Below are 72,089 nucleotides of genomic sequence, written 5' to 3' on the forward strand. Positions count from 1 at the left end.
CTACACCATCACAATAAATCCATATAATATAGCCTACACCATCACAATAAATCCATGTAATATAGCCTACACCATCACAATAAATCCATGTAATATAGCCTACACCATCACAATAAATCCATGTAATATAGCCTACACCATCACAATAAATCCATGTAATATAGCCTACACCATCACAATAAATCCATGTAATATAGCCTACACCATCACAATAAATCCATGTAATATAGCCTACACCATCACAATAAATCCATGTAATATAGCCTACACCATCACAATAAATCCATATAATATAGCCTACACCATCACAATAAATCCATGTAATATAGCCTACACCATCACAATAAATCCATGTAATATAGCCTACACCATCACAATAAATCCATATAATATAGCCTACACCATCACAATAAATCCATATAATATAGTCTACACCATCACAATAAATCCATGTAATATAGCCTACACCATCACAATAAATCCATGTAATATAGCCTACACCATCACAATAAATCCATGTAATATAGCCTACACCATCGCAATAAATCCATATAATATAGCCTACACCATCACAATAAATCCATATAATATAGCCTACACCATCACAATAAATCCATATAATATAGCCTACACCATCACAATACATCCATGTAATATAGCCTACAGCATCACAATAAATCCATGTAATATAGCCTACACCATCACAATAAATCCATATAATATAGCCTACACCATCACAATACATCCATGTAATATAGCCTACACCATCACAATAAATCCATGTAATATAGCCTACACCATCACAATAAATCCATGTAATATAGCCTACACCATCACAATAAATCCATGTAATATAGCCTACACTATCACAATAAATCCATGTAATATAGCCTACACCTTCACAATAAATCCATGTAATATAGCCTACACCATCACAATAAATCCATGTAATATAGCCTACACCATCACAATAAATCCATGTAATATAGCCTACACCATCACAATAAATCCATGTAATATAGCCTACACCTTCACAATAAATCCATGTAATATAGCCTACACCATCACAATAAATCCATTATTTATCTTAGACAGGTCTAAAGAAACATGATATTTCAGAAGAACAGAATAGCCTACTCTGAGTTGTCCTTATGTTAGGCCCTGATCTGGCTATGCCATATGGCTGTGGGCTACACTAGTTCCTTTAGCAGACATAATGCGCTTAGAATTCTGTGGCATTATTTTATAGTATGAAGAATACAATTGAACAAAGATGAATGTTTTCGCCAAACAATTTCTGAGGGAGTGTGCATGCTGTGTTGAGAGGTTAACAAAGACTTTTAATACATTCTTAAGGCTGCATGACACGACTCTAATGAGGATTTGAAAACAGTCACATGAAAGGCTTGAGCTCCACTTTGTTTCTTGCGCAAGCTGTACACACTTCATCAGTCTCTCATTCACAATTTGACAAGCACTTGATAATGCCTTGAATCTCCCGGCGGCTTCCCCCTTGCGTGGTGTGAATGCCCCCGCCCCCCAAAAAATCCTTGCCTTCTGCGGCCATTGTGCCCCTGAATATAATCATTATAATTCCCTTCACCAGGCTGCGTGATACAATGTGTGCTCTCTCAGATATCGCCATTCTTATTAGCCAATCAGCATCAAGTGATCAGATCCTTCTCACAGGCATCTCAGCTACAAGTGAAGACAGACACATCGGCGACGCAACTGCGTTCATATTGAAGATGCTAGAAGAACTGTCCACATGTACTTTCATCAGCCAACCAGACGAGTAGGCCTAACCAACAGAAAAAACACTAGCTTCTGTCAATCTACTATCCCCCATAGTACAAACGTTATATTGGTCCACTTGTCCTTTTTGAGGGAGAAATAAATATCCCAAACATAGTCATGGACGTTGGTGGGAACGCCAAAGATCCCAAATGAACCACACTGTACCAGACACGGTTGTGTAGAGAACAGGCTGCCTACAGATTAAAATTATACAAATACTGGCCTGAATATATCTATTAATCAACAGCAGTAATAATGAGGATTTATGGGTCAGCATCTGCTATTTGAATGACTTCAGAGGTATTAGTTATGAGCTTGTCTTCTTAATTAAGGGACGGGTTCAATTGGAAATGTATTAAAATCACCACTAGCAACATGTTTAAAGAACAGTTGCCAAAAACAAATTAAACTGCTGTGTAAGGGAAAAACATTGTACCAAGAACAAAGCTTGGTGTAGAATGACAAACACGTTACTGTGTTCCTAGACTTTAGCCTGGCTGGCTAGCCTGCCCATTAAATCATAATTGGGTGAACCCCTGTGTGGAAGAAGATGCCATTTGTGTATGAAAGCAAATCATAGTTGATCTTATATGACAGGGGTAGGCAACTAGATTCAGCAGCGGGACCATTTCGGTCAGAGCGGATGGTCGGAGCATAATTAAAATAATTTGCACACTGCTAATTGACTACAACTAAGCCCAAAAAGAGGTTGTACATGAAAATAATAAAACATTTGTCCGCCTTGTGTTGACCCGTTCCATAACGTGCTCTGATACCAGATGACCACAAAATGAAAACAAGCATGAAAGAAATGTCCAAAGGGACAGAGATCCGGCCTGTTGCATGAGAGGAGAACCACACAAAATCACGAGGTTGGGATATATTGGCCTTGATGACCTAGTTAATCATGAGGTTGGGATGGGAGATATTGGCCTTGATGACCTAGTTAATCATGAGGTTGGGATGGGAGATATTGGCCTTGATGACATAGTTAATCATGAGGTTGGGATGGGATATATTGGCCTTGATGACCTAGTTAATCATGAGGTTGGGATGGGAGATATTGGCCTTGATGACATAGTTAATCATGAGGTTGGGATGGGAGATATTGGCCTTGATGACATAGTTAATCATGAGGTTGGATGGGAGATATTGGCCATGATGACATAGTTAATTAATCATGAGGTTGGGATGGGATATATTGGCCTTGATGACCTAGTTAATCATGAGGTTGGGATGGGAGATATTGGCCTTGATTACATAATTAATCATGAGGTTGGATGGGAGATATTGGCCATGATGACATAGTTAATTAATCATGAGGTTGGGATGGGATATATTGGCCTTGATGACATAGTTAATCATGAGGTTGGGATGGGATATATTGGCCTTGATGACATAGTTAATCATGAGGTTGGGATGGGATATATTGGCCTTGATGACATAGTTAATCATGAGGTTGGGATGGGATATATTGGCCTTGATGACATAGTTAATCATGAGGTTGGGATGGGATATATTGGCCTTGATGACATAGTTAATCATGAGGTTGGGATGGGAGATATTGGCCTTGATGACATAGTTAATCATGAGGTTGGGATGGGAGATATTGGCCTTGATGACATAGTTAATCATGAGGTTGGATGGGAGATATTGGCCTTGATGACAGAGTTAATCATGAGGTTGGGATGGGAGATATTGGCCTTGATGACATAGTTAATCATGAGGTTGGGATGGGATATATTGGCCTTGATGACATAGTTAATCATGAGGTTGGGATGGGAGATATTGGCCTTGATGACATAGTTAATCATGAGGTTGGGATGGGAGATATTGGCCTTGATGACATAGTTAATCATAAGGTTGGATGGGAGATATTGGCCTTGATGACATAGTTAATCATGAGGTTGGGATGGGAGATGGGATGGGATGGGAGTGCATTCGGAAAGTATTCATACCCCTTGACTTTTTCCACATTTTGCTACATTAAAGGTTTATCAATTATAAAATTGATTTTTTCATCAAAATTTACATTTTCATCATCAATCTACACACAACAACCCATAATGACACTGCAAAAACAGGTTTTTAGAAATGTTCTCACATTTCTATATAAAAAATATATATATATATTTTATTTACATAAGTATTCAGACCCTTTGCTATGAGAATTGAAATTGAGCTCAGGTTCATCCTGTTTCCACTGATCATCCTTGAGATGTTTTTACAACTTGACTGGAGTCCACCTGTGGTAAATTCAATTGGTTGGACATGATTTGGAAAGTCACACACCTGTCTATATAAGGTCCCACAGTTGACAGAGCATGTCAGAGCAAAAACCAAGCATTGAGGTTGAAGGAATTGTCCGTAGAGCTCAGAGACAGGATTGTGTCGAGGCACAGATCTGGTGAAGGGTAGCAAAACATTTCTGCAGCATTGAAGGTCCCCAAGAACACAGTGGCCTCCATCTAGAGCTGGTCGCCCGGCCAAATGGAGCAATTGGGGGAGAAAGGCCTTGGTCAGGGAGGTGACCCAAAAAAATGATGGTCACCCTGAAAGTGCTCCAGAGTTCCTCTGTGGAGATGAGAGAACCTTTCAGAAGGACAAGCATCTCTGTAGAGTGGCCACTCCTCAGTAAAAGGCACATCGCAGCCCGCTTGGAGTTTGCCAAAAGGCACCTAAAGGACTCTCAGACCATGAGAAACAAGATTGAACACTTTGGCCTGAATGCCAAGTGTCATGTCTGGAGGAAACCTGGCACCATTCCTACTGTGAAGCATGGTGGTGGCAGCATCATGCTGTGGGGATGCTTTTCAGCGGCAGAGACTGGGAGACTAGTCAGGATCCAAGGAAAGATGAACGGAGCAAAGTACAGAGAGATCCTTTATGAAAACCTGCTCCAGAAAGCTCAGGATCTCAGACTGGGGCGAAAGTTCACCTTCCAACAGGACAACGACCCAAAGCAAACAGACAAGACAACGCAGGAGTTGCTTCGGGACAAGTCTCTGAATGTGTGTGCCAAGCTTGTAGCGTCATACCCAAAAAGGCTATAATCGCTGCCAAAGGTGTTTCAACAAAGTACTGAGTAAAGGGTCTGAATACTTATTTAAATGGGTATTTCTACAAACTAGTTTTTGCTTTGTCATTATGGGGTATTGTGTGTAGATTGACGATAGAAAAAAAAAAATATGAATCAATTTTAGAATAAGGCTGTAACGTAACAAAATTTGGAAAAAGTCAAGGGGTCTGAATACTTTCCGAATGCACTGTGCATAGTTATGAGATTGGGACGAAAGATATTAGCCTTGATGACATACAGTACCAGTCAAAAGTTTGGACACAACTACTCATTCAAGGATTTTTACTATTTTCTACATTGTAGAATAATAGTGAAGACATCAACACTATGAAAAAACACATATGAAATCATGTAGTAACCAAAAAAAAGTGTAAAACAAATCAACATATAATTTATATTCTTCAAAGTAGCCACCCTTTCCTTGATGACAGCTTGGCACATTCTTGGCATTCTCTCAACCAGCTTCACCTGGAATGCTTGTCCAACAGTCTTGAAGGAGTTCCCACATATGCTGAGCACTTGTTGGCTGCTTTTCCTTCACTCTGCGGTCCCACTCATCCCAAACTAATTAAACTCCATTGAGATCAGGTGATTGTGGAGACCAGGTCATCTGATGCAGCACTCCATCACTCTCTTGTTCAAATAGCCCTTACACAGCCTGGAGATATGTTGTGCTATTGTCCTACTGAAAAAAAAATGATAGTCCCAATAAGTGAAAACCAGATGGGATGGCGTATCGCTGCAGAATGCTGAACTAGCCATTTTAACAAGGCACACCTGTTAATTGAAATGCATTCTAGATGACTACCTCATGAAGCTGGTTGAGAGAATGCCAAGAATGTGCAAAGCTGTCGTCAAGGTAATAAACATTTTTTTTTAAAATATATGTTTTATTTCACCTTTATTTAACCAGGTAGACAAGTTGAGAACAAGTTCTCATTTACAACAGCGACCTGGCGGGTGGGTACTTTGAAGAAACGCAAATATAAAATATACTTTGATTTGTTTAACACTTTTTTTGGTTACTACATGATTCCATATGTGTTATTTCATAGTTTTGATGTCTTCACTATTATTCTACAATGTAGAAAATGGGCGTGTCCAAACGTTTGACTGGTACTGTACTTAGTCAATCATGGTTGGGACAGGAGATATTGGCCTTGATGACACAGTTAATTTGTCCCATGCATGATCTCAGCTGAGGTGGTGGCTTACAGTCCCAAATAAATACACAGGTGGATCGACAGTCAGGACACACAGAAATAATTGATTTAATGGAACAAATTGTGTATATTCGGTACAACAGCACCCTCTAGTGTTGACTCATTAACATGTAGTTTCTAGTCTATTATCTCGTTATGCCCTCATGGCTAGCTTGACACAAAACAGCATCCTTGTTGAGACACAGCAAATAAACACAAACTCAATTCTATTTAGTTGTCACAGAAATCTCTTGAAAACGTCTCACAGTGCTATCAATATATACCGCGCAAAAAAAGCTCTTTGTGCACTAGCTGCTATTGCAGAACGCTAAAATGATCCACGTTCTGACCACCACTACAAGAAGACCTCTTTATCCGGTTGATCTCTTCGATCCTTCACCCACTCAGTAAAGAGATGACTGGAAATAGAGGGACCGATGACCCGGACACCGAGCTCCTTCTGCACGTACAGAACGTCTTCATAAAGGGTGTTCACCTCGGCACAGATCTGCAGCAGCCTCTTTCTCTCACGCAGGTCCTGCCTTCTGTAGTCTATCGTGTGGATTCTCAGGGTTGACTGCCACACAGCGACCAAATCAGTCAGCTCTGATATGGTCAGTTGGACTTCAGAGAGACCCTTGCTGTCGCGTCCTCCTCTCAGCGATATCAGAGTCAGGTCGGCCACCTCATTGTCATCGAACACAGCTGACACACCGTGGTTCCTAAAACATTGGTCAAACTGGTCTTTAGAAAATCTCCTAATGTAAAGAAATAGGTTTGTGTCCACCCACGTGGACTCCTCTTCCATGTCAACATCACCACCTGAGCTGACCTTGGAAGTTCCTGCTGCCACTGGGCTTGACAGAGATTGATCAAAGCTTGATGGAGCGATGTACTTCTCTAATGTGTGACTGCTGCTGATGACCTTGGATTCCCCACTCCCTGATGCCATGGAGCTCAGAGATTTATCAGAGCTTGACGGAGCGATGTACTTCTCTAATGTGTGACTGATGCTGATGACCTTGGATTCCCCACTCCCTGATGCCATGGAGCTCAGAGATTGATCAGAGCTTGACGGAGTGATGTACTTCTCTAATGTGTGACTGCTGCTGATGACCTTGGATTCCCCACTCCCTGATGCCATGGAGCTCAGAGATTGATCAGAGCTTGATGGAGCGATGTACTTCTCTAATGTGTGACTGATGCTGACGACCTTGGATTCTCCACTCCCTCCTGCCACTGAGCTTGACAGAGAATGATCAGAGCTTGGAGCTGCACTGCGGTGCTTTTCCAAGGATTGATTTATTGTAGAAGCCCCACTCCCTCCTGCCACAGAGCTTGACAGAGAATGATCAGAGCTTGGAGCTGCACTGCAGTGCTTTTCCAAGGATTGATTTATTGTAGAAGCCCCACTCCCTCCTGCCACAGAGCTTGACAGAGAATGATCAGAGCTTGGAGCTGCACTGCGGTGCTTTTCCAAGGATTGATTTATTGTAGAAGCCCCACTCCCTCCTGCCACTGAGCTTGACAGAGAATGATCCGCGCTTGATGGAGCTGCCCTGTTCTTCTTCTCCCAGGTGTAACGGCTGACCCGGAAGTCCACCTCAGCACCATCACCAGATCTGACCCTGGAAGACCTACTCTCTGCTACCACAGAGCTCAGGGAATGATCATGGCTTGATGGAGATGGAGCTCTGTGCTTTTCCCAGGCATGACTGCTGCTGACCTGGGATACCCCATTCCCTGCTGCCACTGAGGTAAGGGAGTAACCAGAGCTCGATGGAGCCCTGTGCTTCTCCCCTGGGTGACCGCTGCTGACCTGGGATACCCCATTCCCTGCTGCCACTGAGGTCAGGGAGTAACCAGAGCTCGATGGAGCCCCGTGCTTCTCCCCTGGGTGACCGCTGCTGACCTGGGTCACCCCATTCCCTGCTGCCACTGAGGTCAGGGAGTAACCAGAGCTCGATGGAGCCCCGTGCTTCTCCCCTGGGTGACTGCTGCTGACCTGGGATACCCCATTCCCTGCTGCCACTGAGGTCAGGGAGTAACCAGAGCTCGATGGAGCCCTGTGCTTCTCCCCTGGGTGACTGCTGCTGACCTGGGATACCCCATTCCCTGCTGCCACTGAGGTCAGGGAGTAACCAGAGCTCCATGGAGCCCCGTGCTTCTCCCCTGGGTGACTGCTGCTGCTGGCAGTGGCCCCCTGGAGCAGGTCCTCTCTCAGGTCCCTGATGGCAGAGAAGGGTCCCTCCACTGAAGCTTTACCCTCCTGGCTGGGTAGAAGGCAAATCCTCACTGATCTGTGAGCAGACTGCAAGCTTTGGATCACGGTCTCCTGCTGTTCCTCGTCACCGAAGATTGACAGGTCCACTTTAGCGTTCACGTAGAACAACACCTATGACATGATGAATATAGGATCAGTCAGTATGTGTACTGGACTGTGTGCTACTGTTCCTTCCATGCTGGAATAGAAACATTTACTGTATTGATTTACTGTTGATTGATCTGATTGCTTGACTGTACTCACGTCTTGGGTGAATTTGAATACAGTGATAGGGTAGTCTTGAGGGAACTCCTTGTCACACATTATCTGCTTCTTTCTGATTACCATCTCAGCATCTGTTACAATAATTGTTTTGTTATGATCTATAGGCATATATGTAACAAAACTACATCCCAGCGAAGAACACTTTTGTTACAGTATTTCTGTTACCTCTGGTGTTTTCAAATGTAACAAAAGCCACCCCCTTGAAGCTGGTCGGGTACTTGATGTTTTCTACATCTCCTCCGTGGCTTCTGGACCTCTGGAAGTGAATAACCAGTTTGTCTGCCATGCGGCTGCTGGACAGTGTGTCTGGTACACCAGAGACCACGACTGTCCTGTTCTCCTCTGAGAGGTTCATCACCTAGAATGAATGGTATGCAAATGAACCATGGTCATGTGGAGGTTTAGCCTATCTATGACTATGTCCTCTAGGTGTTCATAAATTCACTCTGGAGTGTCTGAGTGGCCTCTGGGCGTTCGTAAATTCACTCTGGAGCATCTGATTGGCCTCTGGGTGTTCATAAATTCACTCTGGAGTGTCTGATTGGCCTCTGGGTATTCGTAAATTCACTCTGGAGTGTCTGATTGGCCTCTGGGTGTTCGTAAATTCACTCTGGAGTGTCTGAGTGGCCTCTGGGCGTTCGTAAATTCAAAGCGTTTTGCTCTATGCGCGTTTAGAGCCACACTGGAGGCTCTGGTCAGGAGTGGGTTTGATCCGAGCGTTATGACCACACAACGGCAGTCACGCACCCAAGCTAACTGGCTAAAGTTAGCTAGCTTGCTAGCTACGTCCAGACAAGAATCACTCTGACCATTTTACTCAACTTAGCAGAGCTGGTTAGGCGGTTGTCATGTTATCTAGAGCATTGGTGACTGTAACTGTGCTGCTGGCAAAAAAAAATATTTTGACGTTGACTGACACCGGTCATATTTAACCGGTGTTGAGCGTTCGTTCTGGCACTCAGACGAGAGTGCTCTGAAATCGGAGTAGATAGCCAGAGTGAATTTACGAACGCACCCTAAATCATGCCATAACTTAGCAGAAAACTGGATCTATCATGCATGAAGTAGAACTTACCCGTTTCAGTTTAAACAACACTAATTTCAACTCAGAGCGAGATGTAGTATATGTCGACTGCCATTGACAATATAAAAACCAAACGCATTTACCTTGTTTCGGTTTCGATGTGTGAATCGGAGTAGAATGCCTGATCTAAGGTCAGTTTAGCATTTCTGCTTTATGGATTTCAGGTGGATACGCGGATGCTAGACCTGCGTCTACTCAATAATTATAGACATATTGATGCCGAGTTCGAAACAACTGGGATCTCTGAAAAATACGAGATCAAATCATGAGGTCAGTGATCTTGTTTTAAACGCACTGAAGTCCCAGTTCCCAGTTGTTTTGATCGCTGCATAACAAGATAATTACAGGTCTCTCCGCCCAACGCGCCACCGCGGGCTGTCTAGCTCCCGCCTATCCGTTCTGTGGATTGGTGGATACGTAAACGCCTCCGAGACAACTACGGCTACACACAGTCACCACCTCCGCACCAAGAATAACGTTTATTCCGTTGCGTTTGTTTAAGCTGTTTATCCCGTTTATACCACAGTTGCCAAAGAAAACAATACGAAGCACATATTTACCGGTTGAAATAAAATTTGTTTCGGTTATATTTTCATTTATATAAGCGAATTCATACTTTCTCATATGTTGGTTGCTAGAGACGCGACCCAGTCGTTCGTCCTTATGCTCCGTTGCCATAACGTTACTATCTCTTGTTTGCCAGCCAGCTACGACGAACACAATCACGACCTAGTCTGCAGACAGAATAACAGCAAAGTAACTTGTTAGCTGTTCAACTCATTAAGATACATCCATAACAATGAGCTGATAATGACCGACTTTGCCTGACTTAGTTATACAAGTTTTCCTTCTCGTCAGGACACTCGTGAACACTGACTGTTACGAGGAGATCGCATTGCATATAACAACACTAGGCTAGAAGCTATCAAACCTGCCAATATGTCAACTGAATAAATACATAAATACTTGTTACTGAAAACCGCTGGTCATACTAGAAACATGTGGGAGGATTTGACAGAACAGTACAGCGACCAGAGAAGTTCATGTTCATCACTCACCACGTTAGGTCATCAGATGCTCCAAAAAAATGTCTCTTAGCCAGCCAAGTTTTTTTTCTCGTTGAACCTGCGTTTACAATGTATCCAATTTCAGTTTGTGTAGTTGTTGGTTTAGCGTTCTGTAACTTTGTAGCAAGTATGGTCAACATGTGTAAACGCACATCTCCACACAAATTATAGTTTGCTTGATGCGCGAAACAATGAACAATGAACAGAACATGGAGGAAGACAGATTTTCCGCCGAGTTGAGCATCTGGGATAGTGAAAAAGCAATAACAACAAGTCCACCAGTGGGCACTGTCGCTCCAATCTTGAAATTCGGTTCATACTATCGGTACAAGAAACAAACATATATCACAGATTCTCCTTGTAGGATGACAACCACAATATTGAAGGTAGCGTTTCTCTGGGGCTTTTATATGTTACGTTGGATGATGATATCATACGGAGAACAAACCATGTTAAAATCGATGTTTATACAAGAACACAATTACTGTAGCTAATATGATAAATTATACAGGTAACTACCAAAATAATGAAAACACTAAAGTAAATGAGGGATACAAAGTATATTGAAAGCTGGTGCTTCCACACAGGTGTGGTTCAATTAACATCCCATCATGCTAAAGTGTATAAAAAAAAATGCTGGGCAGGTCATTATTTTGGTAACCATGGCTATGCCTCCTTAGGATGACAATGTCCCCATGCACAAGTGGTCACGGAATGGTTTGATGAGCATGAAAAACGATCTAAACCATATGCCATGGCAGTCTGTCACCAGATAGCGACCAAATTGAACACTTTTGAGAGATTCTGGAGAAGTGAATGAAACAGCATTTTCCACCATCAACAAAACACCAAATTTTGGAATAATGGCGTTGCATCCCTCCGACAGAGTTTGACACTTGTATAATCTATGCCACGGTGCATTGAAGCAGTTCTGGCTCATGGTGGCCCAACACCCTATGAAGACACTATGTTGGCAGTTACCTGTATGGTGGTAATGAAGCAAGCAGAAATAATCTCATATTTTGTCAAACGACAGGAGTGTTGTTGAAATGACAAAGCACATGGTTTTGGTGTAAACATTTATTGGTTTCAAACAGAAATAAAAACATCTTGCACCAGCAGACTGGACATCTCTCCTGAATCCACCACCAACAACCATCTTAAATAGACATTTGTTTGGGTGTGATGGGGGTTGTGTTGTGAATAATGCACACTTTTCCAGTGACCCTTCTGATAGGATACGAACGGTAAAACGAACTAAACATGAAAGGAATTTGGCCTGGCCACCCTATATAGTGCACTACTTTTGACCAGGGCCGATAGGGAATGCCATTTGATACATAAGCAGGGAATGGGTGGACTGAACAGAGAGGGTTGGAGGAGGTTGGTGAGAAGGACATTCATTTTAGAATAGCTCAAATAGAATAAACCATCAATGAGATGCACCAAGGTTCTTCTCCTCTTTTCCTTAAAAACGATAAACCACTATCAAAACAAACATTTCTCCCTTGTGCCAGTGCAAAGATACCATTTACTGTGTAGAAAAGTGAGAATAATTTAGCTACCATATCAGTGATGATTCATTGTGAAAGAAATTGGTGGGTCAGAGTTTATACAAATGGAATTGGATGGGGTGTCTTGTCTTTAGGGGTGTTGGGGAGAGGGATGGATAGTGGCACCCGAGCCCATTTAGAAGGCACCATTCTGTTGGGCTATGTTCCAAATGGAACCCTATTCGCTAGATAGTGCACTACTTTAGACCAGGTCCCATAGGGCTCATAAGACCACAGCCCTATGGGACCTGAGTAGTGCACTATATAGGGAAATGGGGTGCCGTTTGGGACACAACCTTGTTCTAGAAGACTAATCTTCTGTTGTAGCAGCACACCAACTGGCTAACGGGAGACTGACTCTACGGGCCGAATCCTAACTTGATATTATACGCCGGCACAACTCAGGCTTTCGTGTAAATCAACGGGACATTTTAAACTGAAATCTGGAGTTATTCGTTGCAGATCTCAAAATCAGAATCCGGCCCAAAGAGAGACACTTGGTATATTATCCTCTTGTAATGAATGAGTACAACCCTGCTTTGGGTGTTCTGACTGCAGCTTTTAACAAACATAAAACTAAATAAAACATGCTGCTTCCTTTACCACGTTCTGTCTGCAAATAAAATATGACACTTTTGGAACTTCCTGTTTTTCTGTCTGTGTCTTTGTGTTTCAACATTGGTGTGTTGTCCGATCCTTTTTTTACACATTTTCATCTCAAAAAGTAGAGAACGTTCCCAAGGCATTAACACATTCCCAGAAAGCCTCTACAACTCAAGTGAAGAAGCTGTTAGATAATGCCAACCGAGTGATACTCCATCAGTCTGCCTGTCAGTCCGGTGGGGAGTGGAGACTAGTGAGTGATGCTTGCAGAAGAGGGGTGTTTGATTGGTTGGCCGATGGCAGCAGTAGAGGTGGAGGTGTGGTGGAGGGGCCATGGCGAGGGCCCGTGACCGGCAGCCCCTCATAGCAGCCCGTGGGAGCCCCTAGAACAACCTCTCAGGGGCCTTAGTAACATATCACCCCACCCTGCTTTTGAGAGGTGGTCCTCTCCAGGTTGGCTGGCTACAGCACCCCACCCTGCTATTGAGAGGTGGTCCTCTCCAGGTTGGCTGGCTACAGCACCCCACCCTGCTATTGAGAGGTGGTCCTCTCCTGGTTGGCTGGCTACAGCACCCCACCCTGCTTTTGAGAGGTGGTCCTCTCCTGGTTGGCTGGCTACAGCACCCCACCCTGCTATTGAGAGGTGGTCCTCTCCTGGTTGGCTGGCTACAGCACCCCACCCTGCTTTTGAGAGCAAGTCCTCTCCAGGTTGGCTGGATACAGCACCCCACCCTGCTTTTGAGAGCAAGTCCTCTCCAGGTTGGCTGGATACAGCACCCCACCCTGCTATTGAGAGGTGGTCCTCTCCTGGTTGTGAAACTCATCAGAGTGTCTCTTGCTAGTTCTGAGTTTGAACGTGGTGGTAAGAAGGGGCCCAGGGCCAGCAGGGCCACTGTGTCTGAGCAAGGCGTTCTGAGCTGCGTACCTGGAGGGAAACACAGCCAGGATGGTGTAGGTGGACGCCAGGTCGTTATGGTTACTACTGGGGGGTTTGGAACAGGAAGTAGTGTCAGTGTTTGTGTCACCGTTGTTACCGTCCCCCCCAGCCCCACAGTGCTTCAGCAGGGTTTCACCAGACTGGTGTTGGTGCTGTTGGGTCTCAGACAACCACTTGATCATGGCCCCTCCTCTGTACAGTTCCCCCAGGAGAGAGTCTGCCTCCGTACGACTGATGCCCTCTGGGAGCTCCAGCACCTCCAGGACTCCACCGTTCACTGCACAGAGAGAGAATTGATTGATTCAGCAGGTCAGTTATTAACAACATGATCTTTTACCACTTCCTGCATGGAGACCAACGGAAGCTGTTCATCTCTAGTGGCAACAGGGATGACATTTAGTTTAGCTGTTTTTGCGGAGTAATTGTGGACCAATAAACACTACTAGAGTGATTTCAATACGGATCATTTTTCCTTCTAAAATAAAAATCTTGCTGTGTGGAATCCAATCCAGTATGTGAGAGAATAATTATATTTCCCAACTCTTAGGTACACCAGTTCATTTATTTAGCCAGGTGTGAATTCTGCCTAGTCTATAAATTCTTCTTCTTACATGAACAAATACACTCCTGTATGGTCCTTCAGTGCACAGCAAGTGGTTTATAATGAGAATATATACACACATTCAGTACCAGTCAAAAGTTTCTAACACACCTACTCATTCAGGGGTTTTTCATTATTTTCTACTATTTTCTACATTGTAGAATAATAGTGAAGACATCAAAACTATGAAACGCATATAGAATCATGTAGTTACCAAAGAAAGTGTTAAACAAATCAAAATACATGTTATATTTGAGATACTTCAAACTCGCCACCCTTTGCCTTGATGACAGCCTTACACACTCTTGGCATTCTCTCAACCAGCTACATGAGCTGGAATGCATTTCAATTAACAGGTGTGCCTTGTTGAAAGTTAATTTGTGGAATTTCTTTCCTTCTTAATGCGTTTGAGCCAATCAGTTTCGCTGTGACATGGTAGGGGTGGTATACAGAAGAGCCCTATTTGGTAAAATACCAAGTTCATATTATGGCAAGAACAGCTCAAATAAGCAAAGAGCAACAACAGTCCATCATGACTTTAAGACATGAAGGTCAGTCCATCATGACTTTAAGACATGAAGGTCAGTCCATCATGACTTTAAGACATGAAGGTCAGTCCATCATGACTTTAAGACATGAAGGTCAGTCCATCATTACTTTAAGACGTGAAGGTCAGTCCATCATTACTTTAAGACATGAAGGTCAGTCCATCATGACTTTAAGACATGAAGGTCAGTCCATCATTACTTTAAGACATGAAGGTCAGTCCATCATGACTTTAAGACATGAAGGTCAGTCCATCATTACTTTAAGACATGAAGGTCAGTCCATCATTACTTTAAGACATGAAGGTCAGTCCATCATTACTTTAAGACGTGAAGGTCAGTCCATCATTACTTTAAGACATGAAGGTCAGTCCATCATTACTTTAAGACATGAAGGTCAGTCCATAATGACTTTAAGACGTGAAGGTCAGTCCATAATGACTTTAAGACGTGAAGGTCAGTCCATAATGACTTTAAGACGTGAAGGTCAGCCAATAAAGAAAATACTTGCTTGGTCCAGGAAACATGAGCTATGAACATTATCCAAACTTAGAGTTCACCGTAGAGTAGGTGAACGGATGATCTCCACATGTGTGGTTCCCACTGTGAAGAAGGTAGTGTGATGGTGCTTTGCTGGTGACACTGTCTGTGATTGATTTAGAATTCAATGTACACTTAACCAGCATGGCTACGACAGCATTATACAGCAATACGCCATCCCATCTGGGTTTGTGCTTAGTGGGACTACAATTTGTTTTTTCTACAGGACAATGACCCAACACACCTCCAGGCTGTGTAAGGGCTATTTGACCAAGAAGGAGAGTGATGAGGCCTCCACAATCACCCAACCTCAACCCAATTGAGATGGTGTGGGATGAGTTGGACCGCAGAATGAAGGAAAAGCAGCCAACAAGTGCTCAGCATATGTGGGAACTCCTTCTAGACTGTTGGAAAAGCATTCCTCATGTAGCTGGTTGAGAGAATGCCAAGAGTGTGCAAAGCTGTCATCAAGGCAAAGGGTGGCTACTTAGAAGAATCTAAAATCTATTTTGTTTAAACACGTTTTTGGTTACAACATGATTCGATGTGTTATTTCAGTTGATGTCTTTATTATTCTACAATATAGAAAATAGTAAAAATAAAGAAAAACCCTTGAATGAGTAGGTGTGTCCAACACTTTTGACAGGTACTGTATATATATATATTTTAATTAGGTTGTTTATAAATATTATATTAGAAAAAATATTGTTCTAAGACTCAAGTGTGATGATCAACAGGAATCCATTCACAGACCATTATAATTTAAACTCCAAAATAAACAAACGGGACTAAACAGGGTTACATAATCTAATCACACATACAGGGTTTTTTTCTGGATCAAAACGGGGCTTAGGTGGTGGGTGTGGCTATGGGCTTGGCCAACGGTGCGGTCACCAACTTACATTTGAGGCTGTCCTATTGGCCTGAATGACAAAATGTTGTTTAAAAGCTAATTTCCTGCAATTCAACACATTTTGCCAAGGCTTCTGCTATCTGAATGACAAACAAAATGGAAAAACATGGGGGCCTCAAGCCATGACAAAACTCCTGAATGCATCATTTAAAAAAATGATCCTCGTCTAGCTTTTAAATTAGGTTATTATTAGTTATCAAAGACGATATTATTTAAAAAATATATAGGTCCATTATATGTTCTATGTGCCTATTATCCTGTTTTAGTAGTTTGATGTGGAACGGACAGCGTTTTAGCAACATGAAATCTTATACAAATCTGATCCCCCCCCCCCCCAGGGAGAATGGCACTTTCTTAAAAATAAACAAAGTACATTCTCTGACGAGCATTTAGATATGGTCATTTTCATAGAATGTTTGGGAACTGACATTGAGTAAGGCATTTGTTAAAATTCTAGAACAATATATAGTGGGGAAAGTGGCCGTGCGTTTGGACAATTAATAGACACTGCAGCAAATAAACCCCAATAAGAACATGTATGTCTTGTCCAGAACCAGACTCACAGTCCTCTTACCAAATCGGGAACATCACGGTCCTATTGATCAAACAACCATGAACAGGTAGACTCTCTCCCTCCTTAAGATCAACAACTAAGGTCTCTCCTCGCCCGTCCCTGGGTCATGGTCTCTCCTCTCTATTACCTGGGTCACCTACACTAAGATCTGATGATAATGACTTCCTAGGTGGTGGTCTCCTCCCTCGCCCCCCATGATGCCGGATTCCCATTGGGCCCTGAGGGAAAAGGAGGCAGACATGTTGACTGGACTGAGATTTTGGCTACTTTTTTCATATTTTAATCTTACATTTTCATGTCACAGATTTGGTACATTTTGTCGTATGAAACAAGCTCCTTTGTTAAGTGTGTGTGTGTGTGTGTGTGTGTGTTCTGAGGACTCACGAGGTGGTGGTTGGGGATCATGTGGTGTGTGTGTGTGTGTGTGTTCTGAGGACTCACGAGGTGGTGGTTGGGGATCATGCGGTGTGTGTGTGTGTGTGTGTGTGTGTGTTCTGAGGACTCACTTGGTGGTTGGGGATCATGTGGTGTGTGTGTGTGTGTTCTGAGGACTCACGTGGTGGTGGTTGGGGATCATGTGGTGTGTGTGTGTGTTCTGAGGACTCACATGGTGGTGGTTGGGGATCATGTGGTGTGTGTGTGTGTTCTGAGGACTCACGTGGTGGTGGTTGGGGATCATGTGGTGTGTGTGTGTGTTCTGAGGACTCACGTGGTGGTGGTTGGGGATCATGTGGTGTGTGTGTGTGTGTGTGTGTTCTGAGGACTCACGTGGTGGTGGTTGGGGATCATGTGGTGTGTGCCATGGATCAGCGGAGGCCTGATGGCAGGGTTGTACTGGAGGGGTTGACCCAGCAATGGGTATCTGCCGTCCACTGCCTGCCCTGGGCCGAAGGGTCTGGGGAACTGGGTCATTATGGGGATGGGGGTGAGGCCGGCCGAGCGGAGGTTCTTTATGGAGGTGAGTTGGTGGGTTGGGGCTTGGGGCTGGGCTGGAGGCGTGCTGGGGCCACCCAGCTGGGGACTGTTCTATAGGACAGAGGCAAAAAAGGAGGGACAGAGAGGTGGGGGTCAGAGGGGACATAGAAACCCTTATATATATATATATATATATATAGTCCATCGGAGGGAAAGTGTATCCCTAGTTTGAAGAGACGGGCCTGAGCAAGATGCTCGGAGTCGCTTATCTTGATAACACAATGAGCAGTTTTTGGGGATGCAAGAGGTGTAGATCAGTCATCCTGCCCCCTCTCCCTCAGGCTGATCCTGCCCCCTCTCCCCCAGGCTGATCCTGCCCCCTCTCCCCCAGGCTGATCCTGCCCCCTCTCCCTCAGGCTGATCCTGCCCCCTCTCCCTCAGGCTGATCCTGCCCCCTCTCCCTCAGGCTGATCCTGCCCCCTCTCCCTCAGGCTGATCCTGCCCCCTCTCCCTCAGGCTGATCCTGCCCCCTCTCCCTCAGGCTGATCCTGCCCCCTCTCCCCCAGGCTGATCCTGCCCCCTCTCCCCCAGGCTGATCCTGCCCCCTCTCCCCCAGGCTGATCCTGCCCCCTCTCCCCCAGGCTGATCCTGCCCCCTCTCCCCCAGGCTGATCCTGCCCTCTCCCCCAGGCTGATCCTGCCCTCTCCCCCAGGCTGATCCTGCCCTCTCCCCCAGGCTGATCCTGCCCTCTCCCCCAGGCTGATCCTGCCCTCTCCCCCAGGCTGATCCTGCCCTCTCCCCCAGGCTGATCCTGCCCTCTCCCCCAGGCTGATCCTGCCCTCTCCCCCAGGCTGATCCTGCCCTCTCCCCCAGGCTGATCCTGCCCTCTCCCCCAGGCTGATCCTGCCCTCTCCCCAACTTGCAGAATATTACAAAGACTCCTGACTGGTTATGTCTAATTATCAGCAGCTCAGTAGTTACCTGTTAGTTGTCTAGTTGTTCTGAGTTCTGGGTAACCTGTTAGTTACCTAGTTGTTATAAGTAGTTACCTGTGAGTTGTTTAGTTGTTCTGAGGACCTCTGGCTGCGTGTGTGATCCAGACTGTAGTATCTGTTGTGTTTCCACTGTGGAGGGGAGTGGGCTCTGGGCTGGTGGTTAGGGGGCAGGGTCAGCTGCATCATCACCATCCCACCACTGTGAGGACCGGGGAGCACACCTACACACAGTTACAACAACAACGTCAAAATCACAGTTTCATTGTCAAAGGAACGTTTCCATCCTCGGATGGACAGGACACACAAGGCAGGAAAACCATTTCAATGGTTCCAAATCTCATACTTAAGGGTCTTTCAAAGCGAACGGTATCTATTTTAGTATGTGTGTGATCCCGGGGGGAATTGAACCCACGACCTTGGTGTTGCTGAGAGGTAATGTTACCTGAGCACTGCTGTCCTGGTAGCTGCTGGGTTCCACACGGAGACGAAGCCCGGGGAAACTGCATCTGCTCTGCCCCAGGAGGAGGTAAGAAACCCATCGATGGACTGTGGAGACACTTGCTTAGTCAATATATTTATGGAGCTCTATGAGGCATCCATTAAAAGACATTGATAGCACTAGCAGCCAGCCACTTTATATTTGCTCTCAAAGTCTCCCTTAAAAAGAGCCCCAACACAATGTTTCAGAAAGAGTCTTGTATTAAAGGTAGGTTAATGATCTCTGATTAACGGTGACAGTCCATGAGAAAAACAAACATGTCATTAATTTCCTCTTTATGACCTGAATCACTCTGTCATCAGACTGAAGGATGACATTACAGCTGCCTGGTACTGTACCCATAGGGCTCTGGTTAAAAGTAGTGCACTATATAGGGAATAGGGTTTTATTTGGGACACTTAATATTAACACTGACAGTACTGATGCTGTGGGGCGGAATCGAGGAACCAGTACAACAGGGAGGGAAGTCAATTTCAGCTCAGTGGAGTTTGTTAGTAGGGCAGTCTGGAGGTCACTTTCAGCTCAGAGGAGTTTCTGTTAGTAGGGCAGTCTGGAGGTCACTTTCAGCTCAGTGGAGTTTGTTAGTAGGGCAGTCTGGAGGTCACTTTCAGCTCAGTGGAGTTTGTTAGTAGGGCAGTCTGGAGGTCACTTTCAGCTCAGTGGAGTTTGTTAGTAGGGCAGTCTGGAGGTCACTTTCAGCTCAGAGGAGTTTCTGTTAGTAGGGCAGTCTGGAGGTCACTTTCAGCTCAGTGGAGTTTGTTAGTAGGGCAGTCTGGAGGTCACTTTCAGCTCAGTGGAGTCTGTTAGTAGGGCAGTCTGGAGGTCACTTTCAGCTCAGAGGAGTCTGTTAGTAGGGCAGTCTGGAGGTCACTTTCAGCTCAGTGGAGTCTGTTAGTAGGGCAGTCTGGAGGTCACTTTCAGCTCAGAGGAGTCTGTTAGTAGGGCAGTCTGGAGGATGATTTATAAGGCTGACAGGTGCAGTGCAGCCCAGTCTTAATAGTACACCTCAGCTCCCATGAGGACCGGTTTCTACACCAGCAATAACTCCCTTCATCAACCACACTATAGGAGAACTATGGCCCTGGGGGGGAACGGGGGGGGCCTCTATAGAGTCTAGCTACTATAATGGACTGTTGTAAATGGTGTTGGCAGTTTGGTTGGTACATCGGTATCTGTGCCACTTTCATCAACGTTGAACTACTTTGGAATATGAAACAGTACCAGATTACAGACCTAACACTTAGACTAGTTAATACACAGTCCATCTTCCTACTGTCAACAACAGAACAGCTCAGTTCCTACCTCATGGTGCTGTGTTGATTTGGGGGCATGACACTGTAGTAAACCTGCATGCCTGACATGGCCATGGGAGCTTGGCTTGGATGGCTCTGGATCATCATGGGCTGTTGACATGCCTGCTGATGTGGAGGCATGTTCTGAGACCCCTGGGGCATTGATACCTGCACCACGCACACAGACCATATGGAAGAACAGGATTAAGCAGGAGTGTTTATTTTTTTACATTTACAATTGATACAGACATCTGATGTCGGATCCCTTTCAAATCTCTTTTCAATACAATCCTCAAACTATTTAACATTTCAGAGTTCGGTTGATCTAATTATAAGATTTTCAGTCAGGCAAAGATGTTCACAAGAGCAAGATGTTCACAAGAGCAAGATGTTCACAAGAGCCAGATCAAACCATGTCAAAGCAAAAGGAAAGGACAAATCTATTTTTTTTCTTTATTTAAAACCCAACAGTTTAATAATGATAAGCCAATAAGAACGTACCTGATAAGACGGCATTGAAGGGTACTGGACCATGAAGGCTGTCATGTGATTTCCCATATTGCTGTGCTGCTGGTTGTTCACCAGGTTCTGATGCGGAGGGCCTTGGGGCGGATTTGGCATCACAGCATGGTAACCTTCAGTAACATTAGGACGTTACAATTCACTTCTATTGAAATAATCTAGTGAGATGTAGAACATTTAAATTCATTGTTTTTAAACAAAATGGTGCCATTAATCCTATTCACAACGACTATGAATGAATGAGCCGAAGTGAAATGAGAAACATATTTAATATGCCTCTGTTGTCTTGGGAGATGATCCCTCTAGCAACGCCAAAAGGGCGGTCTCTCTAGCAACGCCAAAAGGGCGGTCTCTCTAGCAACGCCAAAAGGGCGGTCTCTCTAGCAACGCCAAAAGGGCGGTCTCTCTAGCAACGTCAAAAGGGCGGTCTCTCTAGCAACGTCAAAAGGGCGGTCTCTCTAGCAACGTCAAAAGGGCGGTCTCTCTAGCAACGTCAAAAGGGCGGTCTCTCTAGCAACGCCAAAAGGGCGGTCTCTCTAGCAACGCCAAAAGGGCGGTCTCTCTAGCAACGCCAAAAGGGCGGTCTCTCTAGCAACGTCAAAAGGGTGGTCTCTCTAGCAACGTCAAAAGGGTGGTCTCTCTAGCAACGTCAAAAGGGTGGTCTCACTAGCAAAGTCAAAACGGTGCTGGAAATAGTAGTGCTTGTTCCATAGTGGACAGCTGAATGTCAAGGTTACAGCCTGCTGCTTCTCACAGAGAAATCCAGGGACCGCATTAGTCGTCGTCGGCCTTTTGTAAAAAAGGTGACCGGAACATTCTTTAGCCCCAATGAGGAAAAGTGGAACAAGACGAGACCAATAGACAATGAATGGTTTCATATGTGAAGGAGCGGGACACTATTTTGACCACCCTCCAGTCTCTCTCCAGACCTCTACTCACAAACCAAGCATGAAATGACTCTCCCATTATATCCCCCACACACCATTCCACCTGAGCACACACAGAACAGATTGGATTGCCTTGGTACAGCAGGTGAAATAGGAAGTAGCTAACAGGTGCTTTATGCCTATTGTCAGTGTGCCTTTATGTTGTAATCTGCAGGACTGAACAGTTCCCAAAAGACACATTGTAATAACACAGATGACGACCCTGAAGGAACAGGAAGTAATCATCATTATGGCCGCTGGAGAAGAAGAGTTGAGGGGCTGAATAGAGACCGCTGGAGGAGAGAAGAGTGAGAGACTGAAGAGAAGTGAGGGGCTGAAAAAGAGACCGGTTCACTGTGAGAATCATAGAACTCTCAGACAGCATCCCGGCCCCGCATTCTGCCACTCCGATTTCCAGGTATTCATCACCAACACCTCTGTGTTCCAGTCCAGACTCCTGGTCTTCATCACCAACACCTCTGTGTTCCAGTCCAGACCCCAGGTCTTCATCACCAACACCTCTGTGTTCCAGTCCAGACTCCTGGTCTTCATCACTAACACCTCTGTGTTCCAGTCCAGACTCCTGGTCTTCATCACCAACACCTCTGTGTTCCAGTCCAGACTCCTGGTTTTCCCATCAACACCCCTGTGGTCCAGTCCAGACTCCAGGTTTTCCCATCAACACCCCTGTGGTCCAGTGTGGCTGAGCTAAGAGTGTGGTGAGGTTGTAGGTTCAATTCCCACAAGCATAATTTATACTGAAGCCTTCAGCAAAACTGTTTAATTGCAGAAGCAACTTCCTTATGCAAGTGGTTTGTAAACAGTCATTATTTTCACTGTGTCTGGATATTCCACTGTTTATGCACTAGTAGACAGTATATAGCCTAATTTGTCCCTCTGCTCAGCCCCAAGAGATGCCTCCTAATTCCCCCGACAGACGATAGAGTAGCATTCCTCCACATTAAAGCCAGTAAATGGCCACAGTGCTGCGTTCAGCAGGAGGCAACCAGTAAAAAGGAGCTGTGTTGAGGCAGGAGGCTGTAGCTAACAACCAGTAAAACAGAGCTGTGTTGAGGCAGGAGGCTGTAGCTAACAACCAGTAAAAAGGAGCTGTGTTGAGGCAGGAGGCTGTAGCTAACAACCAGTAAAACAGAGCTGTGTTGAGGCAGGAGGCTGTAGCTAACAACCAGTAAAACAGAGCTGTGTTGAGGCAGGAGGCTGTAGCTAACAACCAGTAAAACAGAGCTGTGTTGAGGCAGGAGGCTGTAGATAACAACTGTGTCCCCCCAGGGTGCAGAGAAACAGAATACTGCAGCTCACTGGGAGACAGCTCAGTTAATCAAGACAAACACAGAGAGAGAGCAGTGTGTGTGTTTACCTGGCTGCTGGGGAAGAGGCTGGGTCTGGGGGCTGGTGTAGTGCACGGGGCTGACAGGGCGATAGTGCTGGTTGCAGTGGGAGTGGGGGTCCTGGGCTGGAGCACAGTAACATGTGTGCATCTACAGGAGAGGAAGGACAAAGAGCAGACAAGAGTTTCTCTGGTCACCTTGGATTCTGAACACTTTTCTCAAAGAGGATCTGAGGTCAATCTAGATTGTGATCATCTCTGGATAAGATCACTGATATTACTGAAGGAGACTGAGACCAACAAGTAGGTAGGAAGTAGACGATGCCATGAGATGGTGTGTTGACTGATCATGTGAGTGACTGTAACTGTTGTACCTGCTGTGGCATGTAGCCCTGCTGCTGCTGCATGACCGGCTGGCTCATAGGGTGTGCAGGGCCGGGGTAGACCTGGGTTTGCCCCACCACAGGGGGCCCTGGAGGGGCCACCATGTAGCCAGTCTGCTGGTGCTGCAGGGGGGCCTGGAGCACCACAGGGCCCGAGGGGTACATGGCAGGGTGGGGGCCGCCGTTAGTGACGTCGCTGGACGCCTGGCGCACCACACTCATCTGGCTGAACTGGGCAGCCAGCCCTTCTTGCTGTGGGGAGAGAACAATGCTGAAAACAACATGTGTACTGTCTGGACAAGTCCTTTATAATGGTCCAATCCAATCAAATCAACAGACAGGGCCAGAGGCAACGTGCATCAAGACCAGGGACCAAATCATTAGGGTCATATTTATTAGGGCACACCGTAGCAAAACATTCTGAAACAGAAAATGAACGTGTCTTATTGGAGCCAAGTTCTAGTCATCTCTCTCCGTTTCAATCAGTTTTCTACCGTTTGATGCTGAACACCACCCAGGGAACCCAAACGGGGTATTTATAGCACCAGAGTAGGCTACCTCAGTCTAGGTCATCTACGACAAGCTGTTCAGTGGCAGGAAATTGGAAGTTTAGCGTATCTACTCATGGATTATTCAACATCTGGTATTGAATTAATGATTACAAACTGTCAGTAAATCAGCCATAGAGGGATGTGTTGGGTGAAAGCAGGTCAGGAAAGGAGGACAACAGAACGCAGCCCGATCTAGTCTACCTAGCAGAACACGGCCCGATCTAGTCTACCTAGCAGAACGCAGCCCGATCTAGTCTACCTAACAGAACGCATCCCGATCTAGTCTACCTAGCAGAACGCATCCCGATCTAGTCTACCTAGCAGAACGCAGCCCGATCTAGTCCACCTAACAGAACGCAGCCCGATCTAGTCCACCTAACAGAACGCAACCCGATCTAGTCCACCTAACAGAACGCGGCCCGATCTAGTCCACCTGACAGAACGCATCCCGATCTAGTCCACCTGACAGAACGCGGCCCGATCTAGTCCACCTAGCAGAACGCGGCCCGATCTAGTCCACCTAGCAGAACGCGGCCCGATCTAGTCCACCTAGCAGAACGCGGCCCGATCTAGTCCACCTAGCAGAACGCGGCCCGATCTAGTCCACCTAGCAGAACGCGGCCCGATCTAGTCTACCTAGCAGAACGCGGCCCGATCTAGTCTACCTAACAGAACGCATCCCGATCTAGTCTACCTAGCAGAACGCATCCCGATCTAGTCTACCTAGCAGAACGCATCCCGATCTAGTCTACCTAGCAGAACGCATCCCGATCTAGTCTACCTAGCAGAACGCAGCCCGATCTAGTCTACCTAGCAGAACGCATCCCGATCTAGTCTACCTAGCAGAACGCAGCCCAATCTAGTCTACCTAGCAGAACGCAGCCCGATCTAGTCTACCTAGCAGAACGCAGCCCGATCTAGTCTACCTAACAGAACGCATCCCGATCTAGTCTACCTAACAGAACGCATCCCGATCTAGTCTACCTAACAGAACGCAGCCCGATCTAGTCTACCTAACAGAACGCATCCCGATCTAGTCTACCTAGCAGAACGCAGCCCAATCTAGTCTACCTAACAGAACGCAGCCCAATCTAGTCTACCTAACAGAACGCAGCCCGATCTAGTCTACCTAGCAGAACGCATCCCGATCTAGTCTACCTAGCAGAACGCATCCCGATCTAGTCTACCTAGCAGAACGCATCCCGATCTAGTCTACCTAGCAGAACGCATCCCGATCTAGTCTACCTAACAGAACGCAGCCCAATCTAGTCTACCTAACAGAACGCAGCCCGATCTAGTCTACCTAGCAGAACGCATCCCGATCTAGTCTACCTAGCAGAACGCATCCCGATCTAGTCTACCTAACAGAACGCAGCCTAATCTAGTCCACCTAACAGAACGCAGCCTAATCTAGTCTACCTAGCAGAACGCAGCCCGATCTAGTCTACCTAACAGAACGCAGCCTAATCTAGTCTACCTAACAGAACGCAGCCCAATCTAGTCTACCTAACAGAACGCATCCCGATCTAGTCCACCTAACAGAACGCATCCCGATCTAGTCTACCTAACAGAACACATCCCGATCTAGTCTACCTAGCAGAACGCATCCCGATCTAGTCTACCTAGCAGAACGCATCCCGATCTAGTCTACCTAACAGAACGCATCCCGATCTAGTCCACCTACCAGGGCAATAGGGCTGTTTTATCTAACCTTTATTTTACTAAGCAAGTCAGTTAAGAACAAATTCTTATTTTACAATGACGGCCAACCCTCCCTTAACCTGGATGACAGGGCTAACTGGGTAACGGGGCCATGTTCCACCTAACCGGGGCCATCTTCCACCTAACCGAGTAACTGGGCCATGTTCCACCTAACCGGGGCCATGTTCCACCAAACCGGGTCACAGGGCTAACAGGACTAACTGGGTAACGGGGCCATGTTCCACCTAACCGGGGCCATCTTCCACCTAACCGAGTAACTGGGCCATGTTCCACCTAACCGGGGCCATGTTCCACCAAACCGGGTCACAGGGCTAACAGGATCACAGGACTAACTGGGTAACGGGGCCATGTTCCACCTAACCGGGGCCATGTTCCACCTAACCGGGGCCATGTTCCACCAAACTGGGGCCAAGTTCCACCAAACCGGGGCCATGTTCCACCTAACTGAGTAAATGGGCCATGTTCCACCTAACTGAGTAACTGGGCCATGTTCCACCTAACTGAGTAACTGGGCCATGTTCAACCTAACTGAGTAACTGGGCCATGTTCAACCTAACTGAGTAACTGGGCCATGTTCAACCTAACTGGGCCATGTTCAACCTAACTGAGTAACTGGGCCATGTTCAACCTCACTGAGTCACTGGGCCATGTTCAACCTCACTGGGCCATGTTCAACCTCACTGGGCCATGTTCAACCTCACGGGGCCATGTTCAACCTCACGGGGCCATGTTCAACCTCACGGGGCCATGTTCAACCTCACGGGGCCATGTTCAACCTCACGGGGCCATGTTCAACCTCACGGGGCCATGTTCAACCTCACGGGGCCATGTTCAACCTCACGGGGCCATGTTCAACCTCACGGGGCCATGTTCAACCCCACGGGGCCATGTTCAACCTCACTGGGTAACGGGGCCATGTTCAACCTCACTGGGTAACGGGGCCATGTTCAACCTCACTGGGTAACGGAGCCATGTTCAACCTCACTGGGTAACGGGGCCATGTTCAACCTCACTGGGTAACGGGGCCATGTTCAACCTCACTGGGTAACGGGGCCATGTTCAACCTCACTGGGTAACGGGGCCATGTTCAACCTCACTGGGTAACGGGGCCATGTTCAACCTCACTGGGTAACGGGGCCATGTTCAACCTCACTGGGTAACGGGGCCATGTTCAACCTAACGGGGCCATGTTCAACCTAACTGGGTAACGGGGCCATGTTCAACCTAACTGGGCCATGTTCAACCTAACTGGGCCATGTTCCACCTAACCGGGTCATAGGGCAAACAGGGTCCTGTTCCACCTCACTGGGTAACGGGGCCCTGTTCCACCTCACTGGGTAACGGGGCCCTGTTCCACCTCACTGGGTAACGGGGCCCTGTTCCACCTCACTGGGTAACGGGGCCCTGTTCCACCTCACTGGGTAACGGGGCCCTGTTCCACCTCACTGGGTAACGGGGCCCTGTTCCACCTCACTGGGTAACGGGGCCCTGTTCAACCTCACTGGGTAACGGGGCCCTGTTCAACCTCACTGGGTAACGGGGCCCTGTTCAACCTCACTGGGTAACGGGGCCCTGTTCAACCTCACTGGGTAACGGGGCCCTGTTCAACCTCACTGGGTAACGGGGCCCTGTTCAACCTCACTGGGTAACGGGGCCCTGTTCAACCTCACTGGGTAACGGGGCCCTGTTCAACCTCACTGGGTAACGGGGCCCTGTTCAACCTCACTGGGTAACGGGGCCCTGTTCAACCTCACTGGGTAACGGGGCCATGTTCAACCTCACTGGGTAACGGGGCCATGTTCAACCTCACTGGGTAACGGGGCCATGTTCAACCTCACTGGGTAACGGGGCCATGTTCAACCTCACTGGGTAACGGGGCCATGTTCAACCTCACTGGGTAACGGGGCCATGTTCAACCTAACGGGGCCATGTTCAACCTAACGGGGCCATGTTCAACCTAACTGGGCCATGTTCAACCTAACTGGGCCATGTTCAACCTAACTGGGCCATGTTCAACCTAACTGGGCCATGTTCAACCTAACTGGGCCATGTTCAACCTAACTGGGCCATGTTCAACCTAACTGGGCCATGTTCAACCTAACTGGGCCATGTTCAACCTAACTGGGTAACGGGGCCATGTTCCACCGAACTGGGTCATAGGGCAAACAGGGTCATGTTCTACCGAACTGGGTCATAGGGCAAATAGGGTCATGTTCTACCGAACTGGGCCATAGGGCAAATAGGGTCATGTTCTACCGAACTGGGCCATAGGGCAAACAGGGTCATGTTCTACCGAACTGGGTCATAGGGCAAATAGGGTCATGTTCTACCTAACAGGGTCATAGGGCAAACAGGGTCATGTTCTACCTAACAGGGTCATAGGGCAAACAGGGTCATGTTCTACCTAACAGGGTCATAGGGCAAACAGGGTCATGTTCTACCTAACAGGGTCATAGGGCAAACAGGGTCATGTTCAACAAGCACTCAGTTGCAAGACATTTTGCAACAGAAAACAAGGTTCTGGGTTCCCATTGGATAAACTGCTGGTTTCAAATGTCTTCTGCCTAATGAACATGATCCAGGACCCTGCTGAACACTTATTCAATCACAAAGTCTTCCCAGATAAAGATGGCTTTCCATCATACATTACATCAAAGATTCTGTATAAAAATATACACGTCTGGAATTAACACACGTCACGACCATGTCTTATAAAAGATCACCTAATTAAGTGACAAGGTGCTGAAGAGGGAACTGGACAGAAACAGACAGGTGGGAGAGAGAGAGGATTGATAGGTACCAAAGTGTATTGTTGGTTAGAGGAGAGTGGCAGGAACTGAGGAGGAGGGTAAGAGATGGTTGAGTACTGGATCGGCTGTGGAGCAGAGGGCTGGAGATGCCGAACCGGCTGAAGGAGGAGAAAAGGACAGAACAGAGGGAAAGAGAGGAGAGAGACCTCCATTAAGTTAAGAAGTCAGAGGTGATTGAATAGGAGGAACTAGAGCTGGCTGATTAATATCACAATTAATTGAACCTGATTGATATCTGGATAATTCACTCAGCCCTAGCTCGTAGATGATGAATGTTCTCTGGAAAATTAGGAGGCATGAATTAAAAATGATGGATTCTAATCTACTATATTAATTGAGAACAGGTAGAGTAAAGAAATGACTGCATGCAGGGAGTGAATGGGCTTTCTGGAGAAAGAAGGGATACATGAGCTGTCGACTCATTGACTGACCTGGGAGAGGACGTGATTGGCTGGCTGGTGCGGGGCTGGGGGCGGTAGGGGAGGGGCCAAGGGCTGCTGGCTCCTCCCACCTTGCTGTGAGGTCATCGAGGGGTTGTAGACCACAGCACTGCCGTCAGGGTTCACAAAGGGTTGGCCTGCAGGTGGGGAACAACAAACTTAGATACACTGTAGACCAGGGCTGCCCAACCCTTTTCCTGGAGATCTACCGTCCTGTGGGTTTTCAGTCCAACCCTCTTCCTTGAGATCTACCATCCTGTGGGTTTTCAGTCCAACCCTCTTCCTGGAGATCTACCGTCCTGTGGGTTTTCAGTCCAACCCTCTTCCTGGAGATCTATCATCCTGTGGGTTTTCAGGCCAAAACCTACAGGACAGTAGATCTCCAGGAAGAGGGTTGGACTGAAAACCTACAGGACAGTAGATCCCCATGAAGAGGGTTGGACTGAAAACCTACAGGACAGTACATCTCCAGGAAGAGGGTTGGACAGCCCTGCAGTATAGGACAGTGTAGGACATTTGAGTATAATTTAGTCAATAGGAGTTATGCTATAGTAACATGTATCCTGAATAATGACTAAACCATGAATATATACACAGTTTTAAAAATTTGACCCAAAACAAAATATGTAGTTTATGGCAATTTCAGCAACAGTCTAAGAGAAGAGCAGACAGACTTATAGACTGAATAAGAAGTTTGTTTTACAAGAACTATGATCAAAACCAACCAGGAATAAAACATCACATCAAACCCAAAATAAAGACAGCACACAGAGACAAGCCAATCCAGCCTATATGAACTGAGGGACGAGGAACAACCCTGATCAGAAGATACCAACCTGTGTGTGGGTTGACCAGTATACTGCCAGGCGGTATCCCTGTGGCTTCCGGAGGAAGCAAATAGTAACTAGTAGCATTAGCAGTGGCCTGGGTTGGCGCTGGGCCGGATGCAGGCGCCGGGACATTCCTGCTGCCCCGATCATAGTGTACAGAAGTTCTACTACTGCTGGGGGCCGTGGCAGCGGAGGACGCAGAGGAGGAGGAGGGTGTAGGTAGCACGGTGCTGGGGCCCCCGACAGGGCCGGCTGCCTGGGTTAGAGCAGCTGGGACAGGGAGAGGCAGGTGGAGTACTTGGGGGCGAGAGATGGAACTCGTAGAAGACCCTACACTATTAGAAGACTCAGAACCTAGAGGAGGGAGGGATGAAAAGATCACTAAAAGTCCTACAGAGAGGATCAAGAAAGGCGTCCTATAGGTGTAACCCTCATTGTAAATTAGAATCTGTTCTTAACTGACTTGCCTAGTTAAATAAAACGTAAAAATAGAGGCAGTGGCTTGTAACACATGCACAGCCAGCCTCTGGGCAGGGGTACAAGGGCGACAGCTATTGGTCACTTCTGCGGTAACAGGGGTAGAAGCAGCATAGCCATTGGTCCATTCAAAAGTGGGACACACGGTGAGTGAATTCATTGGCTATAGGTGATATTTGTCCCTCGATAGGGGCTCATGCAAGATGCCCACAAAGTGTAATGTAAGTGGTCCACATAGTATAACCACAAACATGTTATTAGTTTGTCAGTAATGCAACCCACAGACAACTTTTCCTGGTGTAGAACGTCAAAGCTGGTCTTCTGGCACGTACGCAAACCTCTAATATTTCATGTCAAAAGCAAAGCCATCAGGAGCTTTGAAATCTGGACAGAAAAGAGGAAAACTGGGCTCCAGTTTGGTCTCTGGACGTATTACTGGAGAGGAGAGAAACACGTCTCTCTGTCTTGCCAACAGTAAAAGCCAATGAATTCAGAATTGTGATGACCATCATTCTTCATGTTTTCTACACAAACTAAAACAACCAGCGCTTAAAGAAATTGGGGAAACTAACAAAATTAGAAAAAAAAGCTAAAACCAAAAATGCTAAAACCAAAAGATGCGAAATGATGCCAAAGAACCAAAAAGATGACATGCACTGCATGCAGAAGAGATGAGCCACAGGACAGAGCGAACAGGAACACAAAATGGCCTCCAAGTAGCAGCAGAGCTGATGTTGTGCTGCACAAAGTGAGCCCCAGTCTTCGTAAAAACAACGTTAAAGAAAAAACTCTAGCAAAAAAGCTGTCTGGCGCAGTCAGTGCACTGTGGAAATGGAATCACACGAAACCAAGAGGAAAAGCCTCCAGAACAGAGGCAGCAACAACAACAAAAAGATGATCGAAAAGACAAGGAACGAGGAAGAACCAAAACAGCATAAACACAGAAAACAGGGTCTCCATTCCCCCAGTATGCCTGTATTAAACAGGGATGGTGCACACAGACACACAGTGAAGGACCAATTCCAACTCATGTCAGTCAGAAACTAGTGTATCACATTGTCTAAGGGTGACTGACCACACTTGGGGTAAATCAGTAGTCATGGACACAGAACACTTTTTTTTTTCTTCCATTCTTAGGGTTCATTCTGTTATTAAAACAGGTGCTTCACTATGCTGTGGAAAAAAGCAGACTGGACACGATACTTCGCACGTGCATTTGACTACGTGTGCATGCGCCAGTGCGCCCCCCCCCCCCCCCCCCACCCTCCCCCTATTACTTGCCTGTTTTGGAGAGGCGTCCGGTGCTCTTGCTGCTGGCTGAGCTGTCTCCTCTGATGAGGACAGAGATGCTGCTGAAGCTGCTGGCCTTGGTCATGGTCGGCCTCAGGTTACGGTTGGAGCTGTCTGAATCAGTGCTGCTCCACGGCCGGGCATCACAGTTCTTGGGGTCATTCTCAGAGCTGCTCTGTCTACTGCTGGCTGACCGCCCGTCCCCTAGTCTGAGGAAACAAGGAATGGGTGGATATGTGTGTGTGTGTGTGTGTGTGTGTGTGTGTGAGTGAGTGAGTGTGAGAGAGAGAGAGAGATCTGTGACAGAAAGGAAGTACCTGAAGAGTTGCCGCCTCTGTTGTGTGCTGATACAAGCCTCTTCATCAGGGCTCCTGCATGGGGAGATGACCATGCAACATTATCAAAGGGTATCGAATCCACGTTGGACCAACCAGACGAGCCGTCCACGTTGGACCAGCCAGTCAAACCCCGTCCACGTTGGACCAGCCAGTCAAACCCGTCCACGTTGAACCAGCCAGTCAAACCGGCCACGTTGGACCAGCCAGTCAAACCGTCCACGTTGGACCAGCCAGTCAAACCGTCCACGTTGGACCAGCCAGACAAACCCCGTCCACGTTGGACCAGCCAGACAAACCCCGTCCACATTGGACCAGCCAGACGAGCCGTCCACGTTGGACCAGCCAGTCAAACCGTCCACGTTGGACCAGCCAGTCAAACCGTCCACGTTGGACCAGCCAGTCAAACCGTCCACGTTGGACCAGCCAGTCAAACCGTCCACGTTGGACCAGCCAGTCAAACCGTCCACGTTGGACCAGCCAGTCAAACCGTCCACGTTGGACCAGCCAGTCAAACCGTCCACGTTGGACCAGCCAGTCAAACCGTCCACGTTGGACCAGCCAGTCAAACCGTCCACGTTGGACCAGCCAGTCAAACCGTCCACGTTGGACCAGCCAGTCAAACCGTCCACGTTGGACCAGCCAGTCAAACCGTCCACGTTGGACCAGCCAGTCAAACCGTCCACGTTGGACCAGCCAGTCAAACCGTCCACGTTGGACCAGCCAGTCAAACCGTCCACGTTGGACCAGCCAGTCAAACCGGCCACGTTGGACCAGCCAGTCAAACCGGCCACGTTGGACCAGCCAGTCAAACCGGCCACGTTGGACCAGCCAGTCAAACCGGCCACGTTGGACCAGCCAGACAAACCGGCCACGTTGGACCAGCCAGACAAACCGTCCACGTTGGACCAGCCAGACAAGCCGTCCACGTTGAACCAGCCAGACAAACCGTCCACGTTGGACCAGCCAGACAAACCGTCCACGTTGAACCAGCCAGACAAACCGTCCACGTTGAACCAGCCAGACAAACCGTCCACGTTGAACCAGCCAGACAAACCGTCCACGTTGAACCAGCCAGACAAACCGTCCACGTTGGACCAGCCAGACAAACCGTCCACGTTGGACCAGCCAGACAAACCGTCCACGTTGAACCAGCCAGTCAAACCGTCCACGTTGAACCAGCCAGTCAAACCGTCCACGTTGGACCAGCCAGTCAAACCGTCCACGTTGGACCAGCCAGTCAAACCGTCCACATTGAACCAGCCAGACAAATGTTGTAAGTGTCAAATTAAACTGATATGTGAATGATATTTACCTTCCATCTAGATGGAAATGATCTCCCTGTGGAAAAAAAAAATACATCTATTTGAATGTCTTACTTAATGTCATTTGCAGTCCATAAAGCCTATCCATATTTTACTTCATAATAAACACAAATGCATCATTAATCTAAATTGATTAGCCAAAATCTCACATCTGGTGCAAATATCCTGTCCCTGGCTCTCTGATAGTCTTCCTCCCTCTCCTCGATAGATTTGCTCCTCCTGTCGTCTTTCAGGCGCATTCGTATCTGCAAGCACATGCACAACTTAGCCTAGCCAGCAGCTTCCGCACAGCTCAGCCTAGCCAGCAGCTTCCGCACAACTTAGCCTAGCCAGCAGCTTCCGCACAGCTTAGCCTAGCCAGCAGCTTCCGCACAGCTTAGCCTAGCCAGCAGCTTCCGCACAGCTTAGCCTAGCCAGCAGCTTCCGCACAGCTTAGCTTAGCCTAGCCAGAAGCACCAGATTGTCACCCTCTCAAAGACATATCGCTGAGGATGCATCCCAAATGGAACACTATTCCCTATATACTTTACTTCTGTTGACCAGGGCCCATAGGGCACTATATAGAGAATAGGGACACAACGTGACATTTGATTGGAACACAGAAACGGCCTACCATGCCGTCTTCCCGGTCGAAGCTGGCGTTGTCTCTTTTGAGAATGTAGCGTTTTTGGAAATCATCCGTTTTGTCGTCTTTTATGTGTTCTGAGAATTTTTGATCTGGTCTGTGGAAGACAATTTACATTGCTGGAAGTTTAGAGAAGTGGGGGGGGGGGGAAACCTACACCAAATACATACTTTCTACTTTCAAAGCAATTTGATGTATTTAAGCTTCATAGAATGTAATAAAATGTATTATTGTGGTTTAGTAATAATGTATTTTAAAATGTTTTAAAACTGACTGGTATCAACTGAAAAACATACATTCTTGTATTGCTAGTTTTGTTGATGATGACAGACTTCCCAGTGGGGTCAACATTGTGATCCATGCCAAAGTAGGCAGCCACTCGATGTAGCAGCATTCTATGGTACGAAGTCATGGGAGGGAATTTCCTCTTCTGGCTTCTAGGAAACACAAGAGCTGAATGAGCTTCACTGAAAGGCTAAAATAATACAACTATAGAATTGAATTCAAATAAAATTGCATTAACTATAAATTAATAAAAATACATTAAATCAATCAATAAATGTATTTATTAAATATCTTACTCATTATTACTGATAAAATCCAGAATGTCCTGCTCCAACTTCAACAGCATCATTCTGTCTCTGGGGTTGTTCTTTAGAGTGTTGACCAGGAACACATGCAGGTCTATTCCAGTAGAGTCTGTGTAGTCCTGGCTGGAATCTAGACACAAGAGGACCAGGTAGTGTGTAGATTGATGAGGGGAAAAAACAATTAAATTCATTTTAGAATAAGGTTGTAACAAAAGTGGGAAAAAGTCCAAGGGGTCTGAATACTTTCCGAATGCACTAATTGGGCTTACGTTTACAATGGTCATATATAATATATTCATATTCAACGGGTGTTGTGCATTAGTAAATAAAAAAATTGGTTATTGTGCGCTCTGGCACACTCCAACGTGAGTGCTCTGAAACCGGGAGTAGACAGCCAGAGTGAATTTACGAACGCACCCATAGTCTCCTAGGATTCTATTCTATTCTATTAGATTTCTCAGAGAGCTCCATGTTCCGGAATCAGTTGATTAGTTCTCTAGACTAAAGCTCACAACATGTCTCCAAGGTCCTGTATTGTAACACACAACCGTGTCTGTCTGTCTGAAAGGCAGCGATGGCCATTATATTTTCTCTCACTATTTTCAACACAAAGATAATCAACCTCTCCGCCAATTCTCCCACACACCTCTTGACAGCATTTTCCTGGACATCTTCTCTGGTTTCTCCACATTCTCTTTCTCCTCCTTGGCAGACAGCTCCTCCTTATCAAAGGACTGGGATATCTGGATGTGAATTTGAAGAGTAAGAAATAAAAGCTTCAGTGGTAGCTACTAGCAATATCCCCATGATTAAGTCTGTATCCTAAATGGCAGCCTATTCCCTATGGGCCCTGGTCAAAAGTAGTGCACTACATACAGTGAGGGGGAAAAAGTATTTGATCCCCTGATGATTTTGTACGTTTGCCCACTGACAGAGAAATGATCAGTCTATAATTTTAATGGTAGGTTTCTTTGAACAGTGAGAGACAGAATAACAATAAAATCCAGAAAAACACAGGTCAAAAATGTTAGAAAATGATTTGCATTTTAATGAGGGAAATAAGTATTTGACCCTCTGCAAAACATGACTTAGTACTTGTGGCAAAACCCTTGTTGGCATTCAGAGGTCAGACGTTTCTTGTAGTTGGCCACCAGGTTTGCACACATCTCAGGAGGGATTTTGTCCCACTCCTCTTTGCAGATCTTCTCCAAGTCATTAAGGTTTCGAGGCTGACGTTTGGCAACTCGAACCTTCAGCCCCCTCCACAGATGTTCTATGGGATTAAGGTCTGGAGACTGGCTAGGCCACTCCAGGACCTTAATGTGCTTCTTCTTGAGCCACTCCTTTGTTGCCTTGGCCGTGTGTTTTGGGTGATTGTCATGCTGGAATACCTATCCACGACCCATTTTCAATGCCCTGGCTGAGGGAAGGAGGTTCTCACCCAAGATTTGACGATACATGGCCCCGTCCATCGTCCCTTTGACGCGGTGAAGTAGTCCTGTCCCCTTAGCGGAAAAACACCCCCAAAGCATAATGTTTCCACCTCCATGTTTGACGGTGGGGATGGTGTTCTTGGGGTCACAGGCAGCATTCCTCCTCCCCCAAACACGGCGAGTTGAGTTGATGCCAAAGAGCTCCATTTTAGTCTCATCTGACCACAACACTTTCACCCAGTTGTCCTCTGAATCATTCAGATGTTCATTGGCAAACTTCAGATGGGCAAGTATATGTGCTTTCTTGAGCAGGGGGACCTTGTGGGCGCTGCAGGATTTCAGTCCCTCACGGCGTAGTGTGTTACCAATTGTTTTCTTGGTGACTATGGTTCCAGCTGCCTTGAGATCATTGACAAGATCCTCCCGTGTAGTTCTGGGCTGATTCCTCACCGTTCTCATGATCATTGCAACTCCACGAGGTGAGATCTTGCATGGAGCCCCAGGCCGAGGGAGATTGACAGTTCTTTTGTGTTTCTTCCATTTGCGAATAATCGCACCAACTGTTGTCACCTTCTCACCAAGCTGCTTGGCGATAGTCTTGTAGCCCATTCCAGCCTTGTGTAGGTCTACAATCTTGTCCCTGACATCCTTGGAGAGCTCTTTGGTCTTGGCCATGGTGGAGAGTTTGGAATCTGATTGATTGATTGCTTCTGTGGACAGGCGTCTTTTATACAGGTAACAAACTGAGATTAGGAGCACTCCCTTTAAGAGTGTGTGCTAATCTCAGCTCGTTACCTGTATAAAAGACACCTGGGAGACAGAAATCTTTTTGATTGAGAGGGGGTCCAATACTTATTTCCCTCAATAAATTGCAAATCAATTTCTAACTTTTTTGACCTGCGTTTTTCTGGATTTTTTTGTTGTTATTCTGTCTCTCACTGTTCAAATAAACCCACCATTAAAATTAGACTGATAATTTCTTTGCCAGTGGGCAAACATACAAAATCAGCAGGGGATCAAATACTTTCCCCCCTCATTGTAGGGAATAGGGTGCCATATGAGAAGTACACTAAAATTAAAATAGACAGAATTAATTAGCATGTCACATTAAGAACTTGCATCTAATTATCCACACAATCGCACACCTGGTTTGAAGTTAATGAAAACATATTTAAGGGTTTAACATGTTTAGCTTGTGAAAACAAGTACACGTCGACCGACCTCATTTTAAAAAACCATCCGATTTACTACGAGAGCACCGTTTTCATTACCAATACCAGCTCAGCTAAAACCCTGTGCTGCACAGAGTGATAAACCTTCCTCCTCTACGTACGATAATCACCTCGGCAATTACATCACAACGATTAACATCGTTTTATTTCATCTTTAAAACACCTGAAAATCATACATCATTTTGACATTACAGTGATGTGACTAAACAAACACTAACAGTACATGGACCTACAGAGGAGTGAATACTGAGAGTCAAATATAGATCTGCTTTATGTTGGGGGAAGAGAATACATCCAATAGAAAGCCTGTCTCACCTTCTACACCTTCACATCCATCAATAGAAAGCCTGTCTCACCTTCCACACCTTCACATCCATCCAATAGAAAGCCTGTCTCACCTTCCACACCTTCACATCCATCCAATAGAAAGCCTGTCTCATCTTCCACACCTTCACATCCATCCAATAGAAAGCCTGTCTCACCTTCCACACATTAACATCAATAATTTCCTTTATTGTACCACAAGAAAGAACTCCCTTTGGAAGACTTGTTGTAAGACAAGCATAGAAATACAATAACTAGAATGGGGGGGAAGCCCCTCATATCACAGCCACTTGACACACGCTTTAATTATATTTTATAATGGTGGCAGGTAGCCTAGTGGTTAAGAGCAGTGGGCCAGTAAAGGTCGCCGGTTCAAATCCCCGAGCTGACGAGGTGAAAAAATGTGTTGATGTGCCCTTGCCCTAACCCCCTAATTGTGCCTGTAAGTCGCTCTGGATAAGAGTCTGCTAAATTACTAAAATATGAATTGTTAAATGTCTAAGGCTTAGCGAGCATGGAGAATATAACAACCATTTGACAGTACTGACTTGAATGAAAATGTACATTCCTATCATTCCAGTTGTGTGTGTTTCAAGGCCTTCTCAGGATCCCAGCCTTGACCTTGGTTTAACCCCACTACTCATCTTAATCTCTGCTGCGCTTCATTCCCTGCTCTGATTCACTATTCAACACTAGTAGAAAAGGCAGAGAGGAGCTAAAAGCTGAACAGCACACTGAAACTCCGCCTGCGACCTAAATGATACCCTATTCCCTTTATAGGGCACTACTTTTGACCAGGGCCCAGAGGGAATAGGGTGCCATTTGGAACACATATTCAGAGTGCTGGCTGCAAGACGCTTAAATTAAATACCACTTCAGGATAGAGGCAACTGGGTAAAGAAGTTAGGAGCCAGTGGTTTCTGGAAGGTAGATATAATGTTTACATTAGTGATATAATGGTAGCCTAGCGGTTAGAGCGTTGGGCCAGTAACCAAAAGGTTGGTAGATCAAATCCCCCAGCTGACAAGGTACAAATCTGTCCTGCCCCTGAACAAGGCAGTTAACCCACTGTTCCTAGGCCGTCATTGTAAATAAGAATTTGTTCTCAACTGACTTGCCTAGTTAAATAAAGGTAAGAAAAATAAGATATCCTCTGCCTCTCAGGGAGGCTTTGCTGTAGTTATTCAGCACAACTGGTTAACAAAATAACTAATATTACTACAGGAACGCAACAAAGAAAGAGATGTGAGGAAGGGAGCGTCAGTGGAGAGACGGCGAATGAGAGAGCGGAAGACAGAAAGAGGAGAAAAAGAGGGAGGAAGAAGAGAAAGATAGATAAGAGTGAAGAGTGAAAGAGGACTGAATAGAACTCAGAGGGAGGGGGTTAAATCTCACTAGTTCAAGGAAGTCTATCCATTTAAACACCCAGTCAGGGTTTCCTAGTAACCGGTTTCACAGCAAGGACAATGCATCTTTACAGAGAAGTAGAATCATTTCATTTCTCGTCTACACCAAGGAAACATCTCCACTCAAGGAGAAATAATTGGTATAAAAAAATTGCAACTTAACATAGAAAGACAACCACCCCCCCCAAAATAACCTATATAACTTCAAACACCATTAGCCAAGGACATGTTTGAGTGGTGCTGACAGACAAAGGAATGGGTTGGAGGAAGCCTGACATCATAGTGACAACCTTACTATTCAATTATATCAATCCACAGGACTCCATGTTCTGACACGTGAAAATACAATCTTCTCGAAGATGGATGTGAGTAATACAGGACACACACACCGCAGGTACACACACACACCCAACGGCTGGTGGTGGAGAACACCCTCGTGGTTTTGATGAAGTTAGTGCTGACTGGATGAAACGCCAGGCCCTCAGAGGCCCTCTAGCTTCTGGCTCGTGTGTGTGTCCGGTGAGAAGGCAGAGTGACGTTTGTGAAATGAGCCACAGCTAATGTGGTAGAAGGAGTCGTCTGGGGGTTTACCCAGAGGTGTGTGTCTAAAGGTTTACTCAGAGGTGTGTGTGTGTGTGACTAAAGGTTTACCCAGAGGTGTGTGTGTGTGTCTAAAGGTTTACCCAAAGAGGTGTGTGTGTGTGTCTAAAGGTTTACCCAGAGAGGTGTGTGTGTGTGTCTAAAGGTTTACTCAGAGGTGTGTGTGTGTGTGACTAAAGGTTTACCCAGAGGTGTGTGTGTGTGTCTAAAGGTTTACCCAGAGAGGTGTGTGTGTGTGTGTCTAAAGGTTTACCCAGAGGTGTGTGTGTGTGTGTGTGTGTGTGTGTGTCTAAAGGTTTACCCAGAGAGGTGTGTGTGTGTGTGTGTGTGTGTGTGTGTGTCTAAAGGTTTACCTGAGGATCTGGTGTCAGCTGGTGTGCAGTTAGAAAGGGAGGAGAGGACTCTTCACAGACAGCCAGGCTCCGTACTAACTTTACCTTGGCCCTGGACTGAGGGAGAGTACAGTATATTGACAACGGTTAAAAATATATTCCTTTAGATGACGTGCGTTGATCATATCAAAACGCGAACCGACCAAGTAAAAATACAAACCAAGACGTAAAGGCCAGCAAGCACCAAGCAATCACGACCAACAGACCATGTTCAGACCTCAAAATGACTTGGGTGAATCCAATATCCATGCATGTAACTAACGTGATGGTTAGCAAACACCAAGCAATCACGACCAACAGACCATGTTCAGACCTCAAAATGACTTGGGTGAATCCAATATCCATGCATGTAACTAACGTGATGGTTAGCAAACACCAAGCAATCACGACCAACAGACCATGTTCAGACCTCAAAATGACTTGGGTGAATCCAATATCCATGCATGTAACTAACGTGATGGTTAGCAAGCACCAAGCAATCACGACCAACAGACCATGTTCAGACCTCAAAATGACTTGGGTGAATCCAATCCAATCCAATACAATCCATGCATGCAACTAACGTGATGGTTAGCAAACACGTAAATAAGTCAGTTTAAACATCTGAACATCATGCAAATGAAGATAAATAATACTAACGCACCACCACAAGTCGGGATGTTTTTAAAGGGATGACTTAAATCACGTGTCAGACTCATTCCACGGGATGTTTTTAAAGGGATGACTTAAATCACGTGTCAGACTCATTCCACGGGATGTTTTTAAAGGGATGACTTAAATCACGTGTCAGACTCATTCCACGGGATGTTTTTAAAGGGATGACTTAAATCACGTATCAGACTCATTCCACGGGATGTTTTTTAAAGGGATGACTTAAATCACGTGTCAGACTCATTCCACGGGATGTTTTTAAAGGGATGACATAAATCACGTGTCAGACTCATTCCACGGAGGGCAGAGTGTCTGCAGGTCCCTTGTACTCGATTGATAAATGAAGGTTACTAATTAGTAAAAAAAAAACTGCACTCACCTGGTTGTCTAGGTCTTAACTGAAAGGACAAACCCCAAACCCTCTGACACTAGGGCCTCCACGGAATGAGTATGAACCCCCCTGTTCACTACATCACAAGAACCAAGTCAACAGCAGGCAAATATATAATAAGACATATGGGATAAATCCGTCTTCTCAGCAGAAACACCTGAGATAAAATGATAATGTTGCCAGGCAGACTGTACCTTAGAGCCCCTCACCGACTGGCCAGCTGATACAGGAGACGGCTGCTGTACCAAACGGTCCACAAAAAGGAGGAGTTTAGCTAACAAGACTACAAGGTTAATGAATATCGTGGTCCAGAACAACAGGAAGGCTGAATACATACGTACATACATGTTGGATGTCAACGTGCATCCTACTAAAGAGATCGGCCAATCAATATAGGCATGTGACAAAACACGAGGAGCAGCCCTTTATGGACCAAGATGAATTCTCACCCTCGTGATTCAAACACCTTCCTGTCTGAGAAATTAGATCCAGAGTCTGAATACTATGTATATTAAAATGTATTTTCTCTCTGACCCAGTTTCACATCCCTCTCTCTGACCCAGTTTCACATCCCTCTCTCTGACCCAGTTTCACATCCCTCTCTCTGACCCAGTTTCACACCTCTCTCTCTCTGACCCAGTTTCACACCCCTCTCTCTCTGACCCAGTTTCACATCCCTCTCTCTCTGACCCAGTTTCACATCCCTCTCTCTCTGACCCAGTTTCACATCCCTCTCTCTCTGACCCAGTTTCACATCCCTCTCTCTCAGACCCAGTTTCACATCCCTCTCTCTCAGACCCAGTTTCACATCCCTCTCTCTCAGACCCAGTTTCACATCCCTCTCTCTCAGACCCAGATTCACATCCCTCTCTCTCAGACCCAGTTTCACATCCCTCTCTCTCAGACCCAGTTTCACATCCCTCTCTCTCAGACCCAGTTTCACATCCCTCTCTCTCAGACCCAGTTTCACATCCCTCTCTCTCAGACCCAGTTTCACATCCCTCTCTCTCAGACCCAGTTTCACATCCCTCTCTCTCAGACCCAGTTTCACATCCCTCTCTCTCAGACCCAGTTTCACATCCCCCTCTCTCAGACCCAGTTTCACATCCCCCTCTCTCAGACCCAGTTTCACATCCCCCTCTCTCAGACCCAGTTTCACATCCCCCTCTCTCAGACCCAGTTTCACATCCCCCTCTCTCAGACCCAGTTTCACATCCCCCTCTCTCAGACCCAGTTTCACATCTCTCTCTCAGACCCAGTTTCACATCTCTCTCTCAGACCCAGTTTCACATCTCTCTCTCAGACCATTTTCCTGTCATGTAGACTAGAGCAAAGAGAAGTGTTCTCAGTTTGAAGAGGAGCAGGAAGCAGCGGGGGACGACATCTCAATGCCTCTGCTCTTCGTGTGTGTGTGTGTGTGTGTGTGTGTGTGTGTGTGTTCGAGAGCGTGTGTGTGTGTACAGGGAGAGGTCCTAGAGAGTCAGAGACGAAAGCTGAGTCTGATTTAGACAGAACGGCTGGCAGGCTCCATGCTCCACTCGGGCTGCTGCTGAGACACCGTCTGTACACACACACACACACTCCCCCTCTTCTCCTGGCCCCGTCCTCTAAAACCAACCAGAGGACAGTTCCTTTCCCCACTGCGCTGGAGGGTCAGATAACATTAATGAAATAAAGATGGAAATGGACCATTTCCAGGCATGTGTATGACCCTTAGAGACAGTGAGTGGCGCGCACGTGTGTGTGTGTGTGAGAGACAGTAGGTGTGAACGCACCAGTAGATCAGATAATTGAACAGGGCAGAAAGGAAAGGGACAAAGAGAGAGGAGAGAGAAGGAAACGCTGACGTCTGCACTACAAGGTACCTGGCCTGAGAAAGAGAACGTGGCAGGGGCAGATGGTGGCAAAGTCACAGAGGAGAGACACACAGAGAAGTGCACCCCCCTCCCTCTCTCCCCCCCATCCGGCACCCATTCAGTCTCTCTCTCAGGGTGACACACAGGAAGTTTGTAGATAAGCCAGGATTTGAGATCCAGATTATCTGTCTTCTTCAGTCTGGCTGGGGCGCCAGCCACCGACCACTTTCACTTCTCCTGCTTCCCATTTATACTGCTGCCTGTCAACATTACCTCCAACCCAGACACAATACTCTCTCTGCTGCCTGTCAACATTACCTCCAACCCAGAGACAATACTCTCTCTGCTGCCTGTCAACATTACCTCCAACCCAGAGACAATACTCTCTCTGCTGCCTGTCAACATTACCTCCAACCCAGAGACAATACCCTCTGCTGCCTGTCAACATTACCTCCAACCCAGAGACAATACCCTCTGCTGCCTGTCAACATTACCTCCAACCCAGAGACAATACCCTCTGCTGCCTGTCAACATTACCTCCAACCCAGAGACAATACCCTCTGCTGCCTGTCAACATTACCTCCAACCCAGAGACAATACTCTCTCTGCTGCCTGTCAACATTACCTCCAACCCAGAGACAATACTCTCTCTGCTGCCTGTCAACATTACCTCCAACCCAGAGACAATACTCTCTCTGCTGCCTGTCAACATTACCTCCAACCCAGAGACAATACTCTCTCTGCTGCCTGTCAACATTACCTCCAACCCAGAGACAATACTCTCTCTGCTGCCTGTCAACATTACCTCCAACCCAGAGACAATACCCTCTGCTGCCTGTCAACATTACCTCCAACCCAGAGACAATACCCTCTGCTGCCTGTCAACATTACCTCCAACCCAGAGACAATACTCTCTGCTGCCTGTCAACATTACCTCCAACCCAGAGACAATACCCTCTCTGCTGCCTGTCAACATTACCTCCAACCCAGAGACAATACTCTCTCTGCTGCCTGTCAACATTACCTCCAACCCAGAGACAATACTCTCTCTGCTGCCTGTCAACATTACCTCCAACCCAGAGACAATACTCTCTCTGCTGCCTGTCAACATTACCTCCAACCCAGAGACAATACCCTCTGCTGCCTGTCAACATTACCTCCAACCCAGAGACAATACCCTCTGCTGCCTGTCAACATTACCTCCAACCCAGAGACAATACCCTCTGCTGCCTGTCAACATTACCTCCAACCCAGAGACAATACCCTCTGCTGCCTGTCAACATTACCTCCAACCCAGAGACAATACTCTCTCTGCTGCCTGTCAACATTACCTCCAACCCAGAGACAATACCCTCTGCTGCCTGTCAACATTACCTCCAACCCAGAGACAATACCCTCTGCTGCCTGTCAACATTACCTCCAACCCAGAGACAATACCCTCTGCTGCCTGTCAACATTACCTCCAACCCAGAGACAATACCCTCTGCTGCCTGTCAACATTACCTCCAACCCAGAGACAATACCCTCTCTGCTGCCTGTCAACATTACCTCCAACCCAGAGACAAAGAAACATTTTGCTGCACTGCATCAGCACATCTTCTTCCACCAACTTGTTTTAGCTGTTACATTAGAGTGTTTTAATGACTGATCCTGAGCTCAATCACATTACCATAGTTAAATTATATTACCATATTTACATTGTTGGTAAAACATGTTCAAATTGTGTCTGTGATAGAATGGAAAAGTGATCTTCTCATTGGTCCACACTAAAAGGCTATATAATGGAAAAGTGATCTTCTCATTGGTCCACACTAAAAGGCTATATAATGGAAAAGTGATCTTCTCATTGGTCCACACTAAAAGGCTATATAATGGAAAAGTGATCTTCTCATTGGTCCACACTAAAAGGCTATATAATGGAAAAGTGATCTTCTCATTGGTCCACACTAAAAGGCTATATAATGGAAAAGTGATCTTCTCATTGGTCCACACTAAAAGGCTATATAATGGAAAAGTGATCTTCTCATTGGTCCACACTAAAAGGCTATATAATGGAAAAGTGATCTTCTCATTGGTCCACACTAAAAGGCTCTGTTTATGTTTACACCGGGGTGTTTACCTGTGATGTTTCCCTCTTGTTGTCACAGCAGCTTCCGTCTTGGTGACCGGTGGCATTGTGTTCCGGCACCAGGCTCCCAGCCGGTTTGGGTTTGTCCTTCACACTGTTCCGTCTGCTGTCTGCTCCTAATGTTGTGGTGCCGGTCCAGTCTGCTGCCTCCAGCTCCACTCCAGCCTCACAAACCTTCATGGTGTCAGTCCTACTGATGTCCTTTACAGTAACAGGATCAGACATCCTCATCAGACGCACAGCTTACAGAGAGTCTCTATACAGCACTGCTGTTACTGGGGTCCTGGAGATGGAGAAAGAGACAGACGATGGAGAGACACTGGGATTTTACTAATCAAAATGCTAATCATTTTCCATTAGAGCTACATCAAAAGACATCTTACACCTACAGTCAGAGAAGAGAGAGAGAAAACATGGGCATTGAAATATCATGCATTTACAGAGAGAAAACATGGGCATTGAAATATCATGCATTTACAGAGAACAGAGAGAAAATATGGGCTAAAGAGACATATTGTAAAAGTCTATTAGTTAGAACATCTGAAATCGAATGACTACTGTAATGGGGCTAATGCAGGGACAGTGACAGTGGTTTTTGGTAATAATGTGGCCTAATTATGCAGCAAGTGTCTCTTGCAGTAGCATAGAGAAGAGGGATGGGGAGGGTTAGGGAAGGAGATATCATAGAGGAGACATCCTAGAGAGAAGAGGGAAGGAGACATCATAGAGAGGAGAAGAGGGAAGGAGACATCATAGAGAGGAGAAATCCTAGAGGAGAAGAGGGAAGGAGACATCATAGAGAGAAGAGGGAAGGAGACATCATAGAGAGAAGAGGGTTAGGGAAAGAGACATCTGGTTTATGAGAGCTGTGATTAATGATTTTAATTAGAGGTTGAGAGGCCCCATCTGATTCAGTCTCTGACATTAACACTGTGGCTCTGTGCCTCTGTCTCAATTTAACTTTCCTTGATTCCTTCTCAAACCCCATGACGGAGAAGGTCAGAGGGGAGTGACCAATTCATTTTGAGGATAGAAGAATCCAAGAAAGACGCATCGAGAAAGAGCCTGTGAGACAGCCCGTACTATTGGAGGACAGAGCTTGTGGCTATAGAAAAATACCACCGTGGATTTCAGAATGTTCAGAGTGCCTCCGTGACCCCACGGCCCTCTCTATAGGCAGTTATCAATACAACGCCCCAATGCAGTGTGGAACGTTCCATTTGACTGCTGATGGGCAAGGAGACCACCAGCTCCTCTAAACCATTGACAACTGTGTGCCGTTTAAGGGCTTGTTAAATAAATCTAACGATTTGGTTTCAATATCATCCCCTCTTGAAGAGCAGTCAGGACTACACATTTCCCAAAATTCCACATTTAGTTTCAGAGTTACACAGCAAGGAACTGCATGCTTTTCATTATCTGTAAGTTCAGCAATTGATGATGTAATTTCAGATAGGTGAAGGTAGCATTTTACTAGAGAACAGTAGGCTGGCTACCCAGGGAAAAGTACTGGAGAACAGTAGGCTGGCTACCCAGAGAAAAGTACTGGAGAGCAGTAGGCTGGCTACCCAGAGAAAAGTACTGGAGAGCAGTAGGCTGGCTACCCAGAGAAAAGTACTGGAGAGCAGTAGGCTGGCTACCCAGAGAAAAGTACTAGAGAGCAGTAGGCTGGCTACCCAGAGAAAAGTACTGGAGAGCAGTAGGCTGGCTACCCAGAGAAAAGTACTGGAGAGCAGTAGGCTGGCTACCCAGAGAAAAGTACTGGAGAGCAGTAGGCTGGCTACCCAGAGAAAAGTACTGGAGAGCAGTAGGCTGGCTACCCAGGGAAAAGTACTGGATAACAGTAGGCTGGCTACCCAGAGAAAAGTACTGGAGAGCAGTAGGCTGGCTACCCAGAGAAAAGTACTGGAGAGCAGTAGGCTGGCTACCCAGAGAAAAGTACTGGAGAGCAGTAGGCTGGCTACCCAGAGAAAAGTACTTGAGAGCAGTAGGCTGGCTACCCAGAGAAAAGTACTGGAGAGCAGTAGGCTGGCTACCCAGAGAAAAGTACTGGAGAGCAGTAGGCTGGCTACCCAGAGAAAAGTACTGGATAACAGTAGGCTGGCTACCCAGAGAAAAGTACTGGAGAACAGTAGGCTGGCTACCCAGAGAAAAGTACTGGAGAACAGTAGGCTGGCTACCCAGAGAAAAGTACTGGAGAGCAGTAGGCTGGCTACCCAGAGAAAAGTACTGGAGAACAGTAGCCTCACATCAGTCAAAGCACAAACTGCTGATAGATGAGAATTCACAAACGGCCATTCTGAGTGAAGAAGTGCAACTGAAGAACGAAATCAGTCTGATGCCGAGCAGACATTACAATAAGAAGTATTGTAGATCTACATTTACAAAACACAGGAAGTGTTATCTTTCTGCATTAGGGCGACACCTAAGATTAACTTGCTCGTTATCTAAGTACGTGGCTGAATGAATAACGTCACGGTGCATCATATTGTGTGAGCTTTCTGCTGTGTTTGAGGTGTCAAAGCCCGTTGAATGAGTTATCTGTACAGCTGCCACTGCAGCTTGATTTCTTCCTCTCCGTTCTGGGCCGTCTGCTTCTCCACATCTCCTCAGAACAGCGCGGGCCCGTTGCCCTAGCGACGCCACACAGACCGTGTCCTTCAGACAAGCATGCCGTCAAAACTTTGTGTCTCTCGCTCACATTCGCTTGTAAAATGTCTAAACTCAAACATATCATTTCGGTAGCTCCTACCTCCACATGTATAACTTTATGAGCTGCATTGCCTGCCTTCGCAATTAGTTTATTTTCGTTTGCACTCGTTAGCATATTTTGCTAGCAATATTTTGCTGTTACTTGTGCTAATTTTGTTGTTATTCTGCTAATAGACGCCCAATGGGCTTCTTTGCATTTTTGTGTACTAAGCCAGTAGTACCCTGAATCCCGGTGTGAGAGAAGAACGGTATGAGGATGACAATCTGGAAACCGCCCAACCCTACTATAGATATTCCAATACAGCCATCTAGTTTATCCCCTGAATGGTAACTTGTTAACTCGCCATAGACGTCATTTGTTGTTAGGCAACTAGCCAATTTGACGTGGTCCCTCAGTCAATGTCGTCTATCAGCAGCAATCCTGATTAAACCCTTATTAACAATGTTGAAAGGGGATAGATAGTGTTAGCCAACTTCACTAGATAGACCTGGGTTGGTGGGAGAAAAACGACATTAGGTCTACCGGTAGCTAGCAATGTAAACATTATCATCAGGTAGCTAGCGCTGTAAACATTATCATCAGGTAGCTAGCGATGTAAACATTATCATCAGGTAGCTAGCGATGTAAACATTATCATCAGGTAGCTAGCGCTGTAAACATTATCATCAGGTAGCTAGCGATGTAAACATTATCATCAGGTAGCTAGAAAAGTAAATATCAGATAACAGTACATCGGCGAATTCGCCTTTCTGCTGCTTGACAGGCAGAGCCCACAAAGGATGGGAAATGAACCTAAAACCACTCGTATTAGGCAAGTACAGTGGGGCAAAAAAGTTTAGTCAGCCACCAATTGTGCAAGTTCTCCCACTTAAAAAGATGAGGCCTGTAATTTTCATCATAGGTACACTTCAACTATGACAGACAAAATGAGAATTTTTTTTCTCCAGAAAATCACATTGTGGGATTTTTTTAATGAATTTATTTGCAAATTATGGTGGAAAATAAGTATTTGGTCAATAACAAAAGTTTGCTGGGCAACACGGACTTTCAACTCCCTACAAAGATTTTCTATGGGGTTGAGATCTGGAGACTGGCTAGGCCACTCCAGGACCTTGAAATGCTTCTTACGAAGCCACTCCGTTGTCCGGGCGGTGTGTTTGGGATCATTGTCATGCTGAAAGACCCATCCACGTTTCATCTTCAATGCCCTTGCTGATGGAAGGAGGTTTTCACTCAAAATCTCACGATACATGGCCCCATTCATTCTTTCCTTTCCACGGATCAGTCGTCCTGGTCCCTTTGCAGAAAAACAGCCCCAAAGCTTGATCTTTCCACCCCCATGCTTCACAGTAGGTATGGTGTTCTTTGGATGCAACTCAGCATTCGTTGTCCTCCAAACACGACGAGTTGAGTTTTTACCAAAAAGTTATATTTTGGTTTCATCTGATCATATGACATTCTCCCAATCTTCTTCTGGATCATCCAAATGCTCTCTAGCAAACTTCAGACGGGCCTGGACATGTGTCCCCCTGCTTAAGCCAGTACGTCTGGCACTGCAGGATTTGAGTCCCTGGTGGCGTAGTGTGTTACTGATGGTAGGCTTTGTTACTTTGGTCCCAGCTCTCTACAGGTCATTCAGTAGGTCCCGCCGTGTGGTTCTGGGATTTTTGCTCACCGTTCTTGTGATCATTTTGACACCACGGGGTGAGATCTTGCGTGGAGCCCCAGATCGAGGGAGATTATCAGTGGTCTTGTATGTCTTCCATTTCCTAATAATTGCTCCCACAGTTGATTTCTTCAAACCAAGCTGCTTACCTATTGCAGATTCAGTCTTCCCAGCCTGGTGCAGGTCTACAATTTTGTTTCTGGTGTCCTTTGACAGCTCTTTGGTCTTGGCCATAGTGGAGTTTGGAGTGTGACTGTTTGAGGTTGTGGACAGGTGTCTTTTATACTGATAGCAAGTTCAAACAGGTGCCATTAATACAGGTAACGAGTGGAGGACAGAGGAGCCTCTTAAAGAAGAAGTTACAGGTCTGTGAGAGCCAGAAATATTGCTTGTTTGTAGATGACCAAATACTTATTTTCCACCATAATTTGCAAATAAATTCATTAAAAATCCTACAATGTGATTTTCTGGATTTTTTTTCTTCTCATTTTGTCTGTCATAGTTGAAGTGTACCTATGATGAACATTACAGGCCTCTCTCATCTTTTTAAGTGGGAGAACTTGCACAATTGGTGGCTGACTAAATACTTTTTTGCCCCACTGTAAATTTCACTTATTTTAGATCACTCAAATCCAATTAATGGTGGCCAATATTGAGCGATTGTGAGTTAAATGACCAGTTGATGTTTACTGATGAAAAGCATGCAGTTCCTTGCTGTAGAACTCTGATAGAGATAAACATGGAATAATGGGATGTGCTGTTCTGACTCTGCTCTTTAAGAGGTGCTGATATTACAACCAAATAGTTCATATATTTAACAATCCCTTGAAAACGGCACCTTACCTGTCCACAATTGTAATCAGTAACGTAGGTTTTGGATTACCCAAACTCCGTAACGTAATCGGATTATTTTCTGTTACTTTTGGATTACTTCCCCTTCATTTGTTTCATTTGTCCATTGTTGACAAAATGTTTTGTATATAAGCAATACAATTTCAAGATACAGAAGTTCCAAAATACAGAAAAATAGCAGGAATGATGTAAAACGCATCACACCGGCTTTTAGAAAAGGATCCATCAAACACATCTGGTGTGTCATCATAGTGGTCTCTGATTGGTCATCATCTGGTGTGTCATCATAGTGGTCTCTGATTAGTGGTCATCAACTGGTGTGTCATCATAGTGGTCTCTGACTGGTGATCAGACTCTCTCAGGTGAAACAAACTGAAACACCTTTTTTCAATGGTGAATTGAATGTCACTGAGAAACCGAAAGGTGTCTAAATGCATTTCTTTCTCTCACAAACACCCGTTCTGAATTTTAAAGTAATCTAGTTTTTCAAAAGTATGTAATCTGATTACAATATTTTAGCTGGTATTGTAATTGATTAAAAAAAACTTGTAAATCAGATTACATGTACTCAAACCTGCTCCTCTCACACCCATATTTAAACACGCTCTTCAATAACTAAATGTATGTTGTTCTTTTGTTCTGCAGTGTGCAGTGCTATTTTAGTTATTTTACTGTCTGAGAGGCAGATCAAAAATGGTCATCTTGAAGAGAAATAACTAAAAACACCAGGCTGGTCCACATCTATTAAGTTATTCCAGCACACAAATGGAATCTTTTCTACTCAAGTACAGCATTGCTGATTTGTAATATCTGTCAGTCTCTCGACTGGAGTGATGTCAACGCTGTTTTTAATTTCCCCCCGGCCCCCCAATGGCCTATGCACCTTACGGGTAGCTACTTACTGGGAGCTGCTGGGCCTGTGGTGGTGACGTCCTGCAGGGGGTGAGAAGGCTCTGAGGGTAGCTACTTACTGGGAGCTGCTGGGCCTGTGGTGGTGACGTCCTGCAGGGGGTGAGAAGGCTCTGAGGGTAGCTACTTACTGGGAGCTGCTGGGCCTGTGGTGGTGACGTCCTGCAGGGGGTGAGAAGGCTCTGAGGGTAGCTACTTACTGGGAGCTGCTGGGCCTGTGGTGGTGACGTCCTGCAGGGGGTGAGAAGGCTCTGAGGGTAGCTACTTACTGGGAGCTGCTGGGCCTGTGGTGATGACGTCCTGCAGGGGGTGAGAAGGCTCTGAGGGTAGCTACTTACTGGGAGCTGCTGGGCCTGTGGTGGTGACGTCCTGCAGGGGGTGAGAAGGCTCTGAGGGCAGCAGTCCTGCGCCACCGCTGGTTTGTCACTGTAACGTCTCGTGCTGCTGGGCCTGTCGCTAACTCTGAGGGAGAGTCCCATGTCCTTAGCACCAGCTCGGAGTCTCTGGTGTCCAGATCTGAATGGCCTCGGTGGCACTGCCCTCCAAGCTGCTCATGGCCATCACAGACCTGTCACAGGGAGAAAAGAAAGAGGTCAGGGGGGTCAGGACCCTTAGAGAACACTGATGGAACGGGGTTATAGGTCGCTGACAGTGACAGGGCTGACATGGACAGACAGAGTCCAGGGGATATCACGTGTGTGAGTGGGAGAGAGAAAAATGGGGAGAGAGAGAGAGAGAGAAAGAGACAGAAAGCGATATTGTGGCTGTGCATGCCTATGTATAAAACAGGTTTCATCCATCAGAGCCATTGGGTGCATGGAGGGTCGTGTTAAACCCACTCTGTCGTGCCAGTTATGTAAAACAGAGCAGCTTTACATATTCAGGAATAACAGCCGTGAAAAACAGAAGATAACACTATCAAAACCCTGATATTTAGAATACCAACTTTGGAGAGGACACTGACAGACATGTCATTTCCCACATGGACGCTTCACATAGAAGGTAACAGACGGGCTGTAACAGATTCTCCATCTTCAGTCAGAAGGGCTGTAACAGATTCTCCATCTTCAGTCAGAAGGGCTGTAACAGATTCTCAATCTTCAGTCAGACGGGCTGTAACAGATTCTCCATCTTCAGTCAGAAGGGCTGTAACAGATTCTACATCTTCAGTCAGAAGGGCTGTAACAGATTCTCCATCTTCAGTCAGAAGGGCTGTAACAGATTCCCCATCTTCAGTCAGAAGGGCTGTAACAGATTCTCCATCTTCAGTCAGAAGGGCTGTAACAGATTCTCCATCTTCAGTCAGAAGGGCTCTACATCTTCCCCCATGTTCTTCCACTCCAACCTTCCTCCTAGTCCCAGAGCCCAGTGCCATCTACCGGGCAGAGCGCCCGCCACAGTAGCTCTCTCTGGCAACCAGTAGGCAGTCCTGTCTCCACACAGTCCCGTCTCCTCCTAGTCCCAGAGCCCAGTGCCATCTACCGGGCAGAGCGCCCGCCACAGTAGCTCTCTCTGGCAACCAGTAGGCAGTCCTGTCTCCACACAGTCCCGTCTCCTCCTAGTCCCAGAGCCATCTATCGGGCAGAGCGCCCGCCACAGTAGCTCTCTCTGGCAACAAGTAGGCAGTCCCGTCTCCTCCTAGTCCCAGAGCCCAGTGCCATCTACCGGGCAGAGCGCCCGCCACAGTAAGCTCTCTCTGGCTCTCTCTGGAAACCAGTAGGCAGTCCCGTCTCCTCCTAGTCCCAGAGCCCAGTGCCATCTACCGGGCAGAGCGCACAGTAGCTCTCTCTGGCAACCAGTAGGCAGTCCCGTCTCCACACAGTCTCGTCTCCACACAGTCCCGTCGGGCCAGTGGGAAGCAGACCCATGCATGCTGCCAGATAAGTGGTGGATTCCTGCTCACTTATTAATCCTTTTTCACCTCACCATACCATACCGCACCATACCCCACCCCACCCTACCCCACCCTACCTCATCATACCTTGCTGTGTATGCAGATCCTGGTTTGACAGTAAACTGCAGACACTACTAGACCAAAGGTAACCTCCAGTCTGGCAGTCAGCAGCAACACAAAGAGGTGTGGAACTTCACATGACTACAGACTACAGTCAGCCCTACTAGCTGGTGACACCAGTAAAACTCAACCAACCAGACAGACAGCAAGAGAGATTCTGGCCCCAGACACAAGCTGCATTAGGAGTCAGAGCTGTGCTGCACAGACAGGGAGGAACAGCAGGGCTGAGCTAGCCGCTGAGTTCAGGAGATCAATGTCAGTGTCAGTTCTGTGTCAGGGACAGTCTGTGTGACACACGGGGGAGTTGGTGTCAGGGACAGGGGGGCTTAATGCATGCAGATGGAACGCAGTGTGACACACACACACACGAATAAACACTGGCAGGCAAACAGACCAGAAGTCTTCACGTACCCAAGGAAACACACACACACAGCCCAGTAGAATCCTCTGGGTCTCCTGTTACTGAGCAGCTCCTCTGTATTTGACAACAGACTCTGAGACTCTGAGTTGATCTGAGTGGTTGAACCGTAAAGAGCCTCTTCACAGTCCCTTTATCTCCATTCCCCACGGTACAAACACACCCATACTGCCTGCCTGTAGAAGTGGTGAATAAGTGCCTAAGCCTTTTTCCACGCTACACTTTTCTGCCCATGAAAATGTGTTCTCAAAAACCCACAATGAGGTCAAAAGGGCACAGCCACTCTGCCAGACAGGGGAATGGGAGCTAACTAATCATATGCCGGCTGTAAATGGACCACTCAATGACAATTATGTTAGCACAGCGAATAGGAAATTGCTCCTGTGGAATGCACAAGAGGCCATTCTGATTGCACGCACAGACAGGGCGGTACACACTAGGCTTGGGCGGTACCCCGCCCAAGTGCTGGGGGGAAAGCAGGGGGGAGCAAGCGAGGGGAGAGACTCTCCCTCCCAGACTGTGTGTAGGAGGATGGAACAATACAAGAGCAGAGAAAAGCAGCCAAAGCCATCCATCCAGCCATCCATCCATCCATCCAGCCCTCCATCCCTCCATCCATCCATCCCTCCATCCATCCATCCATCCCTCCCTCCATCCCTCCATCCATCCATCCAACATACTGTGTAGCCAACAGACAGACACATCCATGAGGCGGTCTTCTCCAGCTCTACAGTCACACAGAAAACAACAGAGGAAAAAGCATAGAAAGATCTAATGCATTGGGCAACCAACCATCACTTCCCAGGAATAGTAATACTGTTTACTTTAAGCCTAATAAAAGACATTGATAATCAGTGTGTTGAACAGGGTAAATAAGCCCGTACCCCGGGTCAAAGCCACGTCTGATAATAAGGAGAGTTATTGATTAGAGAGAGCTGATGATCATTGAGACTTAAGCCCTCGGGGGTATAAAGAGTAGACTAAAAGGTATTCATTTCGTCACTCAGCCTCAATTACAGGTAAATGTGCTTAACAAGTCACATAAGTTGCATGGACTCACTGTGAGTGAAATAAGTGTTTAACGTGATTTTTTGAATGACCGTCTCCTCTCTGTACCCCACACATACCAATAATTGTAAGGTCCCTCAGTCGAACAGTGAATTTCAAACACAGATTCAACCACAAAAACCAAGGAGATTTTCCAATGCCTCTCAAACCAGGGCAAATAAAAGCAGACATTGCATATCCCTTTGAGCACGTTGAAGTTACTAATTACACTTTGGATGATGTATCAACACACCCCGTCTCGACAAAGACACAGGCGTCCTTCCTAAGCCAATTGCCGGAGAGGAAGGACACCGCTCTGGGTTTTCACCATGAGGACAATGGCTACTTTAAAACAGGTACAGAGTTTAATGGCTGTGACAGGAGAAAACTGAGGATGGATCAACAACATTATAGTTACTCTACAATACTAACCTAAATGACAGAGTGAAAAACAAATACTAAACATGCATCCTATTTGCAACAACGCAGTAAAATAGTACTGCAAAAAAAATAGACAAAGCAATTAACTGTTTGTCCTGAATACAAAGTGTTATGTTTAGGGCAAATAGTGGTGGCTGCATCATGTTATGGGTTTGCTTGTAATCGTTAAGGACTGGGGAGTTATTTAGGATTTTTTTTTAAAGAGCTAAGCACAGGAAAAATCCTAGAGGAAAACCTGGTTTAGTCTGGTTTCTCTCAGTGGAGATTAATTCACCTTTCAGCAGGACAATAACCTAAAACAAGTTGACTCAAATCTATGGCAAGACCTGAAAATGGTTGTCTAGCAATGACAAACAACTAATTTGACAGAGCTTGAAGAATTATGAAAATATATCTATTTATATAAATGGGCAAATGTTGCACAAACCAGGTGTGGAAAGCTCTTGGAGACTTACACAGAAAGACACACAGCCGTAATCGCTACCAAAAGGTACTTCTACAAAGTAATGACTCTGGGTGTGTGAATACTTACATATTTCAGTATTTTATTTACAATAAATTAACTAACATTCCTAAAAACATATTTTCATTGTCATTATGGGGGTATAGTGTAGATGGGTGAGATAAATTATATTTTATCCATTTTGAATTCCGTCTGGAACAAAATGTGGAATAAGTCAAGGGGTATGAATACTTTCTGAAGGCTCTGTACATCACACTAGTGGAGTCAGTCATTAAAAACCCATTTGTAATAACAGAAACACCTGCAGAAACAATATACAGAGGAGCAGAAATGCAAGCTGTGCAGAGACAACGCAACACAAGCCTCTTAATGGCTTATATATATGGTCATTAGTGCGCTGATGAAAGAAAGCCACGCCAAGACACAACGGTAATCAGAACACAGCCCCTGTTCACCAACACATTGCAGTGTTTCCCCTAGGATTTTTTTCAGCAGCGGTGGCAGTGTGAAGACATTTGGGGAATTTTAGATTCTCCCTGATTGTTAGTTCTCAAAGATGATCTTATTGATACATTTATTGCTCCATTATATTTTCTACATACTTTATATCTGGTTTTAGTTGTTTAGGTTTAAACGGGAAACGTTTTCCTATCCCGAAAAGTATATATATATATATATATTTTTATTTGTAGTGAAGGCCACGATTTAGCAGTGTAGGTGCGTTGCTGCTAAATTCATATTGGGGATTCACTGAACACAGTCTACAGATCCCCAACACACTGAACACAGTCTACAGATCCCCTGTTCCCCAACACACTGAACACAGTCAACACAGTCTATAGATCCCCAACACACTGAACACAGTCTACAGATCCCCTGTTCACTGAACACAGTCTACAGATCCCCAACACAGTCTACAGATCCCCAACACAGTCTACAGATCCCCAACACAGTCTACAGATCCCCAACACAGTCTACAGATCCCCTGTTCACTGAACACAGTCTACAGATCCCCTGTTCACTGAACACAGTCTACAGATCCCCTGTTCACTGAACACAGTCTACAGATCCCCTGTTCACTGAACACAGTCTACAGATCCCCTGTTCACTGAACACAGTCTACAGATCCCCTGTTCACTGAACACAGTCTACAGATCCCCTGTTCACTGAACACAGTCTACAGATCCCCTGTTCACTGAACAGTCTACAGATCCCCAACACACTGAACACAGTCTACAGATCCCCAACACACTGAACACAGTCTACAGATCCCCTGTTCACTGAAAGCAGCCTTGCTGTGCATCCTTTGGAAACCGAGCCCTTATCGTCATCAGATAAACCCTGTGGCTTAAATGGTTAAAGAAATTCACAACTGTAGCTTAGATCATATTGTAGAAGACTGCTGTGATGTTTAACTGCGTCTCAATAGGATCATATTGTAGAAGACTGCTGTGATGTTTAACTGCGTCTCAATAGGATCATATTGAAAACATAGCCACCAAAACTGAACCTCAACAATAAATCACAGCTTTCAAAAATGAAGCTCAAGGTCTTAGATAGTGACAGACAGATGATTGCGAACCCAGCACAATGTCTGAATTATTCAAGTCTGAAAAGTCTACCAAAAGCCTTAGTAGCTATTATCTGGCACTTAAACCATTACTCCTGATTTTCCAATGTGCTCCTTCCTTCACCAAATACAAAATATTTGGTAAGGACAGAAACCAAGACCTACCTGCCACATAGTAGCCCTCCTTATGTTCATTGCAAGCTTTTGGAGGAGTCCGTAGTACCCAAGGCAGCATTGGTTGAGGAGGACGTAGCTGCTCGGAGCGACTCGCTCCCTGCAGCAGTCTCACACAGCCTTCTATCGTCGTGGGTTCGGGTGTGTGTGTGTGTCTACCTGCCAGAGCCCCTCAGTAGGCGCCTGACAGAGTCAGTGACTCGCCCCAGCCTCAGAGACAGCACCAAATCAACAGCTGGCCCCTGTGATGTCAGCTCTAGCTCAGCCACTCACAGCATCCCGCCTCGCTGCACCCAGGCAGAGAGGCAGGCAGGAAGCACATCTCAGAGGAGCGCGCGGCTGAGGAGGCTAAATTGGGCACTTTCTTCATTACCGATTCTGCTGCCCTGCCATGCGCTTACACCAGAGGAGGGAGGCGAGGGACAAAGGAAAACAGGAGCTCCCTCCTCAGAGGGGAGGAGAGGAGAGAGACAGAGGAAAGAGAGAGACAGAGAGGAAAGAGCGAGAGAGAGAGTAGGGAGTAGGGGGACAGAGAGGAGAGAGTGGGGGGACAGAGAGGAGAGAGAGAGAGGAAAGAGAGAGAGAGTAGGGGGACAGAGAGGAAAGAGAGAGAGAGTAGGGGGACAGAGAGGAGAGAGAGAGAGTAGGGGGACAGAGAGGAGAGAGACAGACAAGAGAGACAGGATGGGCATCTGTCTCCCCATATACAGCAATGAGAGAACAGAACAAACCACGCTCCATGGGATGGATGGCCAATGAGAGAACAGGACACACCATGGGAGGGGATGGATGTCCAATGAGAGGACAAGCTGTTCAAAGTGTACCTTGCTCATTACAGTTGGGTATATTTCAACCAGACGGAGACAAAGCACAAGACTGCTCCAACCAACTAGTGCCGGGCAATATGGCCCAAATATCATATTACTGCATAAAACAAAAAATGGATGGTATTTGCCACTATTTTAGGTTTTTGAATAATAAAAAAGTCATACATGTTCTTTATGAGTAGTGAGTGATCCTAGGGTGGCAACACATTGATACTATGTGATTTCAAAATGGGTCTTTCTCCATTCTCATTGTTCAAATTCAAACAAAAATCATTTTCAGCATTTTCATAAGTTCCTGCACTCATTTGAGATCATTTCCACACTGCCACACATGGCTGCATGATGTGGACAAACAATACAGGCCTTATTTTGAACCAAACGTTGCAATTGGAATTTGACTTGACTTTGACTTTAGAGTAAAACACTTGTGACCTGTTGGAATCATGAAAATAGAATGACTATTCTAATTCTATAGTTAGAATATAATAGTGGGCACTTGGAATACAGTGTTGTTTGACATGACAACGAGTGAAAATGCCAGGAAGGAGTTATTGTGACAAGGTAGGAACCAAAATAGTTAAGCGTTTCCAAGGGGACTCTATAACCTTTGGCTACATTGAATGTTCTCTTAGCTACTTCATGTAGCGAACATATTCGTGCTTTGCGTATTCCCCTTTGATTTAGAAGACACTGTTGCACAAACATGCTGATTTAGGTCTAAACTAGAGGTCGACCGATTAAATCGGAATGGCCGATTAATTAGGGCCGATTTCAAGTTTTCATAGCAATCGGAAATCAGTATTTTTGGGCGCCGATTTTTTTTATATCTATATTTTTTTACACCTTTATTTAATCTTTATTTAACCAGGCAAGTCAGTTAAGAACATTCTTATTTTCAATGACGGCCTAGGAACGAGGCAGAATGACAGATTTTTACCTTGTCAGCTCGGGAATCCAATCTTGCAACATTACAGTTAACTGGTCCAACGCTCTAACCACCTGCCTCACGAGGAGTCTGCCTGTTACGCGAATGCAGTAAGCAAAGGTAAGTTGCTAGCTAGCATTAAACCTATCAACGACTGTCGTTGCTCCAATGTGTACTTAACCATAAACATCAATGCCTTTCTTAAAATCAAAACACAAGTATATATATTTTTTAAACCTGCATATTTAGCTAAAAGAAATCCAGGTTAGCAGGCAATATTAACCAGGTGAAATTGTGTCACTTCTCTTGCGTTCATTGCACGCAGTCAGGGTATATGCAACAGTTTGGGCTGCCTGGCTCGTTGCGAACCAATTTGTCAGAATTTTATGTAATTATGACATAACATTATGACATAACATTGAAGGTTGTTACAACGTAACAGGAATATTTAGACTTATGGATGCCATCCGTTAGAACGGAACGGTTCCGTATTTCACTGAAAGAATAAACGTCTTGTTTTCGAAATTATAGTTTCCGGATTTGACCATATTAATGACCTAAGGCTCGTATTTCTGTGTGTTATATTATAATTAAGTCTATGATTTGATAGAGCAGTCTGAGCGGTGGTAGGCAGCAGCAGGCTCGTAAGCGTTCATTCAAACAGCACTTTCGTGCATTTGCCAGCAGCTCTTCGCTTTGCTTCAAGCATTGAGCTGTTTATGACTTCAAGCCTTTCAACTCCCGAGATTAGACTGGCATTACTAAAGTACCCATTAGAACATCCAATAGTCAAAAGTATATGAAATACAAATGGTAGAGAGAGAAATAGTCCTATAATAACCACAACCTAAAACTTCTTACCTGGGAATATTGAAGACTCATGTTAAAAGGAACGACCAGCTGTTCTCATGTTCTGAGCAAGGAACTGAAACGTTAGCTTTCTCACATGGCACATATTGCACCTTTACTTTCTTCAACACTTTGTTTTTGCATTATTTAAACCAAATTGAACACGTTTCATTATTTATTTGAGAATAAATAGATTTTATTGACGTATTAATTAAGTTAAAATAAGTGTTCATTCAGTATTGTTGTACTTGTCATTATTACATATATATAAAACGTTTTTTAAAGAAAATCGGTATCTGCTTTTTTTTGGGGTCCTCCAATAATCGGTATTGAAAAATCACAATCGGTCGACCTCTACTATATACGGAATCAAATCATTGGCCACTTTAATAAATGGATCACAAGTCACTTTAAATAATGTCTACATATCTTACATTACTCATCTCATATGTATATACTGTATTTTATACCACCTATTGCATCTCGCCTATACCGCTCGGCCATCAATCATCCATATATTTATATGTACATATTCTTATTCCATCCCTTCACTTGTGTGTGTATTAGGTAGTTGTTGGGGAATTGTTAGATTACTCTACTCTACTCCTCTAACCATGTGTATGTGACCATTAACATCCTCTAACCATGTGTATGTGACCAATAACATCCTCTAACCATGTGTATGTGACCATTAACATCCTCTAACCATGTGTATGTGACCATTAACATCCTCTAAGCATGTGTATGTGACCATTAACATCCTCTAAGCATGTGTATGTGACCATTAACATCCTCTAACCATGTGTATGTGACCATTAACATCCTCTAACCATGTGTATGTGACCATTAACATCTGCTAACCATGTGTATGTGACCAATAACATCTGCTAACCATGTGTATGTGACCAATAACATCTGCTAACCATGTGTGTGACCATTAACATCTGCTCACCATGTGTATGTGACCATTAACATCCTCTAACCATGTGTATGTGACCAATAACATCCTCTAACCATGTGTATGTGACCATTAACATCCTCTAACCATGTGTATGTGACCATTAACATCCTCTAACCATGTGTATGTGACCAATAACATCCTCTAACCATGTGTATGTGACCATTAACATCCTCTAACCATGTGTATGTGACCATTAACATCCTCTAAGCATGTGTATGTGACCATTAACATCCTCTAACCATGTGTATGTGACCATTAACATCCGCTAACCATGTGTATGTGACCAAATACACTGTGATTTGGATTTTAACTAGTTAGCTAGCTAGCCAGCTAACTAGCGATGAGCGGCAAACAAGATTTAGGCCAAACTTGCCAAGACAAACTAGCGGTTGGCAGATGTAAGAAACACAAGCTAATAGTGTAATTTTAGAACGCTAGGGGATTTACATTAAGAAGCTAAATGAAAACAGCATCGTTGTCATTAACATTTTTGCATGTGCTACATTGACCATGCAAACTGAACGCAAGTGTCTCGTGGTCAAACAACAACAAATGGGGCTAGATGGGGCTAGGTCTGTGTGGAAAGCAGAATGGATAGTTGGAGAGCAGAGAGAGACGACTATACACACGGTGTATCACATTTAACAAACCAAACATTTTAAATACCGTTATAGAAGGTAAAGTAAAAACCCAAACCGGTCCATGCATCAATACCAGTATATCGTAAAATACGGTGTACCGCCCAGCTCTACAACTAACCACAGAAAATATGCTCAAGTCAATTGTAGTATGTTACAGTGCTACTAATTAATGGAGACGTTCAGAGTGATCATAAAACGTAGGGGAATATAGGGGAAATCAGGTGTTATTTGTTCCAATCCCTTAAAAACTGAAGTAAATAATAGATGCTGTCAGGGTAGGAGGAAAGCTCTCCCTGTCCCTTAGCAACAGACGCTGGTGACAACTGATCTGATCACATTTTTCACTACAGTTACAAGTCCACCAACTGAAGTAGCTACGCCACCAACACGGTCACTGAATCTCATAAACCCAACAGCCTCGCAAACTGCCAGTAGTCTCCTTTGATGCACACAATCGATAAACAAAGAGGAATCAATCATGTTGCAATGTTCACTGTGTCAAGCTGTGAAACCGGATGGGCCTACCTACGTTACTGACGTCTGTCTGACTATATCACGAGGAGGAAGTTGGATAAGAACATAAAGCATTTAAGCATACAAATTCATCATGATTTCCCTCCCCCCACCACACACAAATGCACAGACACACACCTGAGTAATTAAAGAAGAAATTACACAGCATCAGACTATTCAATATTCTCAATTTACACCCCTAATTTGGACATAAATCAAGAGTTGTGTCACTGCACTCCTAACGGCAGAGCCTCCAGCAATGAAAGCCAAATCGGTGAGCCTCGGCACAGAATTATTAATGGCAGCACTAGACAACCAGGATAGATAGTTCATAACTCAGGCAAGTGTGCCTCCTTGACTTTCTAACTAGACATTAAATACAATACGGCAGTGACATGTATAAAACTGTAGCCTAGCATAAGTCACTCTCAAACCCAGCTATAGTCCTATAGTCCTAAAACAATAGAACTACTCATCAAACAAGCCCACAGTGGGGTTCTGCATCTAGCTATCAGCTAACTGGAGCCTTCCCTCTTTGATTAACAAACTCCAAAGCCAGACAAAAAAGGGACCACTATTTCAACAAAACTGCGGTGTCTCGGCAACGCTTCATACATTAGCCTATTAGGCGTTGCGTTTTAATTTGCTGTGAGAAGTGACGGATGTGCTTAGTTAGGCTATATTTCCCCACCGAGTTCTCCATTTATGGCAATAGCATAATACTATCCTAATGAGCATCCCTTGGGTTGAACAGACAGCAGGGAAACACTCCTGTAGTAGACTCTGCATCCTCATTATAGAAGCGGTAGGAAGGACACTGAGCTGACATGTCACCCATTTACTTTAGTATAATAAAAAACACTTCATCACACCAGCCAAGCCAATGGTAGGCACCATAATTACTGTAAGTACGTCTATGTTTTTACCTCTATTTAGCTAGGAAAGTCAGTTAAGAACAAATTATTTTTAATGATGGCCTACACTGGCCGCCCTATGGGACTCCAGCCGGTTGTGATACAGCCTGGATTCGACCCAGGGTGTCTGTAGTGACGCCTCAAGCACTGAGATGCAGTGCCTTAGACTGCTGCACCACTCGGGAGCCCAGGTATGCCTGCATAGAGAGATCCCAGCATATTGGCAATCAAATTACACGTTATTGGTGGCATGATAGTGATTGAACATTAATACATTCCCTACTTTAGAATGAAAGTCTGAAGACAAGCCCTGTCAGTGACCGTTCTTTCAGCACTCCATCCCTCTGACAAGAGGAATAGCAAGCGATATGAGGACAGCTGAACATGATACATGAAGAGAAGTGTCATGCAGAATATGTCAAACACAATTAGCCCAACTAGTTAGTGGGGCTTTAGCGTCATGACATGCCTTGAAATAAGATGTTGTCCACGCTCCAATTATGAACTGCACCAGAGCTCGAGGACTATGTGATGGAGTGTTTTGTTTGTGTATTGTGAACGGACACCTCTTGTGGATTTTCTCAACAGGTACCTCGGACTGGGGAGTAACGTTGTTCTCTCCACCATTTTAGCATGTTATTTATTCTCACACTGACATATACAGGCTGGTGAACGTGAACCATTGCCATTAGCGGACAGTTAACGCGAAAACAAAGTTACTTCGGAAGGCACGAACTGCAGGGTATAACGTTAGTGTTCCTTAGTTCTACCAACTAGAGCTAACTAGAACAGTGTTATTTCAAACATGTATATTTAGTTTGTACAGAGGTATCATTCCTGCATGTCTAAAATGCATAACTAACTAGCTAGTTACTATTGTTAACTAGCCAACAGCGAGTTTGCAAAGCTAGCTAGTTGTTGATGAGGCAAACGAGCAGGCCTTGCTTGCGGCGCTTCGGGGGAAGCTAGGTACGTTAGCCAACCACGATAAATGATACCTAGTTTAGCTAACTAGCTCGTTACCAATGACTTGTTTGTATTAAAATCAAGCCATCTAAACGCAACTCTTACCTGTGCCAAGTTGATCTTTGAATTCGTTTGAGTTTAGCTAGCTAGCCAACAAGCTAGTTAGCTAACGTAGCCCTTCAGCTCGACAAATTATTCCGACCTTAGCTAGTTAGCGAACTAAGCTAGCTAAATTTGCCACTAAAATGGTCATTTGATAACCTAACTACACAAATTCACCGTTAATCCCCACAAAGAACGTGTGCGAAGAAACAAACACATGTTGTCTTACCAGAAACGTTGACAAAAACAGAATGATTTATAAAAACAGCTGCGTGTGGCCAGGGAAAGATCAGTGTGTAGCCGCAACAGACCGAGGCTAACATTCAGCACAAGACGAAACGGGAAATTGGAGAGTACAGCAGGAAGCACCGGGACTGACAGTCTGCCCAGCAAATCCGAATGAGCGTCCAGTGATCGTTCTACTGTAGGGGTCATGTACTACTAAAATTAGATGTATTGAGCATGCTTTTGAGTCTGGTAGAAACGTTTATATGAATTTGAAATCACTTAGAAAAGTATCGTTGGAATTATATATATATTTTTAAACAGCTTTTTAGTCAAGATTCTAGAAAGTTGCAGGCGTCTTATCTTGAACGCAACTCCTATGGAATCCGCTACGCAAACTACGTAGCTGCTGTCAAAGTTTCCCGCGAAACTACTGCACATGCAAATCTATATCAAAACATTTCTGCACTGGTGGTCTGTATCCTCTTACTAATGTATTTTTTTTCAAACTAACAAGTGCAAAGCCTTAGCATGTATAATCTCTTGTACATTTGAAGTGGGTTGAGCTGTAGCTAAAAACGTGGATGGGAATTTGCTGTGCATAGCTAGCTAGTTAGCTAACGTTACCGTGGAAGTTAATGTAACCGTATTTGTCAGAGTACCTTTGTAACCATCCTCCTGTATCCCTATTCTTCCTAGCACCAATAGTCTTCTCGTTCTTTGTCTTACCTTAACAGATATCCTTCAACTGGGTAACCCAGCAGTCTCTTAGCACCTTACCAATAAGAGCAGAGGAGCAGTCATCTCGTGGCAGTTCAGCAGCCTGTTCCTGATATTGTCGCAGGTAAATCCATGCTATGAGATGACAGTTGAGCTGAGACATGGTGCCACCAAGCTGTAAAACAGCACTGAATGCATTTTAGTCATTTAGCAGACGCTCTTATCCATAGAATCTTACATTAGTTGGTGCATACATTTTCATACTGACTCCCGTGGGAATCGAACCCGCATGGAGCCAAATTTGAGTAGTGCCTCAATTTTTTGCAAAATGCCAAAGCCAGTCTGGATGATTCATTGTCAGTCTGGATGATTCATTGTCAGTCTGGATGATTCATTGTCAGTCTGGATGATTAATTGTCAGTCCGGATGATTCATTGTCAGTCCGGATGATTCGTTGTCAGTCTGGATGATTCGTTGTCAGTCTGGATGATTCATTGTCAGTCTGGATGATTCATTGTCAGTCTGGATGATTCATTGTCAGTCCGGGTGATTAATTGTCAGTCCGGATGATTCATTGTCAGTCTGGATGATTCATTGTCAGTCTGGATGATTCATTGTCAGTCTGGATGATTCATTGTCAGTCTGGATGATTCATTGTTAGTCCGGGTGATTAATTGTCAGTCCGGATGATTCATTGTCAGTCTGGATGATTAATTGTCAGTCTGGATGATTAATTGCCAGTCTGGATGATTAATTGTCAGTCTGGATGATTAATTGTCAGTCTGGATGATTAATTGTCAGTCTGGATGATTAATTGCCAGTCTGGATGATTAATTGCCAGTCTGGATGATTAATTGCCAGTCTGGATGATTAATTGTCAGTCTGGATGATTAATTGCCAGTCTGGATGATTAATTGCCAGTCTGGATGATTAATTGCCAGTCTGGATGATTAATTGTCAGCCAGGGTTGGTTTTTCTTCTTACTGTTGTTTTTCTCTCTTCATTCTTTGCAAAGGCATCTAAAAGTCAAGACGGGCCATGAGTGAGGTCCAGGATAGGGATTGTGATCCCCAGAACTCCCATGTTGACAGGAGATGGGACAGTCAGTTGTCAGTCCTCCCAGACAAGCTACAACAGAGACTGATGCCATTCCAAAAGGAGGGGGTCAAATTCGCCCTATCAAAGAATGGAAGGTAGGTGGTTGTTAGTGAATCAAGCCCTTTTTACATCAACAGCTTTGTCACAAAGTACTGTACAGTAACCTGGCCAAGGCCCCAAATAGTAAGCAGAAGCACAGTTTGTGCTCACTTTATTCACCAAGTCATTGTTACTTTAAAAGCAAAAAAAAATAGTTAAAATGTGTATTAAGCCTGTAGCCTGAATCACCTCAGCCTCGCACAATGTGAGCAGCAGAAGAAAAAGCCAGCCAGAGCCAGACTACTCATCCGTCCGTCCCAGTCCCAGTCAGTCAGTCAGTCAGTCAGTCAGTCAGTCAGTCAGTCGATCAGTGGATGTAAGAATCCCAGGGGACAGGCAGTCAGGGACAGTCAGGTCAGAGTAGTCAACCTGAGCAGTAGATCAATACAGGGACAGTAGAAGTGATGTACTGTGAGGATGAGTCATCCAGTCAATATGTTGGAGACATCAATGTGACCGTAAACACTATCTGGGCTTTGTAGGGTTCTGTGTACGGTTTCTCCATGGAGACGAGTGATGCAAGCTGTTAGCGATCAGGAGAGCCAGGTGCTGTGTTGGAGTTGTTGTAGTGGGACCAGAGGCTGAGGCAGATCAGAGCAACACACACATTGACTGCCAAGTTTGGTTAATCTTTTAGGACACCCTCCGTGGACAGAGGTTGACATGTTTGTATTGAAGAACTCTAGCTAATAGTTATAAATTATACAGACTCTTCTAATAGAGAATCAGGTTGTTTGATTGCCCACCTCGCATCAATATGTAGCCTGGTTTGGAATTAAGTTGATGCCAATTTATTTGATTTATTATTTGTATTTATTTATTTTATTATTTGAAATGCAATTTAGAAAGGCTTGATAGTATCTGGGAGCCTGACACTAATCTTCTTATGATAATGTAGTGTCAGTTACATTGCATTCCACTTGGACATAATGTCAGTTACATTGCATTCCACTTGGGCATAATGTCAGTTACATTGCATTCCACTTGGGCATAATGTCAGTTACATTGCATTCCACTTGGGCATAATGTCAGTTACATTGCATTCCACTCGGGCATAATGTCAGTTACATTGCATTTCACTCGGGCATAATGTCAGTTCCATTGCATTCCACTTGGGCATAATGTCAGTTACATTGCATTCCACTTGGGCATAATGTCAGTTACATTGCATTTCACTCGGGCATAATGTCAGTTACATTGCATTCCACTTGGGCATAATGTCAGTTACATTGCATTCCACTTGGGCATAATGTCAGTTACATTGCATTCCACTTGGGCATAATGTCAGTTACATTGCATTCCACTTGGGCATAATGTCAGTTACATTGCATTGCACTTGGGCATAATGTCAGTTACATTGCATTCCACTTGGGCATGATGTCAGTTACATTGCATTCCACTTGGGCATAATGTCAGTTACATTGCATTTCACTCGGGCATAATGTCAGTTACATTGCATTCCACTTGGGCATAATGTCAGTTACATTGCATTCCACTTGGGCATGATGTCAGTTACATTGCATTCCACTTGGGCATAATGTCAGTTACATTGCATTCCACTTGGGCATAATGTCAGTTCCATTGCATTCCACTTGGGCATAATGTAAGTTCCATTGCATTCCACTTGGGCATAATGTCAGTTGGCTTAAACATTCTATTTGAATGAGGTTGTGCGAAGTACATCACATGCCATCTAACTAAAGCGTTATTGTAAGTGTCTGCCGGGGCCACTTGTAAGGGTTGCCACGCCGACGCTGGTGTTACAACAGATCAATAGACAGATAGACTGTGTTGTTGCTTCTCTTGCCTGAGCTTCAAAATCACTGTGAAATTCAATACCACAGCTGATGTTGATGTGTGCATTAAATCCCCGGACCCCAACACAGACCCCCAACACACAACTGGTCCCCGATGATATTCTCAGTTTGGATGTCATGTGTGATTTGTCACCTCCTTAGCCAATAGATTTAAAGATATGACTTTAAAATAAGTTTAAACTACCCCCCTCCTTATTGTATGATATAAACAGTGTTTTATTTGAGATGGGGGGGTGTAATTGTCAGCCAGGCGTTTGCTTTGCTGAGCCAGACTAAGCAGAAACAGCTCTACATCAATTATAAAGGCTTATTATTGAATTAATTACAAACTGCTGATTCATCACGATGCAGTGACGAGGAAAATGTGACAAGTATGTAAAATAGCTTTATTTTCATGCTGACATAGGCCTAGTGAATGACTTCGCTTAATGATCCTAGAGCTTGTAGATCTGATAGGATTAGTGAGGTGTGTTCCCATTTTAAAAACGTTTAAGTTTTATTGTTTTCACATGCACAAGTACAGTGAAATTAATTTTTTGCTAACTCTAAACCCAACAATACAGTAATCAATAACTGTGTAATACTAAAAATAACGTAAGGTTGTTGATATTAAAAGATAGGTACAGGTCCCAGAAAAATAATCCCCCTACTTAAATAGCCTACCTGCCCGTTGATAAGAAAGCATGAATAATATGAATGTATGGTAATGTATGAGCCTCAGTGTAAGTAGTCTAGTCTATGCTCCATTCATTGAAGACAAGACAAAAGACTTAAATGATTGTGTGGAAGGTCAAAGACCCCGCCTCCATCCCGGGAGGAGGAGCTACGTTTACAGACATCTTGGTGCTGGTGGGTTTCACAGATAACATTAAAAAAGTTGTTCAACGTGCTGTTGTCAAGCAACCGTGGCAGTCAGAGCATCCTCCATGAAACCAGCTGTCTGGCTGAACGGGCCTCCTATTCCCTGTATAGTGCATTACTTTTGACAACAGCCTGGGCTAAAAAGGAGTGCACTACATAGGGAACAGGGTGCCTTTTGGGATGTACCCAGGTTATTGAAAGAAGAATGATTAATGCGTGGAGAAATGGAAAGCACCTGGCTGAAAGGAGCCTCTCTCGCTGTCTTTCTCCCTCTGTTTTCTCTCTATCTCTCTCTCGATCTCTCCCTCCCTCTCTCCATCTCTCTACTCCCATTGTGTGTGTATGCATTATGCTGGTTGAGCAGAGTGGGCTGGCAATTAGAAGAAACACCAGTGGAAGGTGCTCATTAATCATGCTGTTCAACTGAAGGGGAGGGAGGGGGATCACAACTGCTTTTCTCATGGGTAGACTAGCTCTACCTACCTGGGCTACATTTTGAATATCACATCTCACGATCATTGCAGACTAGCTCTACCTACCTGGGCTACATTTTGAATACAACATCTCACGATCATTGCCGACTAGCTCTACCTACCTGGGCTACATTTTGAATATCACATCATTGCAGACTGGTGTTGCCTACCTGTGTTACATTTTTACATTCAAGTCATTTAACAGACGCTCTTATCCACAGAGACTTACAATCAGTCCATTCTACTAAAGAAGCCCAAACGACCACAAACAGCCATGATAATCAGAATTAGGAGAAGCCTAAAACCTATTTCAATATACAGTGCATTCTGAAAGTATTCAGACCCCTCAACTTATTCTAAAATTGATTACATCAATCTACCCACAATACCCCATAATGACAAAGCAAAAACAGATGTTTATAAATGTTTGCAAATGTATAAATTAAATTTAAAAAAAAAAAAACGTAAATATCAAATGTACATAAGCATTCAGTACTCAGTACTTTGTTGAAACACCTTTGGCAGCGATTACAACATCGAGTCTTCTTGGGTATGACGCTACAAGCTTGGCATACCTGTATTTGGGGAGTTTCTCTCATTGTTCTATGCAGATCCTCTCAAGCTCTGTCAGATTGGATGGGGAGCGTCGCTGCACAGCTATTTTTAAGTCTCCCCAGAGATGTTTGATCGGGTTCAAGTCCGGGCTCTGGCTGGGCCACTTGAGCATTCAGAGACTTGTCCCGAAGCCACTCCTGCGTTGTCTTGGCTGTGTGCTTAGGGTCGTTGTCCTGTTGAAAGTTGAACCTTCACTCTGGAGCAGGTTTTCATCATGGATCTCTCTGTACTTTGCTCTGTTCATCTTTCCCTCGACCCTGACTAGTCTCCCAGTCCCTGCCGCAGAAAAACCTCCCCGCAGCATGATGCTGCCACCACCATGCTTCACCGTAGGGATGGTGCCAGGTTTCCTCCAGACATGAAAAATAGTTTTATCAGATCAGACCAGAGAATCTTGTTTCTCATGGTCTGAGAGTCCTTTAGGTGCCTTTTGGCAAATTCCAAGCAGGCAGTCATGTGCCTTTTACTGAGGAGTGGCTTCCATCTGGCCACTCTACCATAAAGTCCTGATTGGTGGAGTGCTGCAGAGATGGTTGTCCTTCTGGAAGGTTCTCCCATCTCCATACAAGAACTCTGGAGCTCTGTCAGAGTGAGCATTGGGTTCTTGGTCACCTCCCTGACCAAGGCGCTTCTCCCCCGAGTGCTCAGTTTGGCCGGCCGGCCAGCTCTAGGAAGAGTCTTGTTGGTTCCAAACTTCTTCCATTTAAGAATGATGGAGGCCACTGTGTTCTTGGGGACCTTCAATGCTGCAGAAATGTTTTGGTTTTCTCTCTCCAGGGAAGGGGTCTGAATACTTTCTGAATGCACTGTAGCTACTATCTGAAAAATAAATGCTAGAAAGAGTGTTGGTGGAATGAACAGGGAGGTGTGGATAAAAGCCTGTTTTGTAAAAGCTGGTGGAGGGAACATGCTAACAGCGTATAACCTTGTGAGCAGGGTAATAAAACTGTCATCATTGATCTGTGGAGCTACTACACTTAGAATTGCAAAGGGAGGAAGCTGTGGTGTGATTATGTTCTGAGTGGCAGTGGCTCTGTCGTATCCAACTGATGGACAGACCTGAATGGGAATCATACCTCTTATTTGTGCTGATATTGATTATGTCATAATATATTTAGCAATATCAACTTGACTCTCAGTTTGAAATGGGGCCCATAGTCTAGGCTATAGTGTTACTGCACACTCACTAGACTAATATATATATATACACACTACAGGGTCTTCAGAAAGTATTCATACCCCTTGACTCTCAGTTTGAAATGGGGCCCATAGTCTAGGCTATATTGTTACTGCACACTCACTAGACTAATATATATACACACACACACACACACACTACAGGGTCTTCAGAAAGTATTCATACCCCTTGACTCATTTTGTTGTGTTACGTTCCCCAGCAAGAATGTCGCTCAAACAGAAGGAGGAACTAACAGAGTCACTGACAACAGCCTAAACAGGTGAGGTTCAGGAGGGCTTCTGAAAGACACTCATGGAGGGGTGTCCACTGAAAGTTGACTAGCAACAACTGGGACCTAAAAGACACCCAACATGAACGCCCACTAAATTTGCCCAAGAAGAGGCAAACAAAAGGTCAATCCCACACAACTTAAAGACAGGGAACAAACTAAACATCAAATGAAGAAATGTTTGTGTAAAAATCGCAATAGGGAGCGCCAACTGAAGGTGTTTTGGTGATGGTGTTTTTGGAGCATGATGGTTTGTTGGTGATGTGGACACCAAGGAACTTAACTCTCGACCTGCTCCACTGCAGCCCAGTCGATGTTAACGGGGACCTGTTCGGCCCTCCTTTTCCTGTAGTCCACAATCAGCTCCTTTGTTTTGCTCACATTGAGGGAGAGTGGTGCCAGGACAACAACGATAGGTC

The 72,089-nt window shown here is 45.3% G+C and overlaps 3 protein-coding genes across 8 annotated transcripts in view; 1 reads left to right on the forward strand and 2 right to left on the reverse strand.

Annotated features, from left to right (window-relative positions):
• Positions 1-6,123: 6,123 nt before the first annotated feature.
• On the reverse strand, positions 6,124-10,975 carry LOC139402731 (uncharacterized). Of its 5 annotated transcripts, XM_071146638.1 has the most exons (6): positions 10,769-10,975; positions 8,792-8,984; positions 8,606-8,697; positions 7,898-8,473; positions 7,492-7,804; positions 6,124-7,116 (listed from the first exon to the last, which is right to left on the reverse strand). In XM_071146638.1, the coding sequence occupies exons 2-6, from the start codon at positions 8,979-8,981 to the stop codon at positions 6,434-6,436; spliced, it is 1,854 nt and encodes a 617-aa protein (XP_071002739.1). In that variant the 5' UTR covers positions 8,982-8,984; positions 10,769-10,975; the 3' UTR covers positions 6,124-6,433. The 5 variants fall into 5 exon arrangements, with proteins under 5 accessions (XP_071002739.1, XP_071002737.1, XP_071002738.1 ...); XM_071146636.1 differs by lacking the exon at positions 10,769-10,975 and adding an exon at positions 9,794-10,087 and having other exon boundaries at positions 6,124-7,020; positions 7,114-8,473; XM_071146637.1 differs by lacking the exon at positions 10,769-10,975 and adding an exon at positions 9,702-9,794 and having other exon boundaries at positions 6,124-7,020; positions 7,114-8,473.
• Positions 10,976-11,855: 880 nt separating this feature from the next.
• On the reverse strand, positions 11,856-57,931 carry LOC139402727 (R3H domain-containing protein 1-like). 2 transcript variants are annotated; one of them, XM_071146629.1, is made up of 25 exons: positions 57,590-57,931; positions 51,741-52,039; positions 45,323-45,614; positions 41,542-41,586; positions 40,267-40,362; positions 35,565-35,661; positions 34,910-35,048; positions 34,625-34,765; positions 34,317-34,425; positions 33,853-33,948; positions 33,694-33,719; positions 32,361-32,414; positions 32,035-32,252; positions 30,283-30,630; positions 29,438-29,583; positions 28,997-29,104; positions 23,915-24,175; positions 23,571-23,691; positions 21,246-21,379; positions 20,755-20,912; positions 19,396-19,499; positions 19,008-19,174; positions 17,812-18,069; positions 17,171-17,261; positions 11,856-14,147 (listed from the first exon to the last, which is right to left on the reverse strand). In XM_071146629.1, the coding sequence occupies exons 3-25, from the start codon at positions 45,560-45,562 to the stop codon at positions 13,720-13,722; spliced, it is 3,585 nt and encodes a 1,194-aa protein (XP_071002730.1). In that variant the 5' UTR covers positions 45,563-45,614; positions 51,741-52,039; positions 57,590-57,931; the 3' UTR covers positions 11,856-13,719. The 2 variants fall into 2 exon arrangements, with proteins under 2 accessions (XP_071002730.1, XP_071002729.1); XM_071146628.1 differs by lacking the exons at positions 51,741-52,039; positions 57,590-57,931 and adding an exon at positions 51,465-51,589.
• A 6,988-nt stretch (positions 57,932-64,919) lies between these two features.
• Positions 64,920-72,089, forward strand: part of LOC139402732 (DNA annealing helicase and endonuclease ZRANB3-like) — an 84,843-nt gene continuing 77,673 nt past the window's right edge. The window contains 3 exon segments of the mRNA XM_071146640.1: positions 64,920-64,995; positions 65,259-65,365; positions 66,257-66,434. Coding sequence (XP_071002741.1) covers positions 66,280-66,434 — 155 coding nt within the window. The 5' untranslated portion in view covers positions 64,920-64,995; positions 65,259-65,365; positions 66,257-66,279.

The sequence above is a fragment of the Oncorhynchus clarkii genome, unplaced genomic scaffold (assembly GCF_045791955.1).
Source record: "Oncorhynchus clarkii lewisi isolate Uvic-CL-2024 unplaced genomic scaffold, UVic_Ocla_1.0 unplaced_contig_3571_pilon_pilon, whole genome shotgun sequence".
NCBI lineage: Eukaryota > Metazoa > Chordata > Actinopteri > Salmoniformes > Salmonidae > Oncorhynchus > Oncorhynchus clarkii.

Bases quoted from the DNA above. Each gene is read 5' to 3' on its own strand.
- LOC139402731 (XM_071146634.1), bottom strand. From the start codon at position 8,981: ATGAACCTCTCAGAGGAGAACAGGACAGTCGTGGTCTCTGGTGTACCA. The intron at 8,698-8,791 runs GTAACAGAAATA...TTATTGTAACAG, and splicing joins TACATTTGAAAACACCAGAG to ATGCTGAGATGGTAATCAGA. The intron at 8,474-8,605 runs GTGAGTACAGTC...ATCATGTCATAG, and splicing joins TATTCAAATTCACCCAAGAC to GTGTTGTTCTACGTGAACGC.
- LOC139402727 (XM_071146629.1), bottom strand. From the start codon at position 45,562: ATGAGGATGTCTGATCCTGTTACTGTAAAGGACATCAGTAGGACTGAC. The intron at 33,949-34,316 runs GTAGGCCGTTTC...ATGTGCTTGCAG, and splicing joins TCGACCGGGAAGACGGCATG to ATACGAATGCGCCTGAAAGA. The intron at 32,415-33,693 runs GTAAATATCATT...CTCCCCATGCAG, and splicing joins CATTTCCATCTAGATGGAAG to GAGCCCTGATGAAGAGGCTT.